Source organism: Nicotiana sylvestris, chromosome 1 (genome assembly GCF_000393655.2).
Source record: "Nicotiana sylvestris chromosome 1, ASM39365v2, whole genome shotgun sequence".
Classification (NCBI taxonomy): Eukaryota; Viridiplantae; Streptophyta; class Magnoliopsida; order Solanales; family Solanaceae; genus Nicotiana; species Nicotiana sylvestris.
The window spans coordinates 126,666,854-126,738,942 of NC_091057.1; the positions used below are offsets into that span (position 1 = coordinate 126,666,854).

The window sequence follows — 72,089 nt, forward strand, 5'->3', positions numbered from 1 at the left end:
GTCCTGTAGACCAAGCTTGGTACATCTCAGCCATTTGCTGCTTGAGCTTAAACATCTCTTCTTTCATTTTCCCGACATCTATCTCATCTATCTCCATACCTGTGTCTACATCTGGGATAGACATACTTTCGGGTATTGGTCCTTTTGATCTTGTGTGATAGTGATAATATGCCAGTATATTCTTTAGAGAAACTAACTGCTTGAATTCTGGAAATGGACAAACTTGTTAGTTCTGAGATTTTAACACATATATAATCACACGTTGAGATGCAATGTTCCTAGACAAATGATCCCTTTCTATTATGCATTTGCTCGGCTGCTTGTGTCGTCCCAGTTTTCTTGAAATTTTTATTGTTATTCATTTTTACTTATTATATATATCTTTTATCGTGGTGGTCGAATCTTATAGAGATTGCCTACATATCATGCCTCACATGAATCAGACCTTGCGTAGTTCGGACCAAAGGCAATCACTTTTATTCATTACATAAAGATGGAATTACATTTGAAAACTTTTAAGAAAATGGCTTGAAAACACACACTTAAAAAAATAAAAGATACAATTCTTAACATCTCACAACGTGCCCCACTTTCCACTTTTGTTGTCAAATATTGGATTATCTGCTCAATGTGGGGCTTGACCTGGATGGCCTCCCAGCGTACGATACATCCTTTCCAACTCCATTGCTAGATGACGAGCAAAAGTGGGCGCATGCTCTGTAAACCTTTCATAATCCATTCCTTGGCAGTTTACATAACTTTGAGATGTGAAGACTGCCAGGTCGTGGATTTGTGCCCTGAAACCTTGGAGACGTTGGTCTTGGTCTTGCAATTGCTGCTGACGAGTGGTGGCTATATCTCTGACACGGTTTTCACGATCTAGGGCTGATTTTAATAGAGCTCGGAGTCTGGCCTGCTCTAATCTTGCTTGCGAACATTCCCTGTCGAGGTCCGCTTGTTGATGTTCTCTATTGCATCTTCTTGCCTCTTCTATTTGTGCACGAAGTTGGTCTTCTGATCGCATCCAATAGTCTTTTTCCTTCTTGAATTGTGCCTTGTCTTTTTCGGATTGCCTATCTTGGTGTTCCTTGTTAGATCTGGCTTCTTCGTTTAATTGTTGGATCCTTTCTTTTGCTTTGCTCAATGCCCTTTCGTTTTCCACAAGAATGGAATCATAATCTTGCATTCTTTCAAAGAGATTGGCGATGGTTTTTTGATCCTTCCAGCTCCTCTTTGGCGTTTCAGAAACTCTTTTCATTTTTTGGAATCGAGCATGAAGATTTTCATTCTCACAAGCTAGACTCTTTTTCTCGCCTTCGGCTTCTTGTGCTTGCAAATCTTTCTCCAAACTGAGGCTTCTTAGATTTTCTTTTAGGGCATGGATAGTTGCTTTGTACCCTTTTTCTTTTTCTCCCCAGATCAACCGCTCTTGGATTTTATCATTGAAGTTTTGAACATGGGGTCTTTTTGTTGGCCTTTTTAGCTCAGGTTCTGGTACATCATCCACGCGAGACCGTTTTTCGAACCACCTTGCATATCCAGGATTTATCTCACCCTTTGTAGCGTCTAGGACTTGAGTATCGCTTTTCAAGTATCGGCACCCATTCCACATCTGCTGAAGTAGAGCTTCGGGAATAGTGGCTTCTGGGTGTAATTCGATTACTTGCATACTCAAATCTTCATCATCAGGAACTATTTGATATCTCCCTAGTTGCCTTAGGACTCTTAGTGGTGCATACGGCTGAATGCTTCTTAATCCCAATAGTAGTAGATAACTATTTGAGGTTGACATATGTATTACTTCCCTCATCGGGAGCCATCCCAGAGTCCATTCAATTTGATTTGCCGTTAAAGCCTTTAGATGAGATACCCATGCTTCTATCCCTTCTGGAACCTGATAATTTTTTGTTCTTTCCTCATAGCTTTCGATGCAATTATCATTGTTTGACCCATACTGTATGATCTTGGGCTGTTGTTGGAGATGTTCAATCACCCACATTTGCAACAAAATTTTGCACCCTTCGAAGACTTTTGCTCCTGATTTGCATAAAGTCAAAGCCCGATAAATATCTGATAGAATGATGGGGACAAGGGTGTGATTTTCTTTAGTGGTGAGGATTTGCACAACTTTTGCGGTGCGAATATCAATTGTTCGCTCTTTATTTGGGAAGACCATGACTCCTAGAAAAGCCACCATGAAAGCAAATCGACGGTGCATCTGCCAAGTGTCTTTGTTTTGCTTATTAGTAAGGCCTTTCTCATGAATTTCGAACCCATCTGATTTTCCGAACCTTGAATACAAAAAGTTGAAGGAACAACATCCATTGATGACATTGCTTTTCCTGATTTGACTGCTGATGTTCAGAAGACCGAAGAATCGATGTACCGAAGGAGCCTTTGTGAATATCAAGCTTTGATTTCTTAAACTTCCGTCAAAACCAACATATCCAGATATCTCCTCTAATGTAGGAGTAAGCCCGAAGTCAGAGAAACGAAAAACATTGTGAACAGGGTCCCAGAAAGTTACTAACGCCGGAATCAGATCATCACGGGGTTTAACTTTCATAATGTTCGTGAGATTTCCCAAATGCTTGACGACCCATTTTTGACCGTCTTCGCCTAAATCATACCACCGCATTTGAAGCTGACATAGAAATTCTTCCGTACTTGTGGATGAGGGGCTTTATGTGGTGCTCATCTTGTATCTGAAATTTAATTTTGATAAAGTCAAAATTCATTTTGAAAATTTATACTAAAAAAATCATTTTCGAAATTTTTATTTATTTATTAAATACCTTTATTTCAAAATTTAAAACTATTTTTTCGAAATTTTTAAAACAACCCATTTTATTCCTTTCTTCTCACCATAATTTTATTTAAGCTGTTCGACAAGCATGTTCGAGGCAAATGAATGCACAAGTAACAAGTAGGATGCATCATGATGGTCTTTTTATTTTGGGTTCACCTGTCCTAGACAAACCCAACCCCTGTGTTGAGTCTCCAAGGCCAAATGCATATGATGCAAATGTTCATTCCTACTAGGGATCCGGTACATGGCTGAGTTATTCTAAGTGTAAAACCTTAGGTTGATTGTTCTAAACCTGGCTTACCCAAACGGACAGTTTGAGCCGAAACGGGGGCAACGTACCGGGAGCACGAAAGTCTGCCCGGCCTAGTTACTTGTCCCAACTCCGTCTTATTTGGTATGACTTTAACAAAAAGGTGGGTCACGCGCACGTGTACACCATAAATTCAGAAGAATCAGAAAGAAGGGGGTTTCATAGCAGTTCGTATATATTCACAATTCAAATAATATTAAAGCGGTAAGAAAAAACATTTAGCATATTAGCATATAAACAGTTAAAAATCATATAGTAAATAAAGCCAATTAACACAGATATTTTAAGCTCGAATTCTTTAAACCCTGAACCAATGGTTTTGGGTTACAATAACACAGTGGTATTATCCCCAGCAGAGTCGCCAGAGCTGTCGCACCTCCTTTTTACCGCGCCCGCGGGGGCGCGTGGGGAGTTTTCTCCAATTAAAGGACAGTCGAAACGGGATTTTAATAATTTCAGAGTCGCCACCTGGGAATTTTAAGGCGTCCCAAGTCACCAATTTTAATCCCTGAATCGAGGAGAATATAACTCTGTTTATTATTCTGCGAACCAGAAATCCTGAGTAAGGAATTCTGTTAATTCGGAAGAAGGTGTTAGGCATTTCCGAATTTCATGGTTCTAGCACGGTCGCTTAACTGTTTTTATTATTGGCTTAATTATCTTGATTTTATTAAATATGTTTTGTTACGTGATTTTTCTACCGCTTTTACTTATTGTGATTAAGGACCCTTCCTTGAATCGAATTACGCGTACGTATATTCGTGTTATAAAAATGCGGACTTGTGTCACGCGTACGTGTACATAATAACGTTTGATAATATATTTATTAAGCAATCATTTTTTGAGATTGTGTTGAATCAACAATATTTGTTTTTCTTAAATATTGAACCGCACATCGCGGGTTTTTATGAAATTAATTTAACGCCTTTTTTTAAAAAAAAATCCTTTTATTAATATTCGCTCGAAATTGCGTGTACGCATAATCCGAATTTTGCTTTTAAAAAATATAATCAGGGTACGCGAACGTATCCCTAATTGCGCAAAATATTTGCAATGATATTAGAGATTTTTCCACAAATTGTTTGTTGTATCTACACATTTTATATGAAAATACTGAGAAATTCATATTCAAGGGGTGTCTTTAAATTCCTTTAAAAGAAATTCACAATTTTTTTAAATATTGCCCGTTGACTATAATTTCCGAGTATTAATTATGTTCATCCCAAGATCATTCAAATTCTCAATGAAAAGATAAAAATTTGATTTTTAGCAAATACAACATATATATGTATGCCAAAGAATAAATTGTATATGAAACTAACAAATTCTATTTCTAATTACCATTAATATAAAGGGTTGCAATTGGTGCTTATACATCTCGTTTCATTCTCATATACTCGCTTTTAATCTAATAAGCCTGATTATTTGGGTCAATTTGTTTTATGAAGGTAGATAGGCATCGAGTTTATAGGAAAAGAATTATTATACAAGTTAATTCAATAAAATTACCTTACATGCAACCTAACTGTATATCGTAAACATTCATAACATTTTAACATCGTAACAAGCTATATCATATCACCTTTCACCAACGTTTATACACACATCTATTATCTTTATAAAAAAAATACCATCAATATCATCTTAACCTTATTTAACAACAAGAGTTAGTAATGTAGTTTTCTTGATATTTCTACATTACTCTTTTACTTAGCTAACAACACCATAAAATTTAAATAATGGCCCACTTTATGCCATGTTTCCTACCTTGACAATCTTAATCACAACTATACTTTAATGAAAATTTAGAAAATTAACCTTGTTACAACACTTATACAATCTTCAATAAAGGATATTTAACTTACAGTCATCCTATCAACATATACTACTTATTTGATCCAGAAACAAAACGAAATTTTTAATTAAAGAGCTCAAATGAATAAAGATATTATTACAATTCAAACTTCATTTATCCGTCATACTGAATATCTTTCCAACATAGAATTTAAAAGGATATGTACCTGGAAATGGAGGTAGAAGAAGTAAGTTTCAGTAGTTGCAGCAGTAACAAAATAGCAAAATACCAGTATTCTCACAGATTTGAGCAATAATAAGATCCGAAGAAAACAGATGCACAGTACAGTTATTTTTTTTAAAAGACACTTCAGATGTTAACTGAATCTGTGAAACCAAGTAAAGTTGAACAGATTCAACAAAAGAACAATATTTCAGATTTCAATTTATTTTCGGTTTCAAATTCCCATTTTTCTGATTTTCTATTGCTGTTGTTGTATCTGTGTGTGTGTGTGACTGTAACCCTCCTTCAAATTTATTATGACTGTAACCCTTCCAGTCCCCTTAAGCTCTATCTCTCTGTCTGAAAACTGTATCTTTTTCAGATTTTTTTTTCTTCCTCTCTAAATCTTTTAAAGTCTTTCTCCTTAATTCTGTTTTCTGTCTCACTGATAAATCAGATTTTTTCTTTCAAAATCTCTCCAAAACTCTCTTTTTTTGAAACTGATCCCCTTCCTTTTAAATCTGTCCCTGTATTTATACAGGTATGCCCCCTTTCTTTTTGTGCTGCCTGGACCCTTTCTCTTTTTTTAAAAATCAGAAAAGTTCCATTAAAACTACTTTTGAATACTTTAAATCTAAGTGCCCTTATCCTGAATTTCAGCAGCCCATTATCCCTTGTTCCCCATTAGTATCATTAACTAATAGCCATTAACATACCACTTTCAGCCCTCTATTATATCATATTTTACCTCACTGTTTCATTACCAGTAGTACCCCTGAAAACCTACTGTTATTACTGAAAAATCAGAACCCACTGTAAAACAGATTCTATAATCTGTATAAACTTAATTATCCTTCTGATTTACAGCTATAACCAATCCTATGATTTTGAGACAGTATATCACATTTCTAATAACTGATTGACAAGAACTGAATTTAAACAGGGGATTCTCAACTGAACACTGAATAAAACACCCTTAACATTACACAGAACATGCAGGATTATTTCAACTGAAATTCAAAACTGAACTAAAAGCAAACAAATACAGGAGCATTGTCAATATACTGACAATGCCCTGTTCAGAAAACAATATATACATACCATTGACAAACTTTCTGAATTATTAAAAGAGAATCAATTAATTGGGAAGAACTAATTGACTGAGTTCAATGACAATAAACAATTCCAAACGGATAAACAGGGTATTACAAACAGCATTAATGGCAATAAGAATTTACAAAACAACTAATCGACGAACTTAATCGAGTCGATTACACATATTATGACCACTCGTAAACAACAGAAACAATAGTATGATTCTGATCCAATAGACGAGTATGAGACAGTATAACAGAATTGACTAAAAAAATATGAAAAATTAAACAGACTAATGAAAACAAATATAGAATACTCATAGAATGCTCATAAGAAACAGAAATTACCTCTGAACCTTTAAATTCAACTGAACTCAACTCGACTTGGATTTGGACTTTGTTTGAAATCAAACAGACCTTAGTCGAAGTATTTTCCACTGAAAATACTTCGACTAAGGTCGATTAAACCTCAATCTTTATTCAATCTGGACAGAATCCAAAAGTTTGGTATTTTAGGGTTCTTGAAAGTTCGATTTGGGATTTAACCATTTCTGGTCAGATTCGAGGAGAACCAAACATGATACAAGGGTGAGGGTAGCCTAGGGGTCATTTGGTGTCAGCTTAAAACAAATCTGAGTTTGTTCTTGTTTGGTCCGAATCTTCAAAAGAAGATTCGAGAAGCTCGGAACTGATTCGAGCCAAACAAACAATAGATCCATACTCAGGGTGGCTAGGGGAAGCTATGGTGTCGATTTGGGACTGTTAGGTTTAGATCTAAACTCAGCTCGAATCTTCAAATGAAGATTCGAGAACCTTCAGGAAGATTCGAGCCAAACGGCTAACATATTTGGATAGAGGAGGTTCAGGGGGTTCTAGGGTGTTATTTTGGTGACCGGCGGCGTTGATGCCGCCGGGTTTCAGGCGGTGGGATCCTAGGGCGGCTAGGGTTAGGAGTGGGGGTTTGGGGGACGATGATGAACAGTGTAGGAGGGGGTGTTTAGTTTGGGGCCGGGGTAGGGGCCTGAGACTTATATAGGGGTGGGGTGTATTGATATTATCCGTTGGATTAGATAGAATGAAGGGTTGAGATCAATCCACTTAACCAAATGTCGTCGTTTGGTCTAAGTTCAGGGTCGGCCTGTATTGGGTCAAAGGGTCGGGTTACAGGTTACGGGTAAGGGTAGGAGATCTCGTCCGTTGATTGGATTTGATCGAACGGTCCATGATGAACCACGACTAAACGCTGTCGTTTTGACTCTTTTCGGACTGGACCGGACCTGGGCTAAAGGGGGTAATTTGGTTTGGGCCTGGATTTAAATCCAGGTCCGATTATTTTTTTTTATTTCTTTTTCAACTAATTCATTTTTCTAATTTAAATTTCCAATTTTAATTATAAAACAATTTTAACTTCACAAAATATATTAATTACTCTATAACAATTATTTAACACATAGACAAGACATCAATCACACAGTGGAATATTTAAAATAGAACTATTGCATATTTTTTTGTGATTTTATTTAAATTATCTTTTAAATGCATAATTAAATCCTATATGCATGCAACATGTATTTTATTTTATTTTTTCATTTATTATGACAAATGAAAGAAGCGAATGTTAATACAATATCCGGTAGTACAAGATTAATTGAAGGTTCTGGAAGAGCCAATTTATTACTACCAGGAGGAACAAATTTGGCTATTGATGAAGCACTATATTGTAGTAAATCTCAAAGAAACTTATTAAGTTTCAAAGATATTCGCCAAAATGGCTATCATATTGAGACTACAAATGATGAAAAGATTGAATATCTTTATATTACTACAATAATGTCCGGTAAGAAATATGTGCTTGAAATGTTACCTGCTCTTTCCTCCGGCTTATACTACACAAGTATTAGCAGGATTGAAACACATGCCATAGTAAATGAGAAGTTTACTAATCAAGATAATTTTATTATTTGGCATGACCGGTTGGGCCATCCTGGTTCTAATATGATGCATAAAATAATTGAGAATTCACATGGACATGCAATGAAGAATCAGAAGATTCTTCAATTTAAGGAATTCTCTTGTGTTGCATGTTCTCAAGGAAAATTAATTATTAGACCATCAACTATTAAAGTTAAGATGGAATCCCCTGCATTTCTGGAACGTATACAAGGTGATATATGTGGGCCCATTCACCCTCCATGTGGACCATTCAAATATTATATGGTTTTGATAGATGCATCTACAAGATGGTCACATGTGTGCTTACTATCAACTCGCAATATGGCATTTGCGAGATTGTTGGCTCAAATAATAAAGCTAAGAGCACAATTTCCAGATTATGCAATTAAGACAATTCGTCTTGATAATGCTGGTGAGTTTACATCCCAAGCCTTTAATGATTATTGTATTTCAACTGGGATAACAATTGAGCATCCGGTTGCTCATGTTCATACACAAAATGGTCTAGCAGAATCATTGATCAAACGCCTCCAATTAATTGCTAGACCAATGCTTATGAGAACAAAACTTCCCATTTCAGTATGGGGTCATGCTATTTTGCACGCAGCAGCACTTGTGCGGATAAGGCCCACAAGTTATCATAAAGTCTCCCCATTGCAATTGTCTTTTGGTCAGGAGCCAAATATTTCCCAACTTAGGATCTTTGGTTGTGCGATATATGTTCCAATTGCTCCATCATAACACACAAAGATGGGTCCTCAAAGAAGGCTGGGAATATATGTTGGATATGAATCTCCTTCTATTATAAAATATCTAGAGCCGATGACTGAAGATTTATTTACGGCAAGATTTTCTGATTGCCATTTTGATGAATCAGTATATCCAACATTAGGGGAGAAAATAAACAGCTGAAAAAGAAGATAGATTGGATTGCATTATCACTGACTCATTTAGATCCTCGAACAAATCAATATGAACAAGAGGTTCAAAAGAATATTCATTTACAAAATATTGCAAATCAATTGCCAGATGCATTCACTGACCTACCAAGGGTGACTAAGTCACATATTCCAGCTGCTAATGCTCCAATTCGAGTTGATATCCCGGCAGGACAATTAATTAAAGCAAATGAGTCTAAGCCATGCTTGAAACGTGGTAGACCAATCGGTTCTAAAGATAAAAATCCTCGAAGAAGAAAAGGAGCAAGTGATCAAAGTGAACATAACACAGAGGTAGTGGCTCAAGAAGAGCCCCAAGACGTAACAAATGATAAGACCTTAGGAGAGGTCCAGGTACCTAAAAATAATGAAAATGAAGAGATATCAATAAGTTATGTCTCAACCATGAAAATATGGAACCGAAATAATATTGTTATCGATAACATTTTTGCTTATAATGTTGCTGTTGAAATAATGCAACAAGATGGGGATCTTGAACCAAAATCTGTCAATGAATGTAGACAGAGAAATAATTGGCCAAAATGGAAAGGCGCTATCCAGGCAGAGTTAACTTCACTTGGAAAACGTGAAGTCTTCGGACCCATAGTTCGAACACCTGAAGGCATAAAGCCAGTAGGGTATAAATGGATTTTTGTGCGAAAACGAAATGATAAAAATGAAGTCGTTAGATATAAAGCGCGACTTGTGGCACAAGGGTTTTCCCAAAGGCCTGGAATTGATTATATGGAGACATATTCTCCTGTAGTGGATGCTATCACCTTCAGGTATCTCATAAATATGGCAGTGCAAGAAAAACTTGATATGCATCTAATGGATGTTGTTACAGCCTATTTGTATGGATCATTAGACAACGAAATTTTTATGAAAGTACCTGAGGGATTTAAAGTGCCAGAAGCATATAAAAGTTTTCGAGAAACTTGTTCAATAAAGCTTCAGAAATCTTTATACGGATTGAAACAATCAGGTCGTATGTGGTACAATCGCCTGAGTGAATACCTGTTGAAAGAAGGGTACAAGAATGATCCAATTTGTCCTTGTGTCTTTATAAAAAGGTCTGGATCTGAATTTGTTATAATCGCTGTGTATGTTGATGATTTAAATATCATTGGAACTCCTGAGGAGCTTCCAAAAACAGTAGACTGTTTGAAGAAAGAATTTGAAATGAAAGATCTTGGAAAGACAAAATTTTGTCTTGGTCTACAAATTGAGTATATGAAAGATGGAATATTTGTCCATCAATCAACATACACCGAAAAGATTTTAAAGCGATTCTATATGGATAAAGCACATCCATTGAGTACCCCGATGGTTGTGAGATCACTTGATATAAAGAAAGATCCATTCCGACCTCATGAAAATGATGAAGAGCTTCTTGGTGCCGAAGTACCATATCTTAGTGCAATTGGGGCATTAATGTATCTTGCCAATAATTCCCGACCAGATATAGCTTTCTCAGTAAGCTTATTGGCAAGATTTAGTACTTCGCCAACACAAAGACACTGGAATGGTATTAAACATATATTCAGATACCTCCAAGGGACCATTGATATGAGTTTATTTTATTCAAATGAATCCAAGCCATCATTGATTGGTTATGCAGATGCAGGATATTTGTCTGATCCACACAAAGGTCGATCTTAGACAGATTATTTATTTACAAGTGGAGGTACAACCATATCATGGCGTTCGACAAAACAAACTATGGTTGCTACTTCTTCAAATCATGCAGAGATAATAGCCATTCACGAAGCAAGTCGAGAATGCGTTTGGTTAAGATCTATAACTCAACACATTCAGCAAACATGTGGTCTTTCTTCGAAAGAGAATATTCCAACAATATTGTATGAAGACAATGCTGCATGCATAGCTCAATTGAAAGGAGGATATATCAAAGGAGATAGAACAAAACACATTTCACCGAAATTCTTTTTCACTCATGATCTTCAGAAGAATGGTGAAATAGATGTACAACAAGTTCGTTCAAGTGATAATTTGGCTGATCTGTTCACTAAGGCGTTACCAACCTCAATATTTGAAAAGCTGATATATAAGATTGGAATGCGTCGTCTTCGAAGACATTAAGTGATTTTTCATCAGGGGAGTAACTACACGCTGCACTCTTTTCCTTAACCAAGGTTTTGTCCCACTGGGTTTTTCTGGTAAGGTTTTTAATGAGGCAGCAAGCAATGCATATTATAAATAACTATGTACATCCCAATATTTTTTTTGTAAGTTTTTAATGAGGCACATTATCTTACATGGACATCCAAGGGGGAGTGTTATGAATAGTTTGTACATTGGATACTACTTTGGATACTACATTGGATGCTACATTGGATGCTCATGTTGTGAATAACTTAAAGATTAATCCATCATCTTTACTTTTTATGCCTATAAAAGGCCATGTAATTGCAATGGAAAAAATACACCAAAGTGAAAGAAGAAAACACTTCTCCCTTCTTTCTATCTCTTCTTATTTACATTTTACTGCATTGCTTTTATTTTATAATATTCTGATATTACTCGTAATTCTTGTGGTCAGTTGTCCAGTTTCTTGGCTTAATATAAATCTTTTATTTCATGAAAAGAAGAAAAAAAAAAGTTAAGGATATGTGTCCTCATAATTTATATTCCTGCTACTACACATGATCACTTCTTTTTTCTCAAAAAAGTTGGTCAAACATCTTCATTCCCCAAAATATAGCCTTTTTTAAAAAATACTCTTTAATTATCCCAAAAGTTTAGCCAGATAGGCTATTAGTTTGAAAAAGGTTCAAATTCTTCAACAAAAACAAAAAAAAGTCAACTTTATCTTCAAAGCTGGACAATTTTCATTAAAAATACAATAAAGTTTGACTTCCCCATAGTTCTGTCTAAATTAAACGAAACTTAAAGACAACAATTAATTAGAATTTATTAAATTAAATTATTATTTCAAGGAAATAACTTATTTACAAGAACCTCCTGTTAGGTTGTTGCTTGTAACACATTATTTCACTATAATTTCAAATAATGCTGAATCATCCCTTATGGTGCATGCTATTTGCCGATGACATAGTTCTGATCGATGAGTCACGAACCAGTGTTAACGAGAGACTGGAAGTTTGGAGACATACTCTAGAGTCTAAAGGTTTCAAGCTGAGTAGAACGAAAACGGAATACTTGGAGTGTATTTTCAGCACTGAGCCGGGGGAAGTGGGCGTGGATGTGAGGCTTGAATCACAGGTTATCCCAAGTAGAGGAAACTTCAAGTATCTTGGGTCAGTTATCCATGGGGGAGGGGAGATTGATAAAGATGTCGCACACCGTATTGGGGTAGGATGGATGAAGTGGAGGTTAGCATCCGGAGTTTTGTGTGACACAAGAGTGCCAACAATACTCAAAGGTAAGTTCTATGAAGCGATGGTTAGACCGGCCATGATGTATGGGGCAGAGTGTTGGCCTGTTAAGATCTCACATATCCAAAAGATGAAAGTAGCTGAAATGAGAATGTTGAGGTGGATGTGCGGGCACACCAGGATGGACAAGATTAGAAATGATGATATTCGGGAGAAGGTGCACGTGGCTCCCATTGATGACAAGATGCGAGAAACGCGGCTCAGATGGTTCGGGCATGTAATGAGGAGAAGCCCAGATGCTCCAGTGAGGAGGTGTGAGTGGCTGGTTGTGGAGGGTACGAGAAGAGGTAGAGGGCGGCCTAAGAAGTATTGAGGAGAAGTGATCAGGCAGGATATGGCGAGACTTCAGATTTCCGAGGACATGACACTTGATAGAAATTTGTGGAGGTCGAGTATTACAGTTGTAGGCTAGGAGCTAGTTGAGTCTTGCGTTACTTTGTTCCATTGTGAGCCTAGTCTGGTAAGGTTTTAATCGAAAATTACTAGGGGCATTGTCATGTCTTAATATTTTCTCTTTTCGGTGCTAGATCTATTTACTAGCCATCATTTCTGTCTTGTATTTTCTTATGCATTTTAGGTTCCTATTTTTCCTATGATCTCTATGGTGAAACTAATATTTTCCCCTTTTGTTTTTCTAGTTTTTCTTATTATCTTGAGCCGAGGGTCTTTCGGAAACAGCCTCTCTATCCCTTTGGGGTAGGGGTAAGGTCTGCGTACATACTACCCTCCCCAGACCCCACTTGTGGGATTTTCCTGGGTTGTTGTTGTTGTTGTTGTTGAATCATCCCTTATCTAATTTCCATTAAAATGTAAATATTCCTTTTCTTAATTTCTCCAAACTTTTTTTTACTACCTTCCTGGCAAGAGCTACCCTATATTTTTCCTCGTACAAGCTGCTGTCTATCGGTTCTGTTCAAGAAAGCTTGCTTTAGGTTTCACATTTGATTCTCTTCTTAGATCAACTTTGTCTGTCTATATAGCCATTTTATCTTCTCCTTATTAATCCAAAGTTATTAGGAGCAGATGACTGGCATGGTACATGAAGATCAAATTCATGATACAATAAAAATAAGAAATATAGTTTTGTTACATAAGATCAAATTCATGATACAATAAAAATAAGAAATCGCTCACACAAAGGTCCGTCCACTTACATATTAAAACAAAATAAAGTTTTAACATAAGCATTTAAGGGTGTGGCCTAGCGATATATGAAGTTGTAATGGCCCATGGAGGACCAGGGTTTAACTCCAACAGAGGCAAGAAATGTTAAGCGATTTCTTCGAATCTATGTAAGCTTTGGTGAACATAATTACTTTGTACCTGAGCTATGGTGATTTTTAAATTTGCCTAAGATTTGGCGAGCAAAGTTACATTGTACAGCCCAAGCTGGTGGTGGTAGCAGCCTAGCAGATACGTAACCGGTGGATTAGTGGAGGTGCACACAAGCTGGCTCAGACACCATAGTTATGAAAATAGAGCTTATTAACATAAAATTTGAAACAGTTATCGTTTGCCTAAATATCAAAACCATTTGAGAGGTGTATTACAAGCCAAAACCTCATGCACATTTAATCCTTGATGAAATTGAATGCTTTTAGTAAATTTCTTGTAACTAATTATGCAATGATCTAAAACAATCCTCATGTCAAAGACCTAAAGGTCCTAAATTGTTTGCACTTGTTGACATAGCTGCAAAGATCAGAGTAACAAGAGAACTCTGGATTTTGTTACAGTTCCAGAGTTACAGAATTCATCTGTAGTCCTGTACGCTATGATCTAACTTCTTTTTCCATCAAAAATTGATATAAAGATCCCTGAATCTCAAGAAGCCATATATAACTTTGACTTCAAATATAAAACAGAAGAATCAGTAGTACCAAGCAAACAAACAAACAAATGTGATTCATAGTTATACACCTTAGTAACTTCCAGTGGTGTTCCGCACGCCAACATCAGGAAATTTACCACTATAATCAAAAGCCTTGTCATTATAAAAATCGTCAAGACTGACTTGAGTTGTGTCTTCAAAGCTAGTTGAAGTGAGGGCTTCATCTGTATACTTGGTCAAGCTGGCCAGTTCAATGATATTCTCAATTTCTTTTACAACCTCACCCATGGAAGGCCTCTCGGCCCCGGATTCATTAACACATCTCATTCCCAATGTAAATAGTCTATCAGCACCTTCGAGTTTTGAACCTGGACCTATTCTTGGATCTATTAATTGGTAGAGCTTGCTGTTATCTTTTGAATCATATCTGGTCTCTGCAACCAGTCTCACAATGTGTTTTCCTCGTTCTATTGGAGCTCTTGCAGTTATCAGCTCAAGCAACACCACTCCATAGCTATATACATCACTTTTCTCGGTCAACTGTTGGCTCATGTAATATTCAGGATCCAAGTACCCCTACGTAGGAAACTTCTTAGAAAATGGGATTTTGAAACAGTATGGATGGTGCATTGTGGAATTGTAAATGTTTTTTGAAATCAAGATTTGCATATATACGTTAAACAATGAATAACATGTTGTTACTGTTCTATTGTTTCTTTTCATCTTCTTAAGCCGGGGGTCTATCAGAAATAGCCTTTCTACCCCCAGGGTAGGGGTAAGGTCTGCGTACACACTACGCTCTCCAGACTCCACTTGTGGGATTATACTGGGTTGTTGTTGTAAACAATAAATAACATGTAATGACTAATCTTTTATTGGATTCGAAATGATCTTTCTTCATGTTGTTCAGTCATTCATGGTCAGGAATATTAGCTTTTGTGCTATCCAAACGCCTTCAAATTTTACGGTTTAACATAGGCAAATATATAATGATTGTAATGCATCTCAAGTTGATCCACTAAAGTTTGAGGTTGTAATACTCACCAATGTACCTTTGACTTGAGTGGTGACATGTCCCTTGTCATCGTCTTTCAGAAGTGATAGGCCAAAATCAGCAACTTTAGCAGTTAAATGGTCATCCAGCAAGATGTTATTCGACTTAACATCCCTGTGTATTATGGGAGGATCTGCAAGCTCATGCAAGTATGCCAAACCTCTAGCAGCATCAAGGGCTATCCTAAGTCTCCTTGTCCAATACAATTGGATTTTTGGCTTGACTGCAAGATCCATATGCAGATTAAGAATTACCAAACTAAACTTGTATATATGCCCAAAAACTGTCCTATATACTTTCCTATGCACATTTTTGATATTAGAGATATTTCATTTCAACTTTGCTAGAGAGGCTAGAAAACGTAGGAATCTCTAGCATATCCTACAACAATCACATATTTGAGTACCCATTTTATTCGTGACTAGAAGAAAATCCATGAATCATGATAGTGATGGAGAGAGTTTTGGTTGGAAATATTCTTGGAGGAGAATGGCTGAATATCAATATACAGTAACAGGCCCAATAAAGGAGCTGAAGCAATATAATGAATCCAATTTTACACAAAGATAAATGAAACACTTTACACTGTATGAACAGGACAGTTCACCGGACAGATCAGTATTGTTTTAGTGAAGAAATATTACTTTCTCTTTCTTATTTGCCAGATTAGTCTGGACTTTGCATCTGTTCCTCTGAAGCAAACATATGAAATGATGAAGGAAGGGATAAATATTCTTTGAAGGCCATTGAGAAAAGGAGAAGAATTACCTGAGAGACTTTCCCTTAGTGTACCCTTTGAAATGTACTCATAGACCAGCATTTGCTCGCCTTGCTCATAACAAAATCCAACCAGTTTTACAACATTCTTATGATGAATTCTTGACAATAGTTCAATCTCTGTTTTGAACTCAAATGCTCCCTGCATTGATCCATGTTGTGCTCTTTTAATTGCAACTACCTCCCCAGCAGTAAGAGTTCCTTTGTAGACCTGTTGATGTTACATGTATCAATCTAGACAAATTTGACATGCTACGAGAAAAAGTAAAACGAGTGTGAAAGATGCAGTGTTGTACCATGAAATGCATATGTCAGTCATGAAGAACGATCAAGATATAATTCTAGATGACTGAACGTCAGCTATTAGTGAATTTCAATATTTTAGAAATGCCTTGTAGCTCCTAAATTGCTGCTGAATAACATAAACGACACGGGTAAATCATATAGGTGGGTGCTAACAAGTATTTTAAAAAGTGTGGGCATAAGCTGAGGCATAAGCTCCGAGGTACGGGGCGTAAGCCCCATGGGTATTTAATTTTTAATATTTTATAAAATAATATAATTACAGTAAATATTTATAAATCGGTAAAATTAAATAAAAATTGAAGAAAACTATCAGTATGTGAAAAATATATATAGATGTGCTCCATCCCCACAAAAAGAACTAGTCAAAACAATTCATATATGGTACTTAGAAGCACAAGTAACTTGAGTTGAAAAGAATAAAGTTTTCTGCATGGAGGAACAAAAAGGATGACTAACCTGCAATTTGAGCTTTGAACTTGCTGCTATGAAGGAGAATGGAGTTCTCTTTGTGTTTACAAAAAGAAAAATTGACTATTCGTTGCTTTTGGGAGATAGTAGCAGACTAGCGGACAAGATAAAGAATTGAGAAAGACCATAAATTAGGGTTTCTATCAATAAAAGAAGTCTTGACTTTTAGATTTAATGTTTCAGTTCCTTTTTAAAAATTTTGAGTAATTACAAGCTGAATTTTGAGAATTTGGGTATTATGAAGGACTTATTGAGCAAATTTTGTTTTAATTTGAAAAAGTCTCTGGGGCTTACGCCTAACTACAAAAATGCGCCTCAACGCCCGGGGATACGCCCCGAATTTCTGGGCGTAAGCCTCTTGAAACTTTCGCCTCACACCATTGCCTCGATGCACCTCGCCCCGGGGCTCGCCCCAAAAACGCCTTTTAAAATACTGGTGCTAACAACAACATACTTAGGCTAATTATTTAGGTCTAGAAAATAACTATTTCAGCAGCTGAAACCAACCACAGAATAAACCAATGAACCAAGAGATTAATATCCTTATTGCCTTTGGCTTTTCATACACCAAGAAATACCTCCTTGCAGTGATCACTAATTTTGAGTTTGCAACATCCTCGTGGCTGAATAAATCTTTTGATGATGAAAAACTGTGAAATGAATCTTAGACTAGTTCAGTTCATAATCGTGGCTAGAGGTGAAAAAATGAGGAAATACTTTTAAATTGGAAAAAATATAAGTAGTTAGTTGTTGAGATCACTTCAATCACTTTAAGCCACCACCTATTTCTCCATATAGGCAAGCCGTACTTTTCTTTGAAATATGCTGAATCTGTAGAAGTCTGCAATCCCACATGCAAGATGTTAATGCCATATTGACATATAACTATTGCATTCAAGAAATTTTCCTCATCACCTGCTCCTTGCTGTATAGCAGATGTTTTCTACGTCTAATTATCCTAATTTAGTGTCTAAGCAAGCTACATGTTTAGTTGAAAGTTGGAGCAAAGATCAAACAGGTCAAGCGTCTATGACCTTCTTTGCATTTTAAAATGGTAGTTAAAGTGAATTTATGCCACTATATACGCTAAATATGTGCTGAACTTTAAAGCAGGAAAAAAAAAAAGAGAAATTGTAAACCTTCCCATAGCCCCCAGATCCAATGCAGTTAGATTCTGAAAAATTGTTTGTGCACTTCCTGATCTCTTCAAATGAGAACCATCTCGCTCCTTTAAGTTGTGGAACAGCACCACTCTTATCACGGTCCCAAGTTTCTGTATTCACATGAAGACACCATTGGGAAATTAAAAAAAAACACTTAAAAGTTAAAACAACAATGTAACAGAAGTGCCCGGATCTAAGAACTACCAAAAGGATTACTGCTATGACCAGCTCTTTTTGCTATCTTTCTCTGGTGAAAAGCATAAAGACCAGCACAAAGTGTTAAAAGAACAAGCACTGCACCACCAACCGATGCTCCAACAATGATGCCAGTATGTGATGACTTCTTCATTTTGTCTAAATTAAAAAATGTACAAACTTGTTAAGCTAGACAAAAATTGCAAATCTATCCAGGAAAGAATTTGAGAAAAGAAGAGCCAAAAGATAAAAACTTTTAAACCATGTTCAGTTACCTGCAAAGCAACAATAGCTTTCAGAAGTAAAGAAGAAGGGTCCAAAATATTGGAGTTGGAAAGGATTCCGGTTAAGCAGGAAACCAATGGAAGAAATTGATGTTCGATTGAAACTGTTCTGCGTTGAAGGAAAGATTTGTGCTTCAATTTGAAGATATGAATAAACATCAACCGTTGGATCACTTAGAGAAACTGAATCCACAGGAAGCCCATTGGACAAAAAGGCAGACATCATAGAGCCAGCAAGGGTTGTAAAGTAGCTCGAGTTCTCTAAATTTGAGAAGGACAAGGAAAAGAAATGCAGTGTCCCAGTGAATGGATATAAACATTTGCATGTAGGACTTAGTGTTTTGTCTGAACTGCAAGACATTTCTGGACAAGTCAGAGATGAGGAGAAGGAATCATTGGAAATCTGAACTGAACAGTATTTGGCTGTTGCTCCTGTTCCATCACAAATAGGGTTTCCAGAAAGCCTACAAAATATAATAGAACATTATTCCCCAAGACAAAAGAATGTGCTCTAATAAAAGGGTTAATAACATAGAAGTAATTTGCTCACGATATATTCATATTGTATTCTGTTTTCTGAGTGAAGTCCTTGATAGAATTATTTCGTAAATCAAGTGTTAAATTATTCCCATATCTGGTCCCAATGTCCAATGTTCCACTGAGATTGTTGTTGGCTAATCCTCTGCAAATATGAAAGCAAATGGTCGTCAAATATAACAAATGTGCTTTAAGAGAGTATTGTATACCGGAAGGCCGAGTTGTAAGAAAAATATATGTTACACTGATTTTAATGAGTTAACTTGCCCTGACTAAATCTAGCGTTAGTATGGAATAAGTTCAAACTTACATAGTCTCCAAGTTAGGAAGGCTAAATAAATCAACAGGGATTTGTTCTTGCAGTGCTGTGTCCTCCATATATCTGTTACAATGTCCACTAAAGATTAGCAGCAAATAACCCCAGAGATCAAAATTAAGGCAACTCAAATGAGGAAGCACACAAAGTAGTTTTCTTGTTTGAATTATCCTTAGATTTGGATATATGCAGCTTAACAGCCAGCTCCTCCCTTACAGGATTTGTAGACTAGTATTGTTTATGCTTACATTTACAATTTAGATTTCCTCAATGGATGCATAAACAAAGAGTGCTACCAAAACAATCTAAGACAGTAGCAAGAGTACTCGAGATTTGAATGCCAGAGGTGAGTCAGTTTAGCCATAAAATACATAAAGATAATGTAAGAAAAAAAGTCCATCTTTTCGATATGCTTTTGTTTCTCCAATTCTAATAAATGGCTTGTAGAGAAAAAGTTGTATTGTGGAATAGCATATCCTGGAACCTATTGTTGTTTCTTTGCACCAGCAAAGGGAAGGAAACAAGAGAAGGGTTAAATGGGCCCTCTGAATTCCAGCTATGTGCTGTGCGGCTCCCATGAAGCAAATGAAGGGAGCTCCTCAAGCTTCCGGATGAGCTTACACTTACTGTCAACCTCTCTGGCTAGTAGGTGGGCGGGCTAAGTTCCCTACTTAAGAATCAACTCATAAGAAATTATACGTTGTTGTGAGGATTTTGTTAGGGTGACTACTACTAGGCTAGATACTTCTAGCTTCTATATAGGCCATTCCACAAGACTTCACTTCAGAGTGGGCACATCTTCCAACAAGCGAGCACCAAGTCAAATGTATGCAAGTAAAGCAAAGTAAGACCAGAATACAATTTTCCATCCAGTTTCCTAAGAGCTCTATGCCAGTCAATTGCAGTTAAGCATGCCTGTGCTATTCCAAAGCAGGATTAGGTTTCTTGATAGGCACATTAGAGAAGGAAAGTGTTGAAGTTGTCAAACTCCCACATCGGTTGGGGAGAAAAATTGTTGGGATTTTTCCCTTATAAAAGGAGGCCTAATGTTTAGGATTTAAATACACCTCTCATTTGCCTTCTTATCTTCTTAAGGCATTTGTATCTTCTCTCTTTAGTATTATTTCACTTGTATTTTTGGAGTGAAATAAAATATTGGTTGTGTCCGAGGAAGTAGGCAATATTAGCTGAACCTCGTAAATTCTGGTGTTCTTTTATTGTTGTCTTATTGTCTTATTTATTATTTGGTGGCTGTCATAAATTTTTGGTATAGTAGTTGTGACTCATTCACACTATATACATTTGGCTTCCGCAACAATTGGTATCAGAGCCAAAGTACTATCTAAGTATGCTCTGTGGTTGCAGCATAGTCTGATCTTCCACATCAGAAAAGATTTATCTTGGTACTGTGTCAAGGTTCTGTCTTAGTATGCTCTGTGGTTGCAGCTTAGTCTGATCTTCCACACCAGAAAGGAAATAATCTTGATTTGTGTCGTCAGCTATTAAATAATATTTGTGTCAAAGATGGGAGACAATAAACAAGAAGAATCTACATCAAGTGTCAACAATACGTCATCATTGGCATCTTCGCTTATGACAAGAATTGTGTCAAATGCGAAATTTGCGGTAGAAATTTTTGACGGGTCAGGACATTTTGGGATGTGGAAAGGCGAAGTTCTAGATGTCCTTTTTCAACAAGGGCTAGATCTTGCCATTGAAGAAAAAAGACCAGATGTTATTGGAGAAGAAGATTGGAGAATTATCAACCGTGTTGCTTGCGGTACCATTCGATCCTACCTTGCTAGAGAGCAGAAATATCCATACACAAAGGAAACTTCTGCAAGTAAATTATGGAAAGCACTGGAGGATAAATTTTTGAAGAAAAACAGTCAAAATAAATTGTACATGAAGAAGAGACTGTTTCACTTCACCTATGTTCCTGGTACCACGATGAATGAACATATCACCAGTTTCAATAAGTTGGTCACAGATTTGCAAAATATGGATACAACTTATGATGATGGTGACTTGGCCTTGATGTTGTTGGCGTCACTTCCTGATGAGTACGAGCACCTTGAAACTACTCTACTCCATGGAAATGACGAAGTTTCTCTCAGAGAAGTTTGTTCGGCTTTGTACAGCTATGAACAAAGAAAGCGAGAAAAACAGAAGGGCGGAGAAGGAGAAGCACTATTTGTGAGGGGTCGTCCTCAAAATCAAACGAGGACAAAGAAGGGAAGATCCAAGTCAAGATCTAAACCCAGCAAAGATGAATGTGCCTTTTGTCGAGAAAAGGGGCACTGGAAGAAAGACTGTCCGAAGTTGAAGAATAAGGCCAAACATAACAATGGAAAGGCCATTATGGATTCAAATGTAGCTGATTGTGATGATTCAGACTTCTCATTAGTTACAACAGAGTCATCAACATCATCAGACATATGGTTGATGGACTCGGCTTGTAGCTATCATATGTGTCCCAACAGGGACTGGTTCGTGGAATTTCAAGAAGGAGAATATGGAGTCATCCACACAGCGGATAACAGCCCTCTTACCTCATATGGCATTGGTTCAATACGATTAAGGAACCATGATGGAATGATCAGAACATTGATAGATGTTCGATATGTACCGGATTTGAAGAAGAATCTCATCTCTGTGGGAGCCCTAGAATCAAAAGGGTTCAAAATCATTGCAGAAAATGGAGTGATGAGAGTATGCTCCGGTGCACTAGTGGTAATGAAGGCTAATCGGAAGAATAATAATATGTACCGCTATCGTGGCAGTACAGTTATTGGGACAGCGACAGTGACATCCAGTGACGACAAAGAGGCAGAAGCAACCAAGCTATGGCACATGCGCTTGGGACATGCTGGAGGAAAATCCTTGAAAACTCTATCAGATCAAGGATTGTTAAAAGGAGTAAAGGCTTGCAACTTGGAGTTTTGTGAGCATTGTGTCAAAGGGAAACAGACAAGGGTTAAATTTGGTACAGCGATCCATAATACTAAAGGCATTTTGGATTATGTACACTCTGATGTTTGGGGTCCTTCCAAAACACCTTCATTGGGTGGGAAGCACTATTTTGTAACCTTTGTTGATGATTTTTCCCGAAGAGTATGGGTGTATACAATGAAAAACAAAGATGAAGTGCTGGGAATTTTTCTCAAATGGAAGACGATGGTGGAGAATCAAACAGGCAGGAGGATCAAGTGTATTCGCACAGACAATGGAGGTGAATACAAAAATGATCATTTCAATAAGGTCTGTGAAAATGATGGCATCGTCCGACACTTCACTGTTAGACATACACCACAACAGAATGGAGTGGCAGAACGTATGAACCGGACCTTGCTGGAGAAGGTACGGTGTATGTTGTCCAATGCTGGCTTGGGCAAAGAATTTTGGGCTGAGGCAATTACATATGCATGTCACCTCATTAATCGTCTACCATCTGCTGCTATTGATGGCAAGACACCATTTGAAAAATGGTATGGAAAGTCTGCTGTAGATTATGACTCTTTGCACGTGTTTGGCTCAACTGCATATTATCATGTGACAGAGTCAAAATTGGATCCAAGGGCAAAGAAGGCTATTTTTATGGGAATTACTTCTGGAGTCAAAGGATATCGCTTATGGTGTCCTATGACAAAGAAAGTAATATTCAGCAGGGATGTTACCTTTGATGAATCTGCTATGGTAAATAAGGTAACAGAAGATACCAAACAAAATAAAGGTGCTTCTAAGCAGGTGGAGTTTGAGGGAAAATTTATTTTTCCTACACAAGAAGCAGAGGAGGAAACAAATGAAGATTACCCTCTGGAAGGAGAGCCAGTAGAGGAGATTCCAACTCAGGAACCTCAACAACAACTTGAATCAATAGCAACCAGCAGGCCAAAAAGGACAATAACGAAACATGTTCGTCTCATAGAGACGGTTGCTTGTGCAACCTTAATTGTAGTTGATGATATTCCTACCACTTATAAAGACGCAGTCCAAAGTTCAGAAGAAGATAAGTGGAGGATTGTCATGAATGATGAAATACAGTCCCTTCATCAGAATCATACATGGAGATTGGCCAATCTCCCGAAGGGAAAGAAAGCAATTGGGTGCAAATGGGTATTTGCAAAGAAAGAAGGATTTCCTAACCAAGAAGATGTTCGCTACAAAGCAAGATTGGTGGCCAAAGGATATGCTCAAAAGGAGGGAATTGATTACAATGAAGTATTTTCTCCAGTTGTAAAACATTCCTCCATTAGAATTATGTTGGCTTTGGTAGCACAGTTGGATTTGGAACTAGTTCAGATGGATGTAAAAACTGCGTTTTTACATGGAAACTTGGAGGAGGAAATTTACATGACTCAGCCAGAAGGATTCAAAGTTGCTGGAAAGGAAAATATGGTGTGCAAACTTGAAAAATCGTTGTACGGATTGAAACAATCTTCTAGACAATGGTACAAAAGATTTGACAAGTTTATGTTGCGGCAAGGGTACAAGAGAAGCAAGTACGATCATTGTGTGTATTTGCGCAAGCTTAAAGATGGTTCATTTATATATCTTCTCCTATATGTTGATGATACATTGATAGCTTCCAAGAATTCGGAAGAAATTGATAAGTTGAAGATTCAACTAAAGAAGGAGTTCGAGATGAAGGATCTGGGTGAGGCAAAGAAAATTCTTGGCATGGAGATAGTAAGAGATAGACGTTCAAAGAAACTTTGTTTATCTCAGAAAGAATATTTGAAAAGAGTACTACAACGTTTTGGCATAGATGAAAAGACTAAGCTAGTTAGTACTCCACTTGCTCCCCATTTTAAGCTAAGTACTACTATGTCGCCAAAAGATGAAGCTGAACGAGAGTATATGTCAAAGGTACCATACGCAAATGTTGTTGGTAGCTTGATGTATGCAATGGTCTGCACGAGACCTGACATTTCACAAGCTGTTGGAGTTATTAGCAGATATATGCATAATCCAGGAAAGGAGCATTGGCAAGCTGTGAAGTGGATTCTACGGTATATTCATAATACTGTAGATGTTGGGTTAGTTTTTGAGCAAGAAGACAATCAGTCTGTAGTTGGATACTGTGACTCAGATTTTGCAGGTGATCTGGACAAACGAAGATCAACTACTGGTTATGTGTTTACTTTTGCAAAGGCACCAGTTAGTTGGAAGTCTACTTTGCAGTCAACAGTTGCTTTGTCTACAACAGAGGCAGAGTACATGGCTATTACAGAGGCTGTGAAGGAGGCAATTTGGCTTCAAGGATTGCTAAAGGAGCTTGGTGTTGAACAAAAAGGTATCACAATTTTTTGTGATAGTCAAAGTGCTATTCAATTAGCGAAGAACCAAGTTTATCATGCAAGGACGAAGCACATTGATGTTCGGTATCATTTCGTACGAGAAATCATAGAAGAAGGTGGAGTCACAGTGAAGAAAATTCATACTACAGAGAATCCTGCTGATATGCTGACAAAAGTGGTGACTGCGGTCAAGTTTCAACATTGTTTGGATTTGATCAACATTGTTGAACACTAAAATTGAAGATGAAGGCACAACCAAAATTTGTTATTAAGAGAAAATTGAAGATGTGGAATTTTGCCAAGGTAGAGATTTGTTGAAGTTGTCAAACTCCCACATCGGTTGGGGAGAAAAATTGTTGGGATTTTTCTCTTATAAAAGGAGGCTTAATGTTTAGGATTTAAATACACCTCTCATTTGCCTTCTTATCTTCTTAAGGCATTTGTATCTTCTCTCTTTAGTATTATTTCACTTGTATTTTTGGAGTGAAATAAAATATTGGTTGTGTCCGAGGAAGTAGGCAATATTGGCCAAACCTCGTAAATTCTGGTGTTCTTTTATTGTTGTCTTATTGTCTTATTTATTATTTGGTGGCTGTCATAAATTTTTGGTATAGTAGTTGTGACTCATTCACACTATATACATTTGGCTTAACAGAAAGTTTGTATGTTATCCAATCTCAGGGTACTACTTGATTTAACTCTGTTTGTGTGTGTGCACATGGGAGAGAGGTGAGAGAAAAATACATTGTTTTCAACTGTGGGAGGCTTGTTAACCATTGTGGGATGCCTGATGCATTGAAACTATTGTTGCTCATGCCCCTGCAGATAATAGGAATAAAATAATATAGTAAATGGATCATCATAGGATATCACATCCTTGCCAAAAGGAGTCACTCATAAATAGAATAAAGAATTTCTTTGATGAGAACTTTAGAATCCGTCACAACAGAAGTTTACCAACTTTCGACAAGAACTAGTATATATTTCACAGATATAGAACCTAAACACCAACTTACACATAGGTTAGCAAGTTCATTCCTGTAAGGTCAGGAATTGATCCATTGAGATTGTTACTGGATAAATACCTGAAACAATATTAGAAAAAGAGACATTATCGAAATAAAATACTAATGGCATGCTGAATCAACATCAATGGATAAGCAGAAATAGATTAGGTGTCTCCTCTGTTGAGTGCATACAGCTCATTGAGACTTGTAATGTTGGTGAGGTTGGAAGGGACAGATCCACTGAGGGAGTTCCAGTCCAGCCGCCTGTAGCCATGACAAGAAATATGATGAAAATAAACTCAGACTTCAGGGCAGAAAGTGCACGAGCAAATATCACTGGCAACACAAGGAACTCACAAAATTTCTAAGTTCTGCAGACTTCCCAGACTCTCTGGAATTTCTCCCATCAGTTGGTTGTGATCTAAAATCCTAATCAATAGAAAAACCAATATTATCAGTGATCTAGAGAAAAAACACTTGTGTCCTGGCAGTTTCTTATGCATTGTTCCCAGCGGCCAAAGGACACAACGAAAGAAGCAAAAACATACATTCTTACAACTTTCTGATCAGCTTGGAAGTGATAAAGGTTTATGTATCATTAATCATTTCCTCAAAAGATTTAACGAACTTAAGTAAATCAAGTTAACTAGATATATTGGTTTGATAAAATGAAATATACACTTAACCTGCCTACATACTCACACATGTTTCAGCTTCATGTTTGGACTGAAGAGTTGAGATTGAATACGGCCAGAGAGCTGATTTTTCGACAAGTGACTGCAGGCAACGAATAAAACTTTACACAACTATTAAGGAAGAGAGAAAGACAAACGAAAAAGTTATATCTTGTAGAGAGGCTACATACAGGTGTCTGGTATTAACCAGCCAATCCAAACCAGGTGTTGAGCCCTTTGAGACTGGGATGGTACCACTAAGTTTATTGTCACTAAGATCAAGCCATGACAACTTAGATAAATTGCCAATTGATGGTGGAATTGACCCAGTGAAGCTGTTAGAAGTTAGAGATCTGTGAAAAAGTTAAGACAAGAAACTAAGTCCACACGAAGCTGACTGCTAAAAAGAAGATATACCAAAGACTCTTAACAAAGATGAAGAATGCAAGCTAGACATTGAAAAAGCTTTTGATCAACTCAACTGGTCCTACCTCTTCTCCATTCTAAGACAGATGGGTTTTGGTGAAAGATGGATCACATGGATCAGGTTTAGCATCACCACAGTGAAGTATTCAATTTTGGTGAATAGAAGCACAGTTGGGTTTTTTTTCACCACAGAAAGGGCTCAGACAAGGAGACCCCCTCTCCCCCTTCCTCTTTATCTTGGCCATGGAGGATCTAAGTAATATGTTGGACAAGGCCAAGCGGTTGAATTGGCTGGATGGTTTTAATGTTGGTACAAGGAACACTATTAATATTTCACACTTATTGTATGCCGATTACACTCTTATATTTTACGGAGCAGATAGATCTCAGGTACTCCACCTGAACCTAACCTTGCTCATCTTTGAAGCATTGTCAGGGCTTCATATCAACATGCTAAAAAGTGTGATATACCCTGTCAATGAGGTCTCAGGCATAGAAGAACTGGCAGGAATTCTTGGTTGTATTCTTGGTTGTTCGACTGGCTCATTCCCAATCACATACCTTGGATTACCCCTGGGTTCCACATTTAGATCAACATCTACTTGGGATGGGGTGATTGAGAAGTTTGAGAAAAGGTTGGCATCATGGAAGATGCAATATTTGTCAATTGGTGGAATATTAACATTGATTAACAGTGTACTAGACAGCATTCCAACTTACTACATGAAACTATTTCCTATTCCCAATAAGATTCTGAAACAGCTGGATAGGATCAGGAGAAACTTCCTATGGGAGGGTAATCACAAGTTTAACCTGGGCACTTGGGAGGGCTGGGCATAAAGGATTTGTCTCTACACAACAAATGCTTACTCATGAGATGGTTATGGAGATACACACAAGAGGACTAACCTCTCTGGAAGGAAGTAATCAAGGAAAAACATGGGGTACAAAATCATTGGTGCTCCAAGCTGTCTAGATCCCCACATGGTGCTGGCCTAAGTATATGCAAACTTAAAGATGAATTCGTCCAGAATACCCAACTGGTGGCAGGCAATGGTATGCATATCAGGTTTTGGAAGGATAAGTGGCTGAATAATACCATTCTGATGGAGGAATTCCCAAGCCTCTTTCTATTAGCATGTGAGCCAAACTCCTCTGTCTCTCAGAATTGGGCAAACAACACTTGGGACATGCTTTTCAGAAGGAACCTACAAGACTGGGAAATTGAAGAAGTGACAGACCTGCTTTCCAGAATAGAAAGCCACATGATGAATGCCCAGGCAGCAGATAAGTTAAAGTGGAGCAGTGCTGATGGTAAATACTCAGTGAAAGCAGGCTATGCAAACTCATATGTTCCTAATGACATGATTGATGACTGGCCATGGAAGTTGATATGGAAGACTAATCTCCCAACAAAGATCAAATGTTTCAGCTGGACAGCCCTCTATGGAGCATGCCTCACACAAGACAATCTTAAGAAAAGAGGCTTCCAGATAGTCAATAGACGTTACATGTGCCAACAGAGACTTGAATCTAACACCATCTATTTTTACATTGTACAGTTGCTGCTGACTTATGGAATATGTTTTTGTGTATTTTTGGTATTAACTGGGTAATGCCGCATAACATTAAAGAGGCCTTTGAGTGCTGGTGTAACTAGAGAGTTGGTACGGCCATCAGGCCAATCTGGAAGATGATTCCTACGAGTATTTTTTGGTGTATATGGTCAGAAAGGAACAACAGATGTTTTGAAGGTTTATCAACTCCAAATCATTCCCTCAAGGCTAGATGTCTTTTGTATCTTTATAGTTGGCATTACCTTTCCCCCTTAGATTCTCCTGACAACTTTTTGAACTTCGTTAGCTCCCTGGTACTAGAATAGTCTTTTTGTAATTGAGTTAACAGTAACTTTTGTATTATTATGCATCTTCTTGATGCCAGCAATGAAATCTATTATTACTTCATCAAAAAAAAAAAAGACTCCTCCCTCTTTGTAATCTGCTTATGTTTGTCACTTGAATTTACTGAATCCCCCTCCGGCACATTCAAACTATAATCTAGGCAGGACGTCTTACAATGTTAAATTTTAAATCTCTGCTTTATAACCGACCCTCCATAGGCAAACTTTTGTTTTTGAAGCAAAGCCAATCTTAATAAGGTTCAATTCACCCTTCCCATGAACTGAACCTAATTCGATTGGGACAAAAGTATGCCAACATTGATAGGAAAAGCAAAAGAAATTTGTTAACCAAAGTTGTACTTAATGCATGAATAATAACTCAGTTGCCATAGCTGAAGAAACACAATTGAACTCTGGTTAGTAAAGAGGAAGATATTAATGATTAAAACTTCAGGTGAACAAATGGATAAACTGGAAATGTAAATCCTTACATAAAGACCAGCTGCTGCAGAGAACCAATTGATTCTGGAATTTGACCAAAGAAGCTGCAACCAACTAAGATTCTGCATAAAAGGACCAGCTTCTGAAGTCAGGATTGATACTACAAGTTGTGTAGGATATACTTGAGTCGCCATTTAAATTCTCTTACAAAGTTGTCAAATTCTTCAAATTTCCAATTGATGATGGAAGAGTTCCTTTCAGTCCAACATTATTCGAGAGGTCCCTACACCAAATTAGTTACAATAAGAACAAAGCAAAATGATATCCGTTTGAATAGGTTAATTTGGGGTAAGAGGAGGATTAAAACTAATTAAAGAGTATGTTCAAGCAGTGGATATCCTCTAATCCAAATGGCAGAACTTATTCCTTTTAGTTGTGAAAAAAAAAAGATTTATCTTTCATATGATGTGTATACTCCTTAAAAATACTTACAAAAATCAGTTTGCGATGAGGAAGGGATGAGGCCAGAATTATATAATTAGCCAAGATAAAAACATGGATATTGCACTCGTTTGTTTTTTAGCACTATCTGCGGATTCTTGATGAATTTTACTTGAAACTACAGTTGTGCTTCAGATGACAGTTGGAGAAAGAATTATAGATGAACTAAAGATGATTTCGGAATCTTATTGTCGATATCTGAAGAATCAAGATAGAAATATAGAAATAAAAGACGTACAATATCTGCAATGCAGTTAATGATGAAAGATCTCCAAACTGATTGCCTTCCAAGCCCATGCCTGATAACTTTCTGTGGATGGAAAGTTAAAGATAACTATAAGGAAGGGAAGATAGACGAACTACAAAACAATCAGAAATTGCAAATATCAAGGATATACATCGAGGTTACACGCGAATCATTACAGATAATTCCTTCCCAGCTGCTACCGCAAGGATCTGACCCCTCCCAATTTGGTGGCAAGTTATTCCAGCTAGATTTGATAGCAAATAGTGCAGTGGCTGCACAATGAAAGGAATTATAAATGGCTTCTACTGCTGTACTATTAAAAAGGTAGATATTTCACATACACTATTCGTAAAACTCAAGTTAAGAAAAGCACAACCCTCTTAAGCAAAATAATTTTACAAGTACTCCAATCCAGTTATTCAACTGATAATCCATGAAAACAAAGCTAGACAGTATAGCAGCTTGTTCCAGTGTAGCTAACCTAAACTCTACATCTGCATTGCTAACTTTGAGTATCTTTATGATTGACTAGTAATTTGCTCAACCAAACTACCAGAAGAGAACATTTCAACTTTTTTTCCTATGTTCTAAATTGGGGGTAAAGGCAGAAAGAGATCCCGGTAAAGAAAACACCACTCTGAATACCTCTGAAATGTACTTAATTTTGAATGAAAAATGTTGTCTAACATTTCACCCTACAGCTGAACAAGGAATTCTGATATAAATACATCTGTAACGACCCGACCGGTCGTTTTGAGCTCCGGCGCGTCATTCAGCAGTTTGAGGCCATGAGCGGCTTCATCTCAGGTATATTGACTTGTGTGTATGGCCAGAATTAAAATTCAGGAAGTTTGGAGTCAAATCTAAATGGAAATTCTCATTTTGAAAGCTTAAAATTGAAGAAATGAACTAGGATTGGAATTTTGAGTAAACGACCTCGGAATTGGGATCCGAAGGTTCCAGCAGGTTCGTATGATGATTTCGGACTTGGGCGTATGCCCGGATCGGGTTTTGGATAACCCGGGAGCGTTTTGGCGCCTATTGTGGAAGATAGCATTTTAGAAGAAATTGCATCAGTTTGGTTTAAAATGCATTTCAGTGTTATTGATGTCCGTTTGGGATTCCGAGACTGGGAGTAGCTAGGCGGTAGCATATCGACAAATGTCATTATTGTTACGCCGACCACCAGGTCGTGAGGCTTTCCCAGGGGATGTTTTCTATTTACATTCCCGTCTCTTAGAAAGAGCGGCTAAACGATCGGACCAGACAGGCGCAGGTAGCTTGACCGCCTTACCCGTCATTGAAACACAGGCTGGAGACGTATCGGCCTATATTCCCACCAATGTGATCCCCATTACTGATGGACAAATCTGTTTGGAAACAGAGCTCTTTTATCGCGGAATTAGACCTGCGATTAACGTCGGCTTATTTCGTAGGTCCGTAGGTCATTTTGGAGCCGTTCGGCTAAAGAGGGAAAATTGAAGGTTTTTGAGAAAATTTGGCCGGAAGTGAAAATTTTGATATCGGATTCGAAATGCGAATTTTATGGTTTGGATAGCTTCGTTAGGTTATTTGGGACTTAGGAGTGTGTCCGGAATATTTTTGTGTTGAAATATATGAATTATGTGAAAAATTTGAAGAATTTTGATATTTAATATTGTTAAAGTTGACTTTGGTCAACATTTTTGGTAAATGGACCCGGACCCGTTATTTTTCGGTCTTGAAAGGTCCATAGAAAAATATGGGAGTTGAACGTGTTTCCGGAATCGAATTCCGAGGTCCCAGGCCCGAGAAATGAATTTTTTCGTGAAATTGTTTTCTGAAAATGTTTAAGGAAAATGAAAATGAAATTTGATCAGAAAGTAATGGTATCGGGCTCGTATTTTGGTTCCGACGCCCGGTACAGGTCATATATGTTGGTTAAGCGCTTCCTGTAAAGTTTGGTTACAAACGGACGTTGTTTGACGGGTTTCGGCCTTAAATTGGAAAATTTGAAAGTTTATGAAATTTGAAAGAATTCTTGGATTTAAGGCTCAAATCATTGATTTTGATGTTATTTTGGCGATTTGATCGCTCGAGCAAGTTTGTGTGATGTTTTAGAGTCAGTGTTCATATTTGGTTTGGAGCCCCGAGGGCTCGGGAGTGTTTCGGAGGTGTCTCGGAGTGATTTCGGACTTAGGAAAAATTGCAGAAAATTGCAGAAATTCTGCTGCGAGTAGTCTAGTTTGGAAGCTCAAATCTTGTAATCTATAAGAAATCAGAAAAAGTGCAAAACACAAAAGTTGTAGCCCATACATTCAAGTTTTCGGAAAGTTAAACCATTCGCGATTTGGATATCATCTCAGAAAGTTACGATGGATCGAAAAGGGCTGCTGGAGCAATTTCGGCAGAATTTACGATGCACTTTAGAAGCTCATATCTCGGGATATATAAAGAGTTATGTGGTGTACAACCTATCAAATTAAAGATCTTTGAGTCTAGTTTCTAAATCTTCAAACCGTTTGTCATTTGGATATTTATACAAGACGTTATGAGTGTTTAAACAGAAGGTGTCCGACAAGGAACAATAATAGGATGTACAACTTGTATAGCACAAGTGCAAGATACAACTCGACGTAGCACATGCAGATTCTTTTATACACGGATTTAGCTCACTTTTCTTCATTTCTTCAAAGTATGGACGATTTTTGGGGAGCTTCAAGAGGGGATTTTCATCATCAATGTGAAGGTAAGTTATCCCCACCTATTTTGAGTTAAGTACATCAATTATGTATGGATTTGAGCATGAAAATTGTAGAAAAATTGAGGATTTAGGCCTAGGGATTTGAAAATAAGATTTGGTGATTTGAGGGGTCAAATGAACTCCGATTTTGGTAAATTTTATATGTACGGACTCGTGGCGAGACGAGGAATCCGGTGATGTGACTTTCGTAATTTTTCGAGAAGTGGGCCCGGGGCTCGGGTTTTGCTAATTTCGGGATTTTCGACATTTTTCGAGTCTTTTCGATTGGGTTATATTCCCTTAGCCTATTGTGACGTATTCGTTGTGGTTTTGACTAGATTCGACGCGCGAAGAGGTCGATTCAAGAGGAAAGGGCATTGCGGACTAGTCTACGGCCGGTTAGAGGTGAGTAATAGATGTAAATGCTGTTCTGAGGGTTTGAAACCCCGGACTTTCACATCGTAACGCTATATTGAGGCGTGACACGCACTCCATGGCGAGTGCGGGGTTGAATACTATTGGGGATTGTGACTTGGTCCATCCGGTGTGATGTTTATACTATACTGGTGATTGATACACATACTTCATTGATATTACGGGGCTTGATGCCATGTTTGGGGCCTTGTGCCGATTTGTAAAATCCTTCGAGGATTGATATTACTGCTTAGCATGATTTGCATATCATTTAATTTCAGTCCAAGGTTTTAAATGTTGTTTTGCAAACTCAACCATAATTCTAAGTGTTGAAAACTTAAATGATATTTTTAAATGTATTCCGGGCTGGGAACTTCTGTTTTGTAAATGCCCAAGGGGCTTATTATATTATTTTCTGGACTGATTATAAAGTGACTTGAAACAGTGGTAACAATGACACTGTGTGATATACTTGAAATAGTGGTAACAATGACACTGTGTGATATACTTGAAACAGTGGTAACAATGACACTGTGTGATATACTTGAAATAGTGGTAACAATGACACTGGATGATATACTTGAACAGTGGCAACAATGGCACTGTATGATATAAATTGGTCAGGTAACAATGGCTGACCGGTCAGGTAACAATGACTGACCAAGATATTGCGCTTGGGCTGTAGGAGCCCCTCCGGAGTCTGTACACACCCCCAGTGAGCGTCGTCGACGATAAATAAATATGGATGGCTCGGGCTGCACGCCGCAGTGGGTACTGGAATGTACCATCATATGCATTGCATTGCATTCATGGATTTCTATTTATACTGTTGTTTAGCTGCTCAGTTCCATATGTTGCTGTATATTTGGATTTTAGCTTACTTTGTGTATTTACTGGATTTTCTTATCTTCGGACTGTAGTTACTTTTATTACTCACTGGGTCGGAGTACTCACTTTACTCCCTGCACCTTGTGTGCAGATCCAAGGCAGTCTCAGGCTCAGTAGATCCAGTTGATCAGCAGATCCAGCTTCTGGGAGTATCGAGGTAGCTGCACGGCGTTCGCAGCCATTGATCTTCTCCCTCCTATCCTATCTCTTTATTTCCGCATTATCAGACTTTGGATATACCATGTATTAGGATGATATTCTGTATTCTAGAGGCTCAAATTCGTGACACCGGGTCCTAGTGAGATTATATTGTGTATTTTGTTAAATTTTTCGGTACTTTAATCTTGCTTAATTGATATTTCTTTCCGCTATTTTTTATAAATTGGGTTAAGTGTTGAATAATGGTCGGGCTTGCCTAGTAGTGTGTTGGGCGCCATCACGACCGGGATTTGGGTCGTGACAACATCATTCAGTCTTCAATGATGCTAAAGAACAGTGATGTTCTCTTATTTATCGTTTCATAATAACTCAGTTTTATCCCTTCCTGTTGCTTTATTTTGGTTTCTTTTTCCTTGTACTATCTTCCACTAGCATGCATATAGTAATCAATCACAAAACAGTGCCAACAGTGGCAATCAGCAAGAACTATTGGCTGCGGATCATAGGCACTTCATAGTCCTTCCAACACAAGCTTAAATACAAACTGAACTAAATAGTCAAATCAAAATTCAGCCCCTACAAATGGGGACATCGAAGAAAGTAAAGCAATAGGCTTTGTTTAAATTCCATAAATGGAATAAACCATGGTGCAGGATGGAGTATGAAAGTTCCTTGTTTCTATTCCATGAGTCCCTAGTACTGCACAAAAATCAGCTGTTTGTACTTTTGAGCTGTTAGGAACTTGGAATATACTCAACTATAGCTATTAAGTTCCGGGTTGTAAGACTCAATAACTACCAAACCTGAAACAGTTCACCAGTTTGCGATGATGTGGATAATAACCATGAAAAAGAAGAAAGTGCATATCAAGTAGTCTGATAAAATGGATAAAAGCCTTACCATCATTGCTGTTTGTTTGTCCCAGTATAGCCAGAATTTGGGATGCAAAAATTAGGAGGAAGACCTGACTTCTTGAACCCATTTCCATCATAGCAAAACCCCTTGCTTGAAAATCCAAAATCCCAATGCTTTTGTTGGAAAGTCCTATACCTCAATGCAAGCCTTGTAAACAACGCCGTCCTAATATCCAGCAAGTTATCATTGACCTTCCCGCTGCATGGACAAAAGAATGAGTCCAAGAAAATATGTTGAAAACTAAGTCAGGACAAATATAATAATGAGTTTGCAGTATATTACAATGATTCCTCAAGCCAACAATAAGAACAAGCCAACAAGAAGAAGGTTTCTTGGTAAGAATCAAGAACTTTGACCGAGTATCCGAACCCCTTGTCTTTTGCTGATTTCATCATCCTTAAAAACTAATCATAAAGGGGAAGAATTTAAAGAGTGCAAGTAAGAAATATTGTTGTTTAATGTAAGCAAGAAAACAAATCTTTTCTTTATTTTTGCTATACAACGTATGGGAAAGAAGATGATTCATCTGCTGACAAATGAAAAAGAGGACATATTCTTCTATCTAGGATTGAAACTTCTGGGAGATAAAGATGAGAATAGTTGAATAATCAAATATCTAAAGTGACCGCCTGAGGCATTAAAATAATAATGCCACAAGTGGGGTACCCAGGAAGAAGAAGTAGAAGCAGAACAAGAACTGACGCCAAGGCAAAGGTTGACATTCGAAGAAGTCGGAAGTTATTTCATCAGATTTTGTGAAATTACTGAAAATTATGTTTGCCAACTTTGCCATTGTGAAAATATGGACACTTCTCCGTTGACGTTCTTATATATAGATTACAAAACTCATACCCGAAGGTTTAAGGTTAGACTATCCGAATGACAGTGCCTTCAAGGGGTGACTTATTCACCTTTATAGTATGGGCCTAACTCACGTTAAAAAACTTACCAGCATTCAATATTTACACCAATCTATATTAATTTACTATAATTAAATTGTAAATGAGAATATGTATGAATTTAATTATAATTTAGTGCTAAGAGTGTATAGAGTTTGAGATTTGTGCCATGTATTTATTCGGTTGATGTATAAAAATTATCGCACTCAATATTTACACCAAGTCGATAAGCAAAACATATGTATTTCACGGTCACACTTACCAACTTAGGGGTGATCTAATAGGCCTAAGATTGTTTGGTTTGCTCTAAAATTAATTTCAATATAGAATTTCACATATATAATAGGAGTAATATTTTTGGGTTCAACATAAACTTATGCAATACAATTAATATATGCATAACTACTAGTACGGTATATGATTTTAGATATAAATCACTTTATTTAAAGCAACGTTTAATATGTGGTATTAAACTCTAGGTATAAGTCATGTAAGAATTTATGTATTAGGTTATGTGATATAATAATATGTTTGTATTGAACAAAGAAAGGATTGGCCAAAGAAGAGGGAAAAGAAAAAAAAGAAAAACTTGGTCTAATTTTGTAAAATTTATAATGCGTGAATTTTATGATGTAAATAATAATATGTGAATTATTATAAGGTTAATAAAAATAGATGTATATAGGTTGTGACTTGTGACACCAAAATCAAGAATTAACTTAGGGACATTTGCATCTATACCCACTTTTTGAGTCACGTTTTAATTTGTGTCCGCTTTGCAAAATAAAATTGCAAGCGTACCCACTTTTTCGCGTAACTTCAGCATACGGGGCTGAAGTAGCAAAGGAAATCACGCAAAACTTTAGCATTCTAGTAGACGGGTCTGAAGTAGCAAGTGTGCTGAACCAAGTGTGCTGAAGTTTTTGTTCGTAATTGCACTAAATAAGCTGAAGTTTTTTGTGCTATATTCATTGTTTTTGTCATTAAGCTTTTTCAGAAACTTCAGCACAAGATGCTGAAGTTATTTAGTTCATTTATAAAAACTTCAACACTAAATAAGCTAAAGTTTTTTTTCTCCTGGATAAGCTTTTTCAAAAACTTCAGCAGAAGATGTTGAATTTAGTTCATTTGTAAAAACTTCAAAACTAAATAAGCTGAAATTTTTTTGTCCTAAGTGAAATTAGTACTTTTCTTTGGAAGAGGAAATGCTCTCTACAACACCATCACTGATCCCCTCCTCCATTCCTCCCAAACCACCAGATTTAGCACCCATGCCAACTACTGATGAATCAACTTTGATCCCAAACACCATTCCCCATGATTCTAATCCTTCCTTCAAATCGATCCTTCTATCAAACTCCCCTGAACACCCCATCTTCATTCATCTTTCAACCATCCCCAGGGAAATAGAGATGGAAAATAACTCTGAAGCCATGGATCAAGACCAGCAAAACCAGAAATAAGATTTACAAGTAAACCTCTCTTCAGAGGAACTACAACGTATCTATTATCCATGGAGGTATTCCCTCATTGTCAAATTACTTAGCAAACGAGTCCAACACCTCTATCTAAAAAAGAAACTGCAGGATATGTGGAAATCCACAAAATCTTTTCCTCTAATTGATCTAGGTGCAGACTACTATATAGTCAAATTCATCCTAGAAGAAAACATGTTAAGAGCCCTTCAAGGAGGACCTTGGTTCGTTAATGGCTCCTACCTATCTTTACAGAGATGGTCCCCAAACTTTGTTGCCACTGAAGCCAGATCTCACATCACAGCAGTCTGGGTTCGTCTACCTAATCTACCCACGGAGTTCTATGATGGGTTTATCCTTCAGAAGATTGGTAACAAAATTGGAAAACTAGTGAAGATCGATGCCTGTACATCTGCAACTATCAAAGGCAGATATGCTAGATGCCTAGAAATTTTGATGGACTCCCCAGTTAGATCCTACATCTACATTGGTAAGCATATGCAATTAATTCAATATGAATGGAAACACTTTCTATGTAAAAACTGCTGCAGACTTGGTCACACTAAATCCAGTTGTCCATATGCAAAAATCGATTCCAAAATTCCGATATCAATGGAGCAATCCACCATGCAAGCAGACCTACCTCCACCTATGCCAAACGAGATCAAAGAAGAATGGCGCACAATCTCTTTCTCTAGAAGGAAGCCCTCCCCCCCCCTACGACACATAATTCCTCCAGCTCTTGATGAAACATGTATTAAAGTTAGGATTTTTTATGCAGATACTAGTAAGTTCTTAAATACCCAAAATCTTAAATATGTTAATAAAGATGTCTCCGAAAAAATTGGCCCCAACAAGCATCATTTTCACTCTCACAAGACTTATCCTAACCTCAAATCCACGAAAATACAAATCAATTTGCAGCCCTGCAAATCCAGCCCACTGATACTGATAAAACCACCTCTAGCATAGGAAAAGTCTCTGAGGATGACCAATGCATGGAGGCTGACTTGGACCCTCTTTCCAACAGTAATTGCCAAGTGGCAGCACCCAATGTTCTCTCATTACCTATCTCACCCTCAAATAAAACACGCTTAAATGATTATACTCCTATTAATCTTACTACTAATTCCCTCACTCAACAGTAGGCTTCTTTTGAAGCCTTCACCACTAACCAGGTGCATGCACTCACAGTGGCCAACCCGACCTCTACTGAGCTTACCTCCTCATACTTGTCCAATCCCTCTGCATATCAAAGCCAAGTGGCAACCTTAAATCTACAAAGATCTATTGATATCTCTCCTAAATATTTTGCTAATCCTTACGCCTCCTCAAACGATATGCATGCCCATAGATGCTATAAGTATACATCTACCTATGCCTACTACTACAAACTCTCCATTATCAACTAAAACTCTTATAAACCAGTATGACAACCATGCCACGAATTCCTCTATCTCTCAGGAGAAGACTAAGGCTCATCCAAATTCTCAACTACCAGCATCAATCAGCCATGAACAACCTTCCTCTTCCAATCCCAAACCCCCCCCCCACTACTACATTTCTCCATCCCCCAGGAACCACCAACCTCTATCGTGGTTGGAGATGGGCCTCATAGGCGATGCAATCTCCTTCAATATGATGATCAATGGCTAGGAGACTGTCCTAGTCATTCAAAACTCTCAATATCTAGCACAATTAGTATCGGAGGGAATGCACCTTGCAATGAATTACTATGTGAACTAAACCTGGCTCAACCAAATCTTACACCCTGTAGCACAAAATCTCAACCCCACTCTAATTTAAGAAATGCAAAACTAATGGAATCTGCCTCCTCACAATCAACCACCAACAATACCTCTTCCACTTCCCAACCTCCCATTCTTTTTACCAAAGGAGCAAATCACACTCAACCCAATATTCATGACATGGGAAATTTAGCCCCACCACAATCAGTCACCACCTCAGGAGGAGGCTCCAACCCTCATGCAAGAAAATATCCCTCCCAACGATCCCCTTCCAGTGCCAAATTAGACAGTCGAGGAGGAGGACTTAGACCTCCACTACCACGAGCTAGCAATAGAATTTGCAAGTCTAGGAGAAGTAAAAGTACTTCTATTCAAGGAAATGCAGGACAAGAAATACATCTTCAATTGTCCGATGGCACTATACAAGTGCTCCATGGACATCCGTCCCCCCAGGACCCCATTGTGGGGAAGCATGCTATAATCCTAGTGCCCTACCTGAGGAGGAACCCACCCCTCTCACCGGAGGAGGGGATGAATGTTATCAACCCAACAATCCTTCCAATGAATAAACATGCTCGCATTATTCTGTGGAATGTGAGAGGTGCCAATAATGACACCTTTCGGAGGCACTTTAAGGATTTAATGGACACCCACAGACCTTGTGTGGTAACCTTGTTGGAGACTAGAATGATCTCTCATGCTCCCCTTCTGAATGATCATGATTTCACCAATATGATCGAGGTCCCCGCGAAAGGTCAAGTAGGAGGGTTGGTAATCCTATGGAATACAAAGACTGTCAATGTTCATCGCTTCACTAGACGCGATCAGGCCATTCATGCAATGATAGAGGTAATTACCACAAAAAACTTGGCTCTGTAGCTCTATTTGTGCCAGTACTTCTGTTTTAAATAGAGATAATCTGTGGAATAATCTTAAAAATATCTCTAATGATTATAAAGGTCCTTGGTTGATTGGTGTATATTTTAACGATGTGCTTATGAATAGTGATAAGTTAGGAGGTAGACCCGTTAACCCTTGTAGGTCATCCCTTCTTTGGAAATATATCAGCCATTGCAACCTTATAGACCTTGGATACAAGGGTTGTAAGTTCATTTGGTCAAACCACAGGAAAAGGTCTAAGGGTTTGATTATGGAACGCTTTGATCGTATTTTTATTAATGATAATTGGTTGGATTTTTTCCCCACTGCTTTTGTTACCCACCTCCCCAAAACCTACTCGGATCATAACCCGCTTCTTCTTACTCTTTCCAACAACAATATATATAGTGGTCCTAGACCATTTCGTCTAGAATCTTTTTGGTGTAATTATCCAGATTTTGTTAATATTATCAACTCTAGTTGGTCTAACAACTTAATTACTACCTCTGGTAATTTCCAAAAAAATGTCTTACAATGGAAAAATACTACCTTTGGAGACTTTCTAAAAAAGAAAAGAACTATCCTAGCTAGACTAAGTGGCATTCAAGCCTCTAGCCATTATCACACTAGTACTTTCCTCCAAAACTTAGAAGATAACCTTAAGAGGGAGTATAATGACATTTTAAAAATAGAGGAGGATTACTAGAAAATTAGGTCCAGAATTGCTTGGTTAAACGATGAAGATGTCAACACTAAATTTTTTCATATAAGTGCCTCCAACCGAAAATGGAAAAACCAAATAGTTTTTTTCAAAGATGATCATGGCAATTGTTTTGATAATCAAGAAGCCATCATGAGCCATACTACCAATTTCTTCCACAATCTGTTCATTACCTCAATGACCTCCACAAATAGGAATCTCATACATACTAATCCTACCAGCTTCTCTAACCTTAACCTATCCTCTTTAGACAATCCATTACTAAATATTGAAATAACAAATGCCCTCTACTCATTCAAACCTTTCAAAGCCCCTAGTCCGGATGGCCTACATCCATTTTTCTTTCAAAAATATTGGCATATTATTGGACCCTCTGTAATATCTTATTGCCATAAGATCTTTCAAGATTGTACTATTCCACCCCCTTAAACAATACTTATGTCTGTCTCATTCCAAAATTTCCTAATGCAAATAACCTCAAGAACTTCCGACCAATAGAACTTTGCAATACTATCTACAAAATCATTACTAAAATAATCGCCAATCGAGCAAGACCCTTCCTAGCTACTATCATTAGCCCCTACCAAGCAAGCTTTATGAAAAGTCGTAGGGCAAGTGATAATGCTACTATTATCCAAAAAGTCATTCACTCTATAAATAAATAAAAAGGAGCAAGATTGGTAACATGATCATCAAGCTTGACCTTGAAAAACCTTTAGATAGAATCGAATGGTCTTTTGTTTATCAAACGCTCCACCACTTTAAATTTCCTCCTAATATAACCAAGCTCATTATGTTCTGCAGCACCACGAGCCAAAAATCTATTCTAGTCAATGGTCAAAAAACAAATTATTTTTGCCCAAATAAGGGAATTCGTCAAGGAGATCCCATGTCTCCCTGTATCTTCATTCTCTGCATGGAAATGCTCTCAAGATATATTAATCATCTAGTTGATACCCACCTTTGGGATCCCATTAAGGTAACACCAAAAGGTCCTTCTCTCTCCTATCTTTTTTTTGCCGATGACTTAACCTTAATGGGTAAAGTTACCAGAAAAATTGCTCCACTATCCTAACCTGTCTCAACACCTTTTGCAACCTTTCAGGACAAAAAATTAACTACTCAAAATCTAGGGTCTACTTCTCAACCAATTGCTCTAAAAATGATGTTACTTTTGCCTCAACTTACCTAGGCATCAAAAGCACTACTGTCTTTGGGAAATACTTAGGCTTTCCTATTCACAATCTTCATCCTAAATATAAGACTTCTATTACATTTTTGATTCTTTAAGAGCTAAACTAGCTAACTTGCAAACTATTTTCTTAAACATAACCGGGCGCACCACCCTTGCTAAATCTATTCTAGCTAGTGTTCCTCCTAGCTATGTCATGCAAATCACTATGTTACCTAGTAAGATCATTGCACATATTGATAGAATCCTTAGAAATTTCATTTGGGGTACGACTGACACTAGGAAAAGACTTCATCTCTTAAATTGGAACATTGTTACTAGTGATAAATCTATAGGGGGCTAGGTATTAGGAAAGCTCGTGAAAAATTAAAACACTCCTTACCAGTCTTGCATAGAGATTTCTAAATCATCCCACATACCCTTGGGCAAATATGCTCATTACTAAATACATCCTTAACACTTCCAAACATCTCTCCTTCATTTGGAAGGGTCTTAGAATAGGATGGGAAATCTGCTCAAAAGGAACAGCCTGGTCAATTGGTCATAACTCCAACATAGACATTTGGACCTGTAACTGGATTCCTGATTGTGAGCCTCTCCTCCAAATTCGCATAAGGCCTTTGAATAAAAGTGATCTCCTCCTAACTCCAAAGGATCTCTACCACAATGACTCCTGGGCTCTTGATAAAATATCTTTTGATATTCCCTCCTCAATAGCTAATAAGATTCATTCTATTATAGTACCTCATAGTAACTTCCATGACAAAATCTATTGGAACCAATCTTCAAATGGAATCTTCTCCACTAAATCTTGTTACAACCTTCTTGAGGAACCTCCTAATACCCCGATAGGGAAAAATTTTGACTGGATATGGTCCCTTAACTGTCCCAATAAAATAAAAGAAATTCTATGGCTCTATTACCATGGAAGAATTCCTACCAAGAAATATTTATATTCCATTGGTATTAATATCGACCCAACTTGTACTTGTTGTCGTAAAGAAGAGAGAGCATCGAACACATTTTTCTACACTATGACACCACTAAAAAATTTTGGCAATCTCTATTTAATACCCCTACTCTTATAGCCACCACCCCCCAAATGAGCATTGGCTCCTCATTCTTAAAACTTGGAACCCCCGGTCATTAGTTGTTCAGCTCCACTTCCCAATATTATAAAATAGGAGGATCTCAGTCCTTCATAATTTGGAACTTGTGGCTTACCAAGAATAATAACAACATAAATAATACCAACCTCTCTCTCACACCCTCTTAAATAATAAAATATGCCATAGAATATAGGTTCTTAACTGAAAAAGCTACCAACATTACTAGAGCTATTTCTATAAAAATCTCTTGGCATGACCCCCAATAGCATGGTACAAACTCAATACTGATGGTGTTTTTTAGAGTACTGCGGAATCTTCAGGTATCAGAGGATTGTGCAGTAATGCTAATTCTAAATGGATCCTTAGATTCATAAATTCAATCCATGCAAACTCCCCAATACATGCAAAACTCCTAGCCCTCCATCAAGGATTGAGCTATGCAACAACTAATAATCTAACACCCCTGGAAGTGGAAACTAATTCCACTGATGTTATACACGGCCTTGACAAAGGATCCATAACTTACAATAACATTATTTTTGACTACAGATGGTTAATGAACAAGCTGGGACAAGTAATTCTCAGGCATAGTTGCAGAGAAGGCAATGCAACAGCTCACCTTTTGGCAAAAGAAGGATCAAGGCAACTTCTAATAAATAATCTAGTGTGTTATCATAAACCTCCCAACTTTGTCGAGTCCAGGCTGCTGGGGGACAAAAATGGTGATGTAATAGTTCGTAACACGTCTCTTGTTGTTTGTAACAATCTAGTAGCCCTAGGCATTATCAATGTTATGATAAGCATCTCTGAAAATGCCACTATGGCTTGTAATGACTTTATCCGTACTTAGTATTAAATAAATTCTCCCCCCCCCCTTCAAAAAAAAAAGTTTTTTGTCCTGGATTCATTAGTTTTGTCATAAAGCTTGTTAAAAAACTTCAGCAGAAGATGCTGAAGTTATTTAGTTCATTTGTAAAAACTTTAGCACTAAATAAGCTGAAGTTTTTTTGTCCTGGATTCATTAGTTTTGTTATAATCAGACTACTATAAAATAATCAGATTGCCAACAGTATCTAAATCATAAAATTTTGGAAACAATAAACGTGAAAAGAACAGAATTATCATGAAAAGAATCACTAAATGTGACCTTAAACTTCCCGTACGTAAAAATATTCACAAATTATTGTCTACTAACTTACGTAATTATTTATAATTTATTTTTAAATAATCTGGTAAACATACTTATGGCAACCATTCCATGAACTGAAGTTTTATAGCAGCATCAACAGAAGAAGAAGAAGAAGAAGGAGGAGGAGGAGGAGGAGGAGGAGGAGGAGGAGGGGGAGAAAGGGGGCTGAAATTGTTTAAAAAGTGGGTACAAGTTAAAACTTTTTAAAAAATGGGTATAGGTTAAATGGGGGCAACCAGATAGGGCGACCCGTGCAATTTTTACATTAACTTAAGTGTACATATCCATTTATAATATATATATCAATATCTATATCAATATTATTATATAAGTACGAATATTTCACGCTAAATGTTGAACGGAAAAATATTCCCGAAATATTAACTGACTTTTATGCCCTTAAATTTCTATGTACTATTGTCTTCGAATCACTAATTAAAGGACGTTAAAGTCACTAACAATAGAATATTTAAACTTTGTATTGGATTAATCCTTCTCTTATTAGAACATTCTATGTACTAATGCTTGGAATACTAATTAAATGACGTTAAAGTCACTAACAATAGAATATTTAAGCTTTGTTATTGGATTCTAAATCCTTCTCTTATTAGAACAAGAGTTCAAGTTCAACTATTCAGCTATTTGAAATGTTAACGGTTCTTGAGTTTCCAATCTATACTAATTTCATATGAATAGGAACACTTTAAACCGGCATTATTAGGAACAATGGTTAGTTAAAGATATATAACTAGGAAAGAAGAGTCCGTAATTGTATTGTCTCTGCTATTCTCCTTTGAAGTAAATTAATTTACATATAGAGGTGGTAATAATATAAAGCAGTTAGATGTTTCCAGCAAATATAAAATATGTTGCCTTTTGACACCCAATATATTTAGTTCTATTTTGTTCGTGTTAGATCTTTATTCCTGAGTTGGTTTAGATTATATATTATATTCTTCTTTTTTTGGTTTTGAGAAATTTACTATTAAACTTTATACATATTCAGTAACAAGTAGTTTTAGAATATTTATTCAATTGAAAGTTTATTATTCCACTATTTTTGTGGGATTTTACTAGATTGTTGTTGTTGTTATTATTTTAGTACGCGTTTTATAATGTTTGACTCAAGATATATATATATATATATATATATATATATATATATATATGTATTGTATTATATTGTATTGTATCGTTTGATGAATGTGAGCACGTGATTTTTGTTTTGCGCGACAGTCGCTCCAAAAGAATAAAAATTGGTCCTGCTGTACAATTTTGGATTTCTGTACGGAACTTTGTTGATTTATTTGTGACTTTTGCCCGTTTTTATTTATTTATTTATTTAAAACAAAATACAAAATGTGTGGGTCATGCATAATCTGAACCGTAACATGGTTGTTAAATAGAAAGGCATAAAACGGGCATCTTTGTCCGTGATTTTGTTTTGTTTGATTTTACCTGTTTTGAAATATCTTTAGTGTGTGTGCAAATAATTGTATTGAGTGTGTATTTAATTTTAATTTGATTTTTTGCTTAGTTTTGTTTTTAAAATAAATAAGAAAAGAAATAAAAATAATAAAAAAAAGAGAAAAAGACCCTTTCTTCTTCCGGATTGGGCCAATTTATTAAAATTGGCCCAAAACAAACAACGTCCAAACCAGGCCTGCCCGGTCCAACACCAGCTGATACCCAGGGTGTCCAAACGACGTCGTATTGATCCAGGTTGATCTGGGCCGTTGATCTCAGATTGATCAACGGCCAAGATCACATTTCCCATACCTACGAACAGAACCCGACCCGTTTCCACCCGGACCAACCCAAACCCCCATTAGTTGAAACGACACCGTTTCCCCTAAACCCTTAGATCCAAGCCATCGATTTCGGTTGATCCAACGGTTGAGATCCGCCCACCCACTAACTATATAAGTCTCTAATCGTACCCTACCCCCTATCCAATACCCCAGCCTCGTCGTCTTCACCAGAACCCCCAAACCCTAGAGCCGCCCCTGTACTCTTCACCATGAAAACCGGCGGCACGGACGCCGGTGACCTCCACCTGAACACCATAGAACCCCCTCACCACCCTGAACATAGACCTGTTGACCGTTTAGTTCGAATCATCCTCTAGGTCCTCAAATCTTCATTTGAAGATTCGAGTCAAAACTCGATCTACACCGTTTAACCCCAGCTTCACACCAGACACTCCCCAGACCCCCCCCCCCCCGTGACCAAACCATACTTGGTTTGGTCCGAATCTGATCAGGGAAGCATGAATCCCAGATCTGAGTTTTGGAACTGGTTGATTCCTCATCACTGGTCCGTGTCCGTCCGAGCCGAAGAGATTAAGGTCTAATGGACCTTAATCGAAGTGTTTCTCATCTGAGAAACACTTCGATTAAAGTCCATTCAGCCTTAAGAAAGGTCTGTCCGAGTCCGAGTTAAGGCTTTGATCTTTTGCGGTTTAAGGTGAGTTTCTTTCTTTTCTTAGTTGTTTTGGTTCATTTGATTGTTGTAAGGGTCTGTTCATGTTCTGTTTGTGTCCTTGACTTCTATCAACTGTGCCTTAACCACTTTGCCTGAACCTCTGTTGTTTGATTAAGCCCTTCCATTTGTCCTGATAATGTGTATGTAAGTGTTGTGCAAGTAGCTGATTTTCAAGTTTGGACTGACTAGTTGACTCCTCGAGTGCATTTCTGCTTAGTCAGTATAATTTGAACCATGTATCGATACTGTTTAAATGTCTGATTTTTGGCTACGATTGTGTATGTTAATGCTAATATAGTCGAGTCGACATGTGTCGTCAATTAGTTTCAACTGTCTGAACAAAATAAATCGATTTGCTTCTGTTGAACATTGCCTGAATCAATTAAGAACTAAGTTCATTTACTTATAGTTGTTAATGTGATTTCAGAAACCTAATGTTTAGTCTGTAATGGTAATCTGAACTGGAGGGCATGTGCACAACATGGGCATAAAGGCCCTTTTGAATTAAATAGTTTGACAGCATGTGCTGTCAGACTACATCCTGCTGCCCATGCTTGCTTTTAGTTAATAAAATGGGAAAGATAAGTCTGCCAGGGAATGTTGATGAGGTTTAATACTTAATTAGCTAAAGTGGAACTGAAAATGGAAGGCACATGGGAGGGGTATGGTGATATTCTAAACAGGCTGTTAAAAGGGGTAGTGTTAAGGCTTATAAATGGGGGGAGGACATCAGATAGACGGAGATATACAGACGGACCCTAAGATTAGAGGAAAAAACACACACACATAATAGAGGGAGGCACACTGTGAGGAATATTTTTTGAAAGAAAGAGAGGGTGATACACATTGAGGGATATATACACACACACGACACACAAAAGAAACAGAACTCAGATTGAATATTTGAGAACTGAAAATTCTGAAAAAACCAGAAAAAACTGGAAAAGATTTCTTCCTGATAACTCAAGCATATTTTCAAAGCTGAAGATTGACATTGGATTTTGAAAAGAAAGGAGACAGGGAGAGGGATATCACAAAAATCAGAAGCTGTTTTCTTCCTGTTGTTTGTTCGATTCCCAGTTTGTTTACCCTGTTTCAAATAAGTGCTGATTTCCTCTCAAGTATCAGCTAGGATTCTGCTGTTTGGTTCTTATTGGTTGTTTTCTTTTGGAGTTAGACTGTTTGAGTTCTGAGCCCACTCCCCTGCTTGTTGCTGTCATTTTGTTACCTCTTCCCGTTGGCTATAACTGCATCTTGCATTGGGATTTTGTTACATGCTGTTACTGCTGCTGCACTTGTTGTCATTGTTACTTTGCTGACTGCCCTCTTCTTCAATTGTCAAATATTTCCAGGTACACAACCTCTGAAACCATGTACTGTTGAAAGTTTGAAGTTGAAGCAGAAATAAGGAAATGAACATCTGTTTATGTTATAATACTGGTGGTCAAAATAGGTTAATACTAGTTTAGCCTGTATTTGTTTAACTGCAAACTACAAACATTCTGTATAAACTAACATACATTCTGTTTGAGATGAACTATTAGATAGCATTGTTTAATAGTAATGACAGTATGACATAGACAGTATGTTTGATTTAGTATACGTTCAGTTCAGTATAACATTCTGTTTAATTTAGTTATGGCAGTATAACATAGAGTCATGGCAAGCACCTGTATGTATTTTGTCCAGACCACTGAATTGACAAATCTATGGTACTAGGTCCGGGATAAATGTATCCCAAACCAACTCTCATGCAGTCACATTAAGAGTCTGGCTATGAATGCCAGCTCTCCTGTCAGATTATTTGTTCCGATATAGGTTCGATATCGGATCTCGGTATAGATTCCTTGTTTCGAAATAACGCGATGACTGTTGAGGAAAACTAATAGGCGTTTTGAGTTCAATTAGTAGTAATTTTCCTAATAAACAGCCAATTTCGTTTATCAAGTTCAAATGGGTTAGAGTTTAAAAAATAAAACTTGGAGGTCGTTAAATATAACTCAGTATATGTTGTTAGTTTGCCTGCAATCTCACTTAGCAAATTAATAAGCGTATTCACTCGATGAAGACAAAGCATGAGGTAACTTTCACCTCATAAACAATCAATCAGGTAATCAAACAAATTTAGGTTCGGCAAACATAATAAAGATCCAGTCTGTATTTGTTCAAACAAGTAAGTTCGGTATCATCTTTCTTTTTTAGAGACAAACGTAGTAGAAATGTAGTCACTGTAGGATACCCTTCTAAAATAATGAGACGAGCCTCGCCAAATAGAATGCAAATTGCGAGGCCCTCAATAAATAATCATAATAAATATTTAGAATTCAGGCTAGGCCGTTTAGTGGATCTCATGGCCTTCTCAAAAAATAATAACGCGTTAGACTCTTTAGGCGCGGCTTAATTAAATCATATTCTTAAATTCGGGTGCACATTGATGTGACCCAAATCCAAATCTCAACGAAGTCAAAATGTGTTGACGATCACGGGCGCATTGATTGTGACGTGGTTCGAGATGCATTTTCACGACGTTGCAATTCTATAAAAATAAGTGATAATGATAAAAGCGGTTTTAAGTTTAATAAAAGCACGTAAGTCATAACATGTATTTAAATCAGATATTTAGCCATTATAACAATTTAAGCGACCGTGCTAGAACCACGGGATTCGAGGGTGCCTAACACCTTCCCTCGGGTCAACAGAATTCCTTACTTAGAATTTCTGGTTCGCAGACTTCATTTGGAAAAGTCGAAAATTTCCTCGATTTGGGATTCAAGATAAACCGGTGACTTGGGACACCAAAAGTCAAACCTTTCCCAAGTGGCGACTCTGAATTAAATAAATAATCCCATTTCGAATATTGTCACTTAAATTGGAAAAACTCCACCCGCGCATTTTTAACCCTTCGGGGCCGGGCGCGCAAAAAGGAGGTGTGACAGCTCTGGCGACTCCGCTGGGGATTTACCCAGAACCACTGGTTCAGGGTTCAAGAATTCGAGCTTAGAATAATTGTTATATTTGGCTTTATTATCTGATATTTATTACATGTTTTGATACAACGTGCTGAATGTTGTCTTTTACCGCTTTGATATTATCTGAACTGTATATAAACTGTGCCGAAACCCTTCTCTTCTTACCTCCGGGGAGAAGCTCGCTGGTCGAGACTCCCTATTCTGTTAGTGTCAATACCTGAAATAAGAAAGAGGTCGGACAAGTTACAAAGCCGGACGATCTCGCGGGTCCCCGGTACGTAGCCCCCTCCTCGACTCGAGTTGTCCGCTCGGGTACACAGTCTAGAACAAATACCCAGGTTACGAACCTAGAATAACTTGACTTCATGCCGGATCCCTAGTAGGAACGCTTATTTGCATCATGTTGCATTTGACTTAGGGGACTCAACACAGGGGTTGGGTCCGTCTAGGACTAGCAACCTGAAATGAAAAGACCATCCTGCTACATCCTATTTGTTTTGCGCATTTATTTGCTTCAGTTCCGCATGCCGACCGGTTTCTAAAAATAAAAGGAAAAATAGCAGCGTAGGGAGATATTTACTTCTTTTGGAAAAACCAATGTCCGAGTAGTGTCGAAACCTCGCCGGAATTTCTTCTAAAAAATATAACAAAAAAATTTTGTCTTTTAGTTTGATTTTTTTTAAAAAAATAATATAAAAATTTTCTGTTTATTCACTTTCAAAATAAAAAAAAGAAGGTATTTATTTAAAATTAAAAAAAACGGAAATTCATAATTCAAAAAAAAAAACGTTGTTTCTTTTGTAGTACCCTTTTTTTTATAAATTCAGGCTAATAGTCCAAATATTTCAAAAAAAAGTTAGTGATAAATATTTTCTTTAATCTTTATCTCTTTTCAAAAAATAACAAAAAAAATACGTATTCTTGATTTCTAGGTTTATTTGATTTTCTCTATTCATGATATGCCCGAACTACGCCGGTTTGATTCTCACCGGATGTGAGATACGTAGGCAACCCTCGTCGGGTTCAACCCCATTTTTCTAAATAGCCAAAAATCAATAAATAAATAAAAAATGTGTCAAATTTTTAAAGAGTCGTAAATAAATCGGGTGACGCTGTTTTGTCGTAAATAGCCGAATGTTCCCGAAAGGGACGCCGGAAGGCTGACTTTGCATAAATAGCCACCTTTGGGTCTTGTTTAGCATTTTTATCCAGTAGACCCACACAGCCTTAAAAATCTTCGTCCCCGAAGTGCTTAAAGGCCGTGTTCAAAGCTTGGTCCCCTCTGTAAAATATTTTGAGTCAGTCATTTTTGTTAAAATCACCTTAATAAATGTGCAGGATGAGCACGATGCAAAATGAACATTTTTCAATAATGACCAAAATCCCTGTCAAGTTACGGCTATGGTGGAATGATCTAGGTGTTGAAGGACAAAATGAGGTTAAGAAATATCTGAAAGGTCTTGTGGGTCTGTTGGAAATCCAGCCTCGGGGAGATATCATAAGAGCTTTGGTTACCTATTGGGACCCGACGCACAATGTTTTCCATCTCTCTGATTTTGAGCTCACCCCAACTTTGGAAGAAATGGCCGGATACATCGGGAATACTGAACTTCCGTTGAGGGAAAAATACTTGGTCGCCCCGAGAGTCGTCACGGTACATCGGTTCCTGGATTCATTGAAAATACCTAGAACAGTCCACAACCCGGATCTAGCAGCCGGATTCTGTACTCCATGCTTCATATATGATAGGTACGGTCACGAGGGGGGATTCAATAATCCAATCAACAAACTGTGCAGCAAAGGAGTTCGTCAGAAGTGGGACGAGCACAGACGGGTAGCGTTCATGATAATGTTCCTGGGTCTTCTGGTATTTCCGAGGAAAGATGGAAACATTGATTTGAAGATATCTGGGGTCGTCAGCACTTTACTCACGCAAAGTGACAGTACTCTCGCGCCTATGGTGGTATCCGACATCTTTCGAGCTCTCACAGCTTGTAAAGCTGGGGGAAATTTCTTCGAAGGTTGTAACTTGCTCCTACAGATATGGATGACCGAGCACCTCTGCCATCATTCCGAGATTTTGAGCCATGGTTCCCCGGAAAAGACCCGCATAGAAGAATCTTACACGAGAACCAAAGAGATCATTTGGCCCAAAGGAGTCCTGGCATGGACCTCGTTCTTGCAAGCTCTTACTGCCAGCCAAATACAATGGACGTTGGGATGGTTGCCTGTTGATGAGATCTTATATATGTCGGCAGCTAAAACTCATTTCTTGCTGATGGGGCTTAAGAGCATTCAACCTTACGCACCCGGCCGAGTTTTGAGACAGTTCGGAAGATGCCAGACAGTACCTCATGAGGAAGATCTTAGCGCTCAAGCAGTTGAGATAAGTCCTAACGGACAGTTCCCAGAAGCAAAGATTCGCCAAATCTGGAATGAGGGTCAATATTTGAAATCAGATACTTGCGTGCGGGATCGAGCCAAAGGAGAAACGGCGCCAGGTTACCTTGCATGGTATAGAAGGGAACTCGAGCATGAAAGGCCAGCTAAGAGACCCCACATCCGGAATTTCACCGAATCATCACAAAGGCAGTGGGATTGGCTAGCAAAGGAAAGAGGCTATTGCGCCGAAATCAGCAGGTTAAAGCAACAAGTGGAAATCTTGAAATATGAACACAACATGCAAGTTGCTACCGATCTAGGAGGGCGGAACAGGTTAATTCAAGAAAATGAAATGCTCAGAGCCCAGATCAAACAGATAAGGGTGGATGCGGATAAACAACCAAGGCGTCGATCGGACGAGTGGCTAATAAAAAGGCTAAAAGGTGAAATCAGGGAACGGCAAGATGGTTTGGAGGAATCTGAAAACATCATAGCAGAGCTCAGTGGGATGCAAGAACAGATGAGCATCGCCGGTACCTGAATCAATTGGAAGGCAACCACGAGAAGACTGTGGCTAAAGTAAAGAGAGAGATGGATGCACTTGAGATCAAAGCACCTAGTCAGGCCAAGGACTTCCAAATGGAGAGCAGATACTGGTACGACTCAATAGCCTAGATGAAGTTGGAAGTACGGCGACTGAAGCATTAGCATATACAAGATGCTCAAGTATTTAAGACATGCAGCGATCAGATAAAACGCCTACTCATGGAGAAGAAGCAAACCAGAGATAGGATCAAGTCCATTGCCCATGCCATCACCAGACGATGTCTACGATGTGAGAACATGTCCAGCGTTACCGTCCTCTCAGCAGTAATGGGTTATGTCAAGCAGACTATGCACGAGCTGGAGCAACTTGAGAGGGATCTCACGCCTAGGACCGCGGCAAGGCCGAACGATCCCCCGCGGACACCGATTTTCAAAACCATAATGCATTCATAGGTCAAATCTGTATCTTAGCATCTTCTGCTTGCTTCCCCATCCGGGTGATTTTTAGTCTGTTTTTGAATCTAGGTTTATTTTCAAAGTTCGTTTTTTCTTTTGCAAATGTAGTTTGTAATAGAACATTTTCAACAATAAAGAGGTTGTTTCTTTTACGCTCATTTGTGTTTTTCAAACTACGTAATGATCTGATTCACGTAGGCATCGTGATACGTAGGCAATCCTCATCGGATCCGGTCGCATTTCTTTTACTGCAAAAAAAATAAAAAAAAAATAAAAGAAAAACAAAACAAAAAGAAAAAAAAAGAAAAAGGAAAGAAAGGAAAAACTAATAAAAGAAAAATGCCGGAATGACGCATACTCTCGTAGCAAACATATAGTAATCCACTTAACTGTATAGGTGCATCATGCCCAACGTGAGATTAACTATCTGTTATCTGCTACAAATTAACCGTGCGTTTGTCGTTGAGTATATCCAGGGTTTTTGAAAGGACGTTCGGTTTGGTGAAAGTCTGGCCTCGCACTCATATTTCACGAGGTCAAGGAGAAGTGTTCAACTACCTGTTGTTAGGACCAGAAGCAGTACTCACACTTACTTTACCAGGTCAAAAGGGAGTGTGGAAATGTCTTCAGAAATGCCATTGCTAACGATCCCTGTTTCTGAGGAGAGCTCAATCTCAGCCGTCCTCATACCTGAATCCGCAACTGCGGAGGAAAATAGAATCTTGCGGCTCCGCATGTTGGAAATGTTGGACGACTGGAATAATGGGAAAGAGCCGCCAAGTGTCGTCCCCGGATTCCCTGAATTATTCTCCAGATCAAGTGGGACTTCTAATGTCCCCATAAATTATCCTGCTACCCCATTCGGGTACCCAGCCACCTCAGCCTTCTCTGCTGGATCGCCTTCTGAGCCTCATCCCCGAATGTCGGCCACTGATGCAAGCATGAACATCTTTACTGCATCGCCTTGCCCAGTTACGGCACAACCTACCACATACAAGCCAAGCTTTGACTCATCCTCTTTTACATTCCAAGCACCATCGTTCTCAATGGAACCAACTAGGTTCGCTACCAGCACTAATCCTCTACCGCCTCAGTGCGAGCTTGCACCCGGGCAGGATCAGAACCCCAGAATTGCAGAACAAAATGAGATTGCCAAGAGAATGAGAAGCCTTGAACAAAGTTTGAAGAATATGCAAGGATTGAGCGGACAAAAGAGCGTCTCTTACGCCGACCTGTGCATGTTCCCTCACGTGCACCTGCCAACGGGTTTCAAGACCCCCAAGTTTGAGAAATACGATGGGCACGGTGACCCCATTGCACATCTTAAGAAATACTGCAACCAATTGCGGGGAGCCGGTGGAAAAGAAGAACTGCTAATGGCATATTTTGGGGAAAGTCTAGTAGGGATAGCTTCGGAATGGTATATGGATCAGGAAATGTCCCGATGGCATATATGGGATGATCTCGCCAGAGATTTTGTAAAACAATTCCAGTATAACATCGACATTGCGCCAGACCGAAACTCTCTGTCGAATTTGAAGAAGAAACCTTCGGAAAGCTTTAGAGAATATGCTATTAAGTGGCGTGAACAGGCGTCGAGAGTAAAGCCTCCCATGGACGAAGTGGAAATGGTCACTACCTTTCTCCAGGCTCAAGAGTCTGACTATTTCCAAAACATGATGTCGACCATGGGTAAGCCATTCGCGTAAGCGATCAAGATTGGAGAGATGGTGGAAAATGGGTTGAAAACGGGTAGGATTCTGAGTCAAGCAGCCATAAGGGCAACTTCCCAAGCCGTCCAAAGCGGGTCTGGAGGAACGACAAGGGGGAAGAAGAAGGAAGAAACGACTACGGCAGCCTCTGAAGCAAAGGAGTATCGTCATCCCAGGCCCCATTTTCCGGAAAGAGCCCCACAACACTATTACCCCCACTCAAATTTGGCATATGCTCATCAGCCTTATATGGTCATGAATGCCCAACCTTATAACCATCCACCACAACAAGCCAACCGAGGCCCAGCTCCACCTCCCAGAAATCAGCCTCCTTACCGCAACCACTATAACCCACAACCCCCGCAGAATAACTACCGCCCCCAGGAGCCACCTCGACGGCGGACTTTCACGCCCATCGGTGAACAATACTCTACTTTGTTCCCTAAGCTAGTCCAATTGGGTTTCTTGCAACCAATTCCCCAAACGAGGCAAAACCCGACATCTCCTTCTTACAAAGCCGGAGTCAGATGCGCCTATCATTCAGGGGCCGAGGGACATGATACAAACGACTGCTGGTCATTGAAAAGAGTGGTCGAAAATTTGATAGAGCAGGGGAAAATAGTGCTAAGGGACGAAGAGATCCCAAATGTGACTAACAATCCATTGCCCGCTCACAATAATGGGCCGCTGATCGGAATGATTTGTGAAGACAAAGAGTTCGACCCTGCTTTGAAAGCCATAATTGCCATTGTCGACACGGGGAAGAGGCCTGAAATAGACCAGAAACCAGAAAAGGGGGAAGAGGTCAAAGCTATAAAGAACAAGCCTGAAAAGAAGGTAGAGAAGAAAGTGGTACCTGTAAAAAAATGAAGTTCTTTACATACCACGAGGTCGAGCTGAGAAGGCGCAGAACTTCGGGATCAAAAAGACAAAACCTATGTACGTGCCAAAAGGGGCCTATGTGGTCCGGGGGACGATTCAACCACCTCGGCTGAATGAGCCAGTGGTTATTGGATGCGTGCCACAAAAGCCAATGACCAACCCGTCCACAATACCATGGAATTATCAAAAGACTTTGGTGACGTACAAAGGTAAAGAGGTCATGGGAGAATTTCCAGAAAATACTTTCATTGGAAGGTATTCAAATACCCAAGAACTGAACAACGCCACACAAAGGCGCTTCCTTCCAAAGAAGCCCGTGAGTGTTGAAGAAGCGGAGGTGTTCTTCCAACAAATGAAAATGCCGGATTACGAAGTGATAGATCAGCTGCGCAAGTACCCTGAGCAAGTATCCATGCTGTCATTATTGATGAAGTCGACTGAGCATCAAAAGATCCTATTGAAAACCCTGAATGAAGCATATGTACCAGTTGAAACCTCGGTGGAACAACTAGAGCGGATGACAGAAAGATTCTTCGCTGTCAACCAAATCTCTTTCAGCAAAAATGATTTACCCCCGGAAGGAGCAGCACACAACAAGGCCTTGCATCTAACAGTTAAATGCGAAGACTATTATGTCAAGCGGGTAATGTTGGATGGAGGCTCAGGCGTTGACATTTGCCCGCTCTCCACGCTACAAAGAATGGAAATTGGGACCGGAAGAATCCGACCCAACAATGTCTGCGTAAGAGCTTTCGACGGCATCAAGAGAGATACCATGGGAGAAATAGACCTGTTGTTGGTCATAGGACCAGTCGAATTTCGAGTAACCTTCCAGGTGATCGACATGGACACATCCTACAATTTCCTCCTTGGCAGACCTTGGATCCATGCGGCAGGAGCCGTGCCTTCCACTCTTCACCAGATGGTGAAATTCGAGTACGAAGACCAAGAAATCGTGGTCCATGGGGAAGACGAACATGCCATTTATCGGGACCCATCCATCTCGTACCTTGAACCAAGAGAAGGAAGCGAACATACGGTCTATCAAGCTTTTGAGGTTGTATTGGCAGAGCAGCACGAAGAGGGAATACCCTGCCCCCAGCCTTTCTTGTCTAACGCCTCGGTTATGGTGGCCAAAGAGATGATCCGGCACGGATTTAGGCCAGGGAAGGGACTTGGACGAACCCTTCAGGGAATAACAGAACCCATTACTTTGCCAGTCATCAAGAAACCTTTTGGACTAGGCTTCAAACCTACTCCAGCAGACGAAGAATGGGCAAAGAAAAGGAGAAATGAGGGTTGGAAGTTACCTCAACCACTGCCGGATTTATATGCAACTTTCATCAGGCCAAGGTATGTTGAAGAAGATGATGAGGTCTTCACAGCTGAGGAACGAGGAGATATGTGGGGCAATGAGGGAAATGCTCTACGAGATCCACATGGTTCAACCAGGTGAAGGAACGAGCACTGCTGAGATGCTATACATGGGGCCGAGCGCCCAACTCCAAAACTGGGAGGCCACGCCATTCCCGACTAGACGGAAGTCCGGGTAGACATGTCCTGCCACCTTTCCTGTGTCGCAAGTTATCTCCAGGACATGACTTGAACGTTTTCTTCTTTTCGATTGTTGCTTTGAATTCATAGTTGTAAACATTGTTGTCTTCCAACTTTCCAAAGAAAATATAAAAAAAAATCATCATCATTGCTTTCCCATTCTTTCTTTTGTTCTGATTTTTATTATTCCTTTTATCTTTCTTTTCAGTCCTAATAACGCGACTTTAAATATGACATGCTTGCGGACTTCACGCCCAGATCACAATGAATTACTTAACTGCGAATTAATGAACCCAGAACCAGAATATGATGCGGAAGAGGCTTTTAGGGAGATAAACCGAGAGTTGGAATATTTCGAGAATAAACCTAAGCCAAATCTGAATGACACTGAACCGGTAAATTTAGGAACCCCGGAAGAAATCCGGGAGACCAAGATAAGCATTCACACGGACAAGAAAACGCGAGAGGCGATAATTCAACTTCTTCTTGAATTCAAAGACGTGTTTGCTTGGTCATATGATGACATGCCGGGACTAGGTGTTGATCTAGTGGTTCATAAATTGCCGATTCATCCTGATTGTCCTCCAGTTCAACAAAAGCAACGAAAGTTCAAAACTGAGGTCAGTGACAAGATTAAAGAGGAGATCACCAAGCAGCTGAAAACAGGAGTGATCCGGGTAGTCCAATATACAACATGGTTGGCGAATGTGGTTCCAGTACCAAAAAAGGACGGGAAAACTCAGGTATGTGTAGATTACCGAGATCTAAACAAAGCAAGTCCTAAAGATAATTTCCCGTTGCCCAACATCCACATCCTCGTTGATAATTGTGCCAAGCACGAGATACAGTCTTTTGTAGATTGTTATGCTGGGTATCATCAGGTACTGATGGATGAAGAGGACGCCGAGAAAACTGCCTTCACCACGCCTTGGGGCACCTACTGTTACCGGGTCATGCCATTTGGTCTGAAGAATGCTGGGGCTACTTACATGAGGGCCATGACTGCCATTTTCCATGACATGATGCATCAGGAAATAGAGGTGTACGTGGATGACGTGATAGTCAAGTCCAGGACGCAGGATAATCACATCCAAGACTTGAGGAAATTCTTCGAGAGGCTAAGGAAGTATGACTTGAAGCTAAACCCAGCCAAATGTGCTTTCGGAGTTCCGTCGGGCAAACTTTTGGGCTTCATCGTAAGCAGGAGAGGAATCGAGCTAGATCCAACTAAGATAAAATCCATCAGAGATCTACCTCCCCCGAGAACAAAGAAAGACGTGATGAGTCTGTTGGGCAGGTTGAATTACATCAGTCGGTTCATTGCCCAGCTTGACAAGCACGTGTGAGCCCATATTCAAGCTGTTAAGGAAAGATGCGGCGATCAAATGGACACCTGAGTGTCAAGAAGCCTTTGATAAAGTCAAAGAATACCTTTCGAATCCCCCAGTCTTGGTCCCTCCAGAACCAGGGAGGCCACTTTTCTTGTATCTGACAGTCTTGGAGAACTCTTTCGGCTGCGTCCTCGGGCAACACGACGTAACCGGAAAGAAGGAGCAAGCAATCTACTACTTGAGCAAGAAATTCACCGGCTACGAGGACAAATACACTCTGCTGGAAAGGACATGCTGCGCTCTCACATGGGTTGCTCAAAAGCTAAGACATTATCTCCAAGCCCACACTACATTCCTCATAAGCAGGTTGGATCCTTTGAAGTATATATTTCAGAAACCAATGCCTACTGGGAGACTGGCTAAATGGCAAATTTTGCTTACGGAATTCGACATAGTTTATGTCACTCGCACGGCAATGAAAGCCCAGGCGTTAGCAGATCATTTGGCCGAAAATCCGGTCGATGAGGAATACCAGCCATTGGATACCTACTTTCCAGATGAAGAGGTAAACACCGTAGAAGTGATCTCGGAGGAAGCTCATGTTTGGAAGATGTTCTTTGACGGAGCCGTGAACGCCAAGGGTGTAGGGATTGGGGCAATATTGATCTCGCCTTCCGGTCAGCATTATCCCGCCACAGCTAGACTGCGTTTCTTTTGCACAAATAATACAGCTGAGTATGAAGCCTGCATTATGGGCATGCATATGGCAATCGATCAGGATGTCAAAGACTTACTGATTATGGGAGATTCTGACCTGATCATCCGGCAAGCTCAAGGCGAATGAGAAACTCGGGATGTCAAACTTATCCCTTACCGACAGCATGTGGAGGACCTCAGCAAGCGCTTTACGTCAATAGAATTCAGGTATATTCCGAGGTGCCACAATGAACTGGCAGATGCACTTGCTACTTTGGCTTCAATGCTACCCTACCCGGGCAACGCCCACGTCGATCCTTTGGAAATCCAAATCAAGGAAAGACACGGTTACTGCAGTGTAATCGAGGCAGGATCAAGTACGCAGCCTTGGTACCATGACATCAGGAAATTCCTGAAGACGCAAGAATACCCCGAGCATGCTACTGGAGATCAGAAGAGGACCATTAGGTGACATGCAAGTGGTTTCTTTCTAAGCGGTGAATTGTTATATAAGAGGACCCCGGACCTCAATCTCCTAAGATGTGTCGATATCGAGGAATCGAGAAAGATCATGCACGAAGTACACGCAGGTGTGTGCGGACCTCACATGAACGGGTATGTCTTAGCGAAGAAAATCCTCCGAGCAGGTTATTACTGGATGACCATGGAAAAAGATTGCTTTAGCTTTGTCCGGAAGTGTCATCAGTGTCAGGTGCACGGTGATTTGATTCATGCACCTCCCACGGAGTTGCATCCCATGTCCGCACCTTGGCCATTTGTCGCATGGGGCATGGACGTCATTGGACCAATCGAACCGAAGGCTTCGAATGGACACAGGTTTATACTGGTTGCCATCGATTACTTCACAAAATGGGTAGAAGCTGTCACTCTCAAGTCGGTCACTAAGAAAGCTGTAGTAGATTTTGTGCACTCAAATCTTATCTGTCGTTTCGGTATTCCTGCGACTATCATTACAGATAATGCAGCAAACTTGAACAGTCACTTGATGGGAGATGTATGCGAGCAGTTCAAGATAACGCATAGGAATTCTACTCCTTATCGGCCGAAAGCCAATGGTGCTGTGGAAGCTGCAAATAAAAACATCAAGAAGATTTTGAGGAAAACAATCCAAAGTTCCCGACAGTGGCATGAGCAGTTACCTTTTGCATTATTGGGGTACCGCACTACGGTACGCACATCGGTGGGAGCGACTCCTTATCTTTTGGTTTATGGGACCGAGGCTGTAATACCGGCAGAGGTAGAAATTCCTTCGCTTCGAATCATTGTCGAAGCAGAAATCGAAGACAGCGAGTGGGTTAAGGCTCGACTGGAGCAATTGACGTTGATTGATGAAAAGCGAATGGCCGCAGTTTGTCACGGACAGTTATACCAACGAAGGATGGCCCGTGCTTACAACAAGAAAGTCCGACCCCGGAATTTCGAAGTAGGTCAGCTGGTACTAAGGCGTATTCTGCCGCATCATGAAGAAGCAAAAGGAAAGTTTGCCCCAAATTGGAAAGGCCCATACATCGTAAGGAAGATATTGCCGAGAGGAGCACTGTATTTGGGTGATATCGAAGGAAATGACCCCGACACAGCAGTAAATGCAGATGCAGTCAAGAGATACTACGTCTAGATCATACTCCAAGTGGTCCTGACACATTTGAAAATGGCGAAGGTTTTATCCCCCACTACTCCCAAACACTACCCAATCCTCTCTACAAAAAGAAAAAAAAAGAAAAAAAACAAAGAAAGAAAACAAAAACAAAATTTGATTGAGGCCTGAACTACGTTTGACTTGATTCCGAAAGGATACGTAGGCAGCCTCTCCCTGAGGTTCAGTCACACCAACAATAAAATCCCATTCACCCTGAAATTGAAACCGGGGCACGTCGAGCAGTTTAGAAGTTAGTATCATCTACCTCTCTTTACCAAGCACAAGCCTTCAGATCAATTACCAAAGATGGTGGGGAACCAATAAGCATCACAAATGGAAACCGGCACACTTTAAATTGAGAGAAATAAAATGAGAGAGTCTCAGCGGTGAAAACCTTCGGGCACCACGAGGCGACGGGAGAAGAGAAACCAAAATGAGAGAGCTTGTTTAGTAAAAACTCACAAAGAGTGCTATCAAGCGATGACAGGAATAGAAATGAGAGAGGTCAGCCAGCTAAAACCCGCAAAGGGCGCTTTGGGCCGAAAAGGAATGATCCCACCCCAAGGAGGTCTCGGCAAAGTTCCACCGGTTTGGAATCACAGATCTGTTCTGGTTCAGGAAAACGCAAGTTCATGGAAGGTCAGACGTCCAGCCCAAAGAGCATGTCATGTCGTTTAAAGCTAGCGTTATCTTCCTCAGATAAGTTTTTCTCGTCCCAAAAGGGGCACTCCCTTCCTGAACTTATGTTCTCCTTTCTTTTCTTCTCTTCAAATCCCTTTTGTGTTTTAACCCCAAGTTCAGGACACACCGGAAAGGGCAAGTGGCAGGTTTGTTTGCACGGAATCCCGTCTCATGAAGGAAAGCACCTCTTTTCGTTGGTACGATCGCCCAAGCCTGACGAATCATGACGTTTGATGGTGTTTTAAAGTAAAGAGGAAAGAGAGAAATCTTCCCCGGCAGGTCCGCTTTCAGATAAATCCCCACAGAGTCTCCCCCTGTACAAATCCCCACAGAGTCTCTCCTTTTGTACAATCTCCCACAGAGTCTCCCCAATATATATAAAAAAAAAAAATCCCCGTTGGAACTTCCTCAGCACACCCCCAGCAAGTCCCTTTGTAAATATTCCCCAACAAAGCTTACCCCAACAAACCCTGGGAAACTCGTTTTGAAACAAAATATCCAGCATACCCCATTGTACAGAATCCGCACAAAGAATCCACTTTGTAAATATTCCCCCCACAGAGCTTCCTTTTGTACAAATTCCCACAAAACACCTCCAATAAAATCCCCGTTGAGAACCTCCAATCAAAACGGGACAAAAAGAAAAAAAGAGGCCTTACGAGGCAAATCATCGCAGAATCTGGAAATACAAGCCTGAACAGTCTAGAAGGGTTTCGCCATTCGAATCAAATCAATGGCGGAACTTCACAACAGAAATAAAGACGCAAGAAAGCAACTGGGAACGATCAAGGTCACCAAACCGACCGTCATTTCCGAACTAACAAATGATTCTTTGTCTGAAAGGTTAAAATAGGTCCGATCCAAGAGAACCGTGCAAGAAGCAGATGTCGCCCAAAGAAGAAGGTACACGGGTACAGGAAGTACTTCGGCAATGATGAATTCACTCGAAAGGTAAGCTTCCACGAAACTCCCTTTTATCTTCTATTAAAACAGGAAAACTCAAAAATAGATCGTGTAGTATTCTCGAGCTTTATCCCCAGCCAGTCAGCATTAGGGTTTTAAACCCTAAACTGAATTTTCTTTTTAGTCAGCATTAGGGTTTTAAACCCTAAACTAAATTTTTCCATTCAGCCAGCATTAGGGTTTTAAACCCTAAACTGAGCTTTTCCATGTTATCAGCATTAGGGTTTTAAACCCTAAACTGAGCTTTTCCTTTTAGTCAGCATTAGGGTTTTAAACCCTAAACTGAACTTTTTCCTTTTAGCCAGCATTAGGGTTTTAAACCCTAAACTGAGCTTTTCCATGCAATCAGCGTTAGGGTTTTAAACCCTAAACTGAATTTTCCTTTCAGCCAGCATTAGGGTTTTAAACCCTAAACTGAACTTTTTCCTTTCAGCCAGCATTAGGGTTTTAAACCCTAAACTGAGCTTTTCCATGCAGCCAGCATTAGGGTTTTAAACCCTAAACTGAGCTTTTCCTTTTAGTCAGCATTAGGGTTTTAAACCCTAAACTGAACTTTTTCCTTTCAGCCAGCATTAGGGTTTTAAACCCTAAACTGAGCTTTTTCCTTTCAGATTAGGGTTTTAAACCCTAAACTGAGCTTTTCCATGCAATCAGCGTTAGGGTTTTAAACCCTAAACTGAATTTTCCTTTCAGCCAGCATTAGGGTTTTAAACCCTAAACTGAACTTTTTCCTTTCAGCCAGCATTAGGGTTTTAAACCCTAAACTGAACTTTTTCCTTTCAGATTAGGGTTTTAAACCCTAAACTGAGCTTTTCCATGCAATCAGCGTTAGGGTTTTAAACCCTAAACTGAATTTTCCTTTCAGCCAGCATTAGGGTTTTAAACCCTAAACTGAACTTTTTCCTTTCAGTCAGCATTAGGGTTTTAAACCCTAAACTGAACTTTTTCCTTTCAGCCAGCATTAGGGTTTTAAACCCTAAACTGAGCTTTTTCCTTTCAGATTAGGGTTTTAAACCCTAAACTGAGCTTTTCCATGCAATCAGCATTAGGGTTTTAAACCCTAAACTGAATTTTCCTTTCAGCCAGCATTAGGGTTTTAAACCCTAAACTGAGCTTTTCCATGCAATCAGCATTAGGGTTTTAAACCCTAAACTGAATTTTCCTTTTAGTCAGCATTAGGGTTTTAAACCCTAGACTGAACTTTTTCCTTTCAGCCAGCATTAGGGTTTTAAACCCTAAACTGAGCTTTTTCCTTTCAGATTAGGGTTTTAAACCCTAAACTGAGCTTTTCCATGCAATCAGCGTTAGGGTTTTAAACCCTAAACTGAATTTTCCTTTCAGCCAGCATTAGGGTTTTAAACCCTAAACTGAACTTTTTCCTTTCAGCCAGCATTAGGGTTTTAAACCCTAAACTGAGCTTTTCCATGCAGCCAGCATTAGGGTTTTAAACCCTAAACTGAGCTTTTCCATGCAATCAGCATTAGGGTTTTAAACCCTAAACTGAATTTTCCTTTTAGTCAGCATTAGGGTTTTAAACCCTAAACTGAACTTTTTCCTTTCAGCCAGCATTAGAGTTTTAAACCCTAAACTGAGCTTTTCCATGCAATCAGCATTAGGGTTTTAAACCCTAAACTGAATTTTCCTTTTAGTCGGCATTAGGGTTTTAAACCCTAAACTGAACTTTTTCCTTTCAGCCAGCATTAGGGTTTTAAACCCTAAACTGAGCTTTTCCATGCAATCAGCATTAGGGTTTTAAACCCTAAACTGAATTTTCCTTTTAGTCAGCATTAGGGTTTTAAACCCTAAACTGAACTTTTTCCTTTCAGCCAGCATTAGGGTTTTAAACCCTAAACTGAGCTTTTCCATGCAATCAGCATTAGGGTTTTAAACCCTAAACTGAATTTTCCTTTTAGTCGGCATCAGGGTTTTAAATCCTAAACTGAACTTTTTCCTTTCAGCCAGCATTAGGGTTTTAAACCCTAAACTGAGTTTTTCCATTTAGTCAGCATTAGGGTTTTAAACCCTAAACTGAACTTTTTCCTTTCAGCCAGCATTAGGGTTTTAAACCCTAAACTGAGCTTTTCCATGCAATCAACATTAGGGTTTTAAACCCTAAACTGAATTTTCCTTTTAGTCAGCATTAGGGTTTTAAACCCTAAACTGAACTTTTTCCTTTCAGCCAGCATTAGGGTTTTAAACCCTAAACTGAGCTTTTCCATGCAATCAGCATTAGGGTTTTAAACCCTAAACTGAATTTTCCTTTTAGTCAGCATTAGGGTTTTAAACCCTAAACTGAACTTTTTCCTTTCAGCCAGCATTAGGGTTTTAAACCCTAAACTAAGCTTTTCCATGCAATCAGCATTAGGGTTTTAAACCCTAAACTGAATTTTCCTTTTAGTCAGCATTAGGGTTTTAAACCCTAAACTGAACTTTTTCCTTTCAGCCAGCATTAGGGTTTTAAACCCTAAAATGAGCTTTTCCATGCAATCAGCATTAGGGTTTTAAACCCTAAACTGAATTTTCCTTTTAGTCGGCATCAGGGTTTTAAATCCTAAACTGAACTTTTTCCTTTCAGCCAGCATTAGGGTTTTAAACCCTAAACTGAGCTTTTCTATGCAGCCAGCATTAGGGTTTTAAACCTTAAACTGAGCTTTTCCATGCAATCAGCGCTAGGGTTTTAAACCCTAAACTGAATTTTCCTTTCAGCCAGCATTAGGGTTTTAAACCCTAAACTGAACTTTTTCCTTTCAGCCAGCATTAGGGTTTTAAACCCTAAACTGAGCTTTTCCATGCAATCAGCATTAGGGTTTTAAACCCTAAACTGCATTTTTCTTTTAATCAGCATTAGGGTTTTAAACCCTAAACTGAATTTTCCTTTTAGTCAGCATTAGGGTTTTAAACCCTAAACCGAACTTTTTCCTTTCAGCCAATATTAGGGTTTTAAACCCTAAACTGAGCTTTTTCAAGCAATCAGCATTAGGGTTTTAAACCCTAAACTGAATTTTTCCTTTAGTTAGCATTAGGGTTTTAAACCCTAAACTAAACTTTTTCCTTTCAGCCAGCATTGGGGTTTTAAACCCTAAACTGAGCTTTTCCATGCAATCAGCATTAGGGTTTTAAACCCTAAACTGAATTTTCCTTTTAGTCAACATTAGGGTTTTAAACCCTAAACTGAACTTTTTCCTTTCAGCCAGCATTAGGGTTTTAAACCCTAAACTGAGCTTTTTCATGCAATCAACATTAGGGTTTTAAACCCTAAACTGAATTTTCCTTTTAGTCAGCATTAGGGTTTTAAACCCTAAACTGAACTTTTTCCTTTCAGCCAGCATTAGGGTTTTAAACCCTAAGTTGAGTTTTTCCATGCAATCAGCATTAGGGTTTTAAACCCTAAACTGAATTTTTCCTTTAGTCAGTATTAGGGTTTTAAACCCGAAACTCTCGTTCGGCATTAGGGTTTTAAACCTTAAACTGAACCTTTCCCCAGCTAGTCGGTATTAGGGCTCCAACCCTGAACTGAGCATGCATATCCTCTTTCATCAATTTTATGAACTTCCTGGCGAACAATTAACAAAATTTTCCTAGTGAAACTGGGGCAGAAAATTTCGTTCGTTTGTTTTCTCCCGCAGGTCTAACCTCGACCCACATGGATCGAAATGACCCCACGAGATGAGTCCCAGTTCGAAATCAACGAAGAAAAAGAAGAAAAAGAGAGAAGATGTCCCGAGCTATCGGAGTAAATGGAAAGCAAATTGACTCCAACATTTGGTTAAGGTCCTGAACCCTGCCAATCGCGTCTCACTCAGTATCCCAGAGGTTAAACAAGTCGCCGCAACTCGCAAGCATCAAGATTCAGATCGGAGTCTACAAGCAGAATCAGCTAAGACCCAAGATCAAGTCGTAAAAGAATCATAGATAGGAATCTTGTAACTAGCAGTTGACATGCATATAAGTAGTTAGTTCAGTTTCCAATTTTCGTTTGGTTGTAATAAGGCGGTCAGTGACGCAGCAGTGACAACAGCAACAGCAGTAGCAGCAAGCATTGCAATCCCATGGTAGTCCCAGCTACCAAAACTTCTCGAACTACATTGACCTGATTCCTGTTTAGCCCAGGATATGTAGGAAATCTTTGAAGCAAGATTCGGTCAGATCTTTCAAAAACATGCTTCATACGGAGTGGTCCATAGGCAAAAATCGCTCATACACGCTCACTTTATCTTTGCACGAAAACTCTTCGTGTTTCCGAACAAAGAGGGGCAGCTGTGAGCACGTGATTTTTGTTTTGCGCGACAGTCGCTCCAAAAGAATAAAAATTGGTCCTGCTATACAATTTTGGATTTTTGTACGGCACTTTGTTGATTTATTTGTGACTTTTGCCCATTTTTATTTATTTATTTATTTAAAACAAAATACAAAATGTGTGGGTCATGCATAATCTGAACCGTAACATGGTTTAAATAGAAAGGCATAAACAGGCATCTTTGTCCGTGATTTTGTTTTGTTTGATTTTACCTGTTTTGAAATATCTTTAGTGTGTGTGCAAATAATTGTATTGAGTGTGTATTTAATTTTAATTTGATTTTTTGCTTAGTTTTGTTTTTAAAATAAATAAGAAAAGAAATAAAAATAATAAAAAAAAGAGAAAAAGACCCTTTCTTCTTCCGGATTGGGCCAATTTATTAAAATTGGCCCAAAACAAACAACGTCCAAACCAGGCCTGCCCGGTCCAACACCAGCTGATACCCAGGGTGTCCAAACGACGCCGTATTGATCCAGGTTGATCTGGGTCGTTGATCTCAGATTGATCAACGGCCAAGATCACATTTCCCATACCCACGAACAGAACCCGACCCGTTTCCACCCGGACCAACCCAAACCCCCATTAGTTGAAACGACACCGTTTCCCCTAAACCCTTAGATCCAAGCCATCGATTTCGGTTGATCCAACGGTTGAGATCTGCCCACCCACTAACTATATAAGTCTCTAATCGTACCCTACCCCCCTATCCAATACCCCAGCCTCGTCGTCTTCACCAGAACCCCCAAACCCTAGAGCCGCCCCTGTACTCTTCACCATGAAAACCGGCGGCACGGACGCCGGTGACCTCCACCTGAACACCATAGAACCCCCTCACCACCCTGAACATAGACATGTTGACCGTTTAGTTCGAATCATCCTATAGGTCCTCGAATCTTCATTTGAAGATTCGAGTCAAAACTCGATCTACACCGTTTAACCCCAGCTTCACACCAGACACTCCCCAGAATCCCCCCCCCCGTGACCAAACCATACTTGGTTTGGTCCGAATCTGATCAGGGAAGCATGAATCCCAGATCTGAGTTTTGGAACTGGTTGATTCCTCATCACTGGTCCGTGTCCGTCCGAGCCGAAGAGATTAAGGTCTAATGGACCTTAATCGAAGTGTTTCTCATCTGAGAAACACTTCGATTAAAGTCCATTCAGCCTTAAGAAAGGTCTGTCCGTGTCCGAGTTAAGGCTTTGATCTTTTGCGGTTTAAGGTGAGTTTCTTTCTTTTCTTAGTTGTTTTGGTTCATTTGATTGTTGTAAGGGTCTGTTCATGTTCTGTTTGTGTCCTTGACTTCTATCAACTGTGCCTTAACCACTTTGCCTGAACCTCTGTTGTTTGATTAAGCCCTTCCATTTGTCCTGATAATGTGTATGTAAGTGTTGTGTAAGTAGCTGATTTTCAAGTTTGGACTGACTTGTTGACTCCTCGAGTGCATTTAGTCAGTATAATTTGAACCATGTATCGATACTGTTTAAATGTCTGATTTTTGGCTACGATTGTGTATGTTAATGCTAATATAGTCGAGTCGACATATGTCGTCAATTAGTTTCAACTGTCTGAACAAAATAAATCGATTTGCTTCTGTTGAACATTGCCTGAATCAATTAAGAACTAAGTTCATTTACTTATAGTTGTTAATGTGATTTCAGAAACCTAATGTTTAGTCTGTAATGGTAATCTGAACTGGAGGGCATGTGCACAACATGGGCATAAAGGCCCTTTTGAATTAAATAGTTTGACAGCATGTGCTGTCAGACTACATCCTGCTGCCCATGCTTGCTTTTAGTTAATAAAATGGGAAAGATAAGTCTGCCAGGGAATGTTGATGGGGTTTAATACTTAATTAGCTAAAGTGGAACTAAAAATGGAAGGCACATGGGAGGGGTATGGTGATATTCTAAACAGGCTGTTAAAAGGGTAGTGTTAAGGCTTATAAATGGGGGGAGGACATCAGATAGACGGAGATATACAGACGGACCCTAAGATTAGAGGAAAAAACACACACACATAATAGAGGGAGGCACACTGTGAGGAATATTTTTTGAAAGAAAGAGAGGGTGATACACATTGAGGGATATATACACACACACGACACACAAAAGAAACAGAACTCAGATTGAATATTTGAAAACTGAAAATTCTGAAAAAACCAGAAAAAACTGGAAAAGATTTCTTCCTGATAACTCAAGCATATTTTCAAAGCTGAAGATTGACATTGGATTTTGAAAAGAAAGGAGACAGGGAGAGGGATATCACAAAAATCAGAAGCTGTTTTCTTCCTGTTGTTTGTTCGATTCCCAGTTTGTTTACCCTGTTTCAAATAAGTGTTGATTTCCTCTCAAGTATCAGCTAGGATTCTACTGTTTGGTTCTTATTGGTTGTTTTCTTTTGGAGTTAGACTGTTTGAGTTCTGAGCCCACTCCCCTGCTTGTTGCTGTCATTTTGTTACCTCTTCCCGTTGGCTATAACTGCATCTTGCATTGGGATTTTGTTACCTGCTGTTACTGCTGCTGCACTTGTTGTCATTGTTACTTTGCTGACTGCCCTCTTCTTCAATTGTCAAATATTTCCAGGTACACAACCTCTGAAACCATGTACTGTTGAAAGTTTGAAGTTGAAGCAGAAATAAGGAAATGAACATCTGTTTATGTTATAATACTGGTGGTCAAAATAGGTTAAATGCTAGTTTAGCCTGTATTTGTTTAACTGCAAACTGCAAACATTCTGTATAAACTAACATACATTCTGTTTGAGATGAACTATTAGATAGCATTGTTTAATAGTAATGACAGTATGACATAGACAGTATGTTTGATTTAGTATACGTTCAGTTCAGTATAACATTCTGTTTAATTTAGTTATGGCAGTATAACATAGAGTCATGGCAAGCACCTGTATGTATTTTGTCCAGACCACTGAATTGACAAATCTATGGTACTAGGTCCGGGATAAATGTATCCCAAACCAACTCTCATGCAGTCACATTAAGAGTCTGGCTATGAATGCCAGCTCTCCTGTCAGATTATTTGTTCCGATATAGGTTCGATATCGGATCTCGGTATAGATTCCTTGTTTCGAAATAACGCGATGACTGTTGAGGAAAACTAATAGGCGTTTTGAGTTCAATTAGTAGTAATTTTCCTAATAAACAGCCAATTTCGTTTATCAAGTTCAAATGGGTTAGAGTTTAAAAAATAAAACTTGGAGGTCGTTAAATATAACTCAGTATATGTTGTTAGTTTGCCTGCAATCTCACTTAGCAAATTAATAAGCGTATTCACTCGATGAAGACAAAGCATGAGGTAACTTTCACCTCATAAACAATCAATCAGGTAATCAAACAAATTTAGGTTCGGCAAACATAATAAAGATCCAGTCTGTATTTGTTCAAACAAGTAAGTTCGGTATCATCTTTCTTTTTTTTAGAGACAAACGTAGTAGAAATGTAGTCACTGTAGGATACCCTTCTAAAATAATGAGACGAGCCTCGCCAAATAGAATGCAAATTGCGGGGCCCTCAATAAATAATCATAATAAATATTTAGAATTCAGGCTAGGCCGTTTAGTGGATCTCATGGCCTTCCCAAAAAATAATAACGCGTTAGACTCTTTAGGCGCGGCTTAATTAAATCATATTCTTAAATTCGGGTGCACATTGATGTGACCCAAATCCAAATCTCAACGAAGTCAAAATGTGTTGACGATCACGGGCGCATTGATTGTGACGTGGTTCGAGATGCATTTTCACGACGTTGCAATTCTATAAAAATAAGTGATAATGATAAAAGCGGTTTTAAGTTTAATAAAAGCACGTAAGTCATAACATGTATTTAAATCAGATATTTAGCCATTATAACAATTTAAGCGACCGTGCTAGAACCACGGGATTCGAGGGTGCCTAACACCTTCCCTCGGGTCAACAGAATTCCTTACTTAGAATTTCTGGTTCGCAGACTTCATTTGGAAAAGTCGAAAATTTCCTCGATTTGGGATTCAAGATAAACCGGTGACTTGGGACACCAAAAGTCAAACCTTTCCCAAGTGGCGACTCTGAATTAAATAAATAATCTCATTTCGAATATTGTCACTTAAATTGGAAAAACTCCACCCGCGCATTTTTAACCCTTCGGGGCCGGGCGCGCAAAAAGGAGGTGTGACATATATATATGCTTATTGCACATTAGGCCTTGTATATTCCTCTTATTAATAAGGCAGAGTTTGATGACCTTAGGGTCAACATGTGTGTTTGAGCTGCTATCTTAAAAGCTAACCTGCTTAGAAGTGGAGGGTAGTTTCTGTATTTTATGAATTATGTGCTTTAAATAATCTGTACTGTTATGAAATAAAAGCAATTTAGTAAAACATGAACAAGAAATAAAAGCAATTTAGTAAAACATGAACAAGAAATAGAGATCGAGAGAAGGAAGAGATTTTCTTCTTCAATTGTGTGTATTTTCCTATCTATTACAAGGCCTTTATATAGGCATGAAAAGTGAAGAAAATATGTCATGAAATATGTCATTGAACATAGAAAATATGTCATTGAATATGTCATTAACCATTTGAGAGAAAAATCATGGAGGAAGAGTAGACATCCACCATATTTTGATTTTTATCATAACACTCCCCCTTGGATGTCCATAAATAATGTGCCTCGTTAAAACCTTATTAGAAAAAAATCCTATGGGAAAAAAAATCCTAATGAAGGAAAAAGAGTACACATATTTAGAAATACGCCTTTTGGTTGCCTCGTTAAAAACCTTACAAGGAAAACCCAATGGGACAAAACCTTGTAAGGGAAAAAGAGTACAACGCGTATTATCTCCCCCTGATGAGATCATCAGTTCACATCGTTGAGCCTTCGTATCCCAATCTTGTACACTAGTTTCTTGAAGGTTGACGCCGGTAGATATTTGGTGAATAAATCAGCCATATTATCACTTGAACGGATCCGTTGCACATTAATATCACCATCTTTTGAAGATCATGTGTGAACAATAATTTAGGTGAAATGTGCTTTGTCCTAACTCCTTTATGAATCCTCCCTTTAATTGGGCTATGCATGTTGTATTTTCTTCATACAAAACTTTGGGTAGTTTATCACACTTCAAACCACATTTGTCTCGAATAAGATGTATAGTAGACCTCAACCATACACATTCTCGACTTGCTTCATGAATAGCAATTATCTC

The 72,089-nt window shown here is 38.8% G+C and overlaps 1 protein-coding gene and 1 long non-coding RNA gene across 2 annotated transcripts; one reads left to right on the forward strand and one right to left on the reverse strand.

Annotated features, from left to right (window-relative positions):
- Window positions 1-14,348: 14,348 nt before the first annotated feature.
- On the reverse strand, window positions 14,349-35,780 carry LOC104213765 (leucine-rich repeat receptor protein kinase HPCA1-like). The gene is made up of 20 exons (XM_070167691.1): window positions 35,348-35,780; window positions 35,051-35,263; window positions 30,119-30,239; window positions 29,959-30,030; window positions 29,428-29,502; window positions 29,270-29,341; window positions 26,644-26,805; window positions 26,481-26,555; window positions 26,136-26,207; window positions 25,971-26,042; window positions 25,788-25,856; window positions 25,516-25,590; window positions 19,466-19,537; window positions 19,169-19,300; window positions 18,610-19,082; window positions 18,344-18,493; window positions 18,116-18,249; window positions 16,194-16,413; window positions 15,416-15,648; window positions 14,349-14,947 (listed from the first exon to the last, which is right to left on the reverse strand). The coding sequence occupies exons 2-20, from the start codon at window positions 35,139-35,141 to the stop codon at window positions 14,462-14,464; spliced, it is 2,856 nt and encodes a 951-aa protein (XP_070023792.1). The 5' UTR covers window positions 35,142-35,263; window positions 35,348-35,780; the 3' UTR covers window positions 14,349-14,461.
- On the forward strand, window positions 32,517-34,362 carry LOC138886481 (uncharacterized). The gene is made up of 3 exons (XR_011405231.1): window positions 32,517-32,695; window positions 33,028-33,094; window positions 34,083-34,362. It is a non-coding gene; the product is annotated as an uncharacterized lncRNA (long non-coding RNA).
- Window positions 35,781-72,089: the final 36,309 nt, after the last annotated feature.

Excerpts from the sequence above, each read along its gene's own strand:
- LOC104213765 (XM_070167691.1), bottom strand. The coding sequence starts at position 35,141 with ATGATGGAAATGGGTTCAAGAAGTCAGGTCTTCCTCCTAATTTTTGCA. Across the intron at positions 19,538-25,515 it reads CTCCCACAGTTGAAAACAAT|ATATATGGAGGACACAGCAC; the intron begins GTATTTTTCTCT and ends ACATTGTAACAG. Across the intron at positions 18,494-18,609 it reads AAGCTATTGTTGCTTTGCAG|ACAAAATGAAGAAGTCATCA; the intron begins GTAACTGAACAT and ends TTTTTAATTTAG.